The following is a 68,341-nucleotide window of genomic DNA, read 5'->3' on the forward strand; positions in this document are numbered from 1 at the left end:
CCATGGAGGCGTGGCAGCGTGGAGGGCGTGGCGGCGTGGAGGGGCGTGTCCTTCAGGCTCCTCCAGGGCGAAGGGGCGGGGCAGTCCGGAGGGGGCGTGTCCTCCACGCTCCTTCAGGGCGAAGGGGCGGGGCAGTCCGGAGGGGGCGTGTCCTTCACGCTCCTCCAGGGTGAAGGGCGGGGCAGTCTGGAGGGGGCGGGTCCTCCAGGGCGAAGGGGCGGGGCAGTCCGGAGGGGCGGGGCCGTGACGCGGCGGGTCCTCTAGCTGAGTTACGGCTGGGGGTCAGGGCCGCTGGGGCCCGAAGGTTCCTTGGGAGGGATCGGGGCACAGGGGTGATGCAGAGGGCGGACCTGGGGCGCTGGCGGTGTCGGGTGGGCGTGGAACTTGAGGCAGGACCTGAGGAACGGGCAGGGCGTGCCAGAGGCCCGGAAGCGGACGGAATACGGGGCGCAGCCGCCTGCGGGCCATGGACGAAGGGGACCGGCAGCTCCTCCGGCGCTGCCGGGTGCGCCTGGTGGGCGAGCTGCAGGTGGCCTCGCTCTGGGACGCCCTGCTGAGTCGCGAGCTCTTCACGCCCGACATGATCGAGGACATCCAGGTGCGTCCCGCTGCGCGCGGCCTCCTCTCCCGACCCTGCACGGCCCCCTTCCGCCCCCGGCTCCCGGGCCCTGCCCCCCGCGTACCTCCCTCCGTCTCCCCCCTCCGCCATCTACCCCCTTGGTCCTCTCCTCCTCCCCGGCCCCGGGTCTCCGGCTCGGCGCGCAGACGTCCTGGCCTGGGGTGAGGATTGCCGGAGCCTTCGCGCGCCCCTCCGGCGCTGCACAGTCCCTACCCGCCCCTCTCTGGGAACCGCAGTGTGGGAGCTCGCACGCCTGGGACTCTGGCTGATTTTGCCTGGTTTGGCCCCTAATGGAGATCTTTCTGGTTTGGGGAGTAGCTGGGATTACAGACGAGAAGCCACCACCCCGCGTGAAGACTTTTTTTTTTGCCAGTCCTGGGCTTGAACTCAGGGCCTGGGCCCTGCCCTTGGGCTTTCTCAAGGCTAGAGTTCTTCCCCTTGAGCCTCAGCACCACTTAGGGATCGAACACAGTTCTTCATGCACTAGGCCTTGTTTTAAAGCACTTTAAGATCTTTAAACTACCAGACTCTTACCTTACCCCAGGTCTGTGAAGACCCAGATTATCTCCTCCCCTGAGGATCAGGCTGAAGGCCTTTGCCCTTAGCCTGGGGGCTCCAGCTTCTCCATTCATCCATCTATCCATCCATGTGGGAGTGGCCTGGCCCAATGAGGAAGTGATTAATTATTATTAATAATAATAAAGGAGTCTGGGATGCTTTCTATATGGAGACATGGAAGTGGTTTACACTGTAATCCCTGAAAGTCCCCTGGAAGGGTTCACAGTCCTCCCGCCCTGGGAGGTCCCAGAGGCATGTGCTGTAATGGGCTCCACTGCCGGGTTCCCTTCTCCAACCCAGGGTGGTCAGATGCCATCCTAGGGTTACCAGGTATTTCACAATTAAAAAGAGGCTGGACATCTTGATTTCCTTGTCTCCTTCTCTGACTTGTTAGCAACAACCCCAGCTCCTGTGGTGAACACCTGTAATCTTAGCTACTCAGGAGGCTGATATCCTTGGATTGAGGTTCGAAGCCAGCCCAGCAGAAAAGTCTGCGAGACTCTTATCTCCAATAAACTACTCAGAAAAAGCTGGAAGTGGTGCTGAGGTTCAAATGGTAGGAGCACTAGCCTTGAGCACAAAAAGGCTCAGGGACAGAACCTAAGCCCTTAGGTTCAAGCCCCAGAACAAGCAAAAGAAAAAACGTTAGCAAGATTTTTTTTTTTCAGTACTGAGGTTTGATTTTAGGGCATCATGCATGCTAGACAAGCACACTATGCTTGAGCTATATCTCAGGCTCCTAACAAAATATGCTGGTCAGGATGATGGAAGCCCATAATCTAGGAAGATAAAGATTGTGATGATTGCAGCGTGAGGCCAGCTAAGGGGAAAAAATAGCAAGACCTCATCTGAACAAACTAGCCAGGAATGGTTATGAAATCTCAAGATCAGTTTGGGAAAAAAAAAAAAAAGAGACCCAATCTGGATGAAAAATAGAACAAAAATGGATGGAGAGAAGGCTTAAGTGATAGACTTCAGTCAACTCAGAGTAGATGCTGAGTTCAAGCCCCCAAACCAAAAATAAAATGAAGTACAATGAAAAACTCCATTTCCTTCGTGTTCCCACATGCTCAGTGGCCACATGTGATGGACAGCTACCCTCAGTTCAGAGTATCTCCATCTTCAGGGAAAGTTCTGGAGAGGTTGCACATGAAATCCGTAGAGCCTGAATTTGTTCAGAGTGGGCTCTCCAGGAACAGGCAGCAGATACCCGAGTACTTCCTCCTGCGCCATCTTCCTCAATGGCCCCTACTCTGATGGCTGACACCTCAGGCCATTTGTTTACCTCCTGGGCATACAGTCAGTGTTCATGTTCTCTGCATTCTTTGTCTTGTCATTCTCAGCTTTGCGTCCTTCCTTCTGACCCTGCCTCCTGACCTGGCCATAGCGTCCTCCTGTCCATTGTTTTCCTCATGTGGGGAATGGGAACGTGCTTCTGTTTCTGTTTCTTTTTTTTTTTTTTTTTTTTTTTTTGCCAGTCCTGGGCTTGAGCTCAGGGCCTGAGCTTTGTTCTTAGGTTTTCTCAAGGCTAGAGCTCTACCACTTGAGCCACAGCACCACTTCTGGCATTTTTTTTCTATGTATGTGGTACCGAGGAATCAAACCCAAGTCTTCGTGCATGCTAGGCAAGCACTCTACCGCTAGGCCAAACTCCCGGCGCAGTTTCTTTTCTTTTGGAGGCAGAGCTGACTCCGTCACTTCCTTCTTAAAACTCTTTCCTTTCCCTCTTTTCCTTCTTGTGCTAGTCATAGAACTCACAGCCCTGTTTGCTGCAAGATTTTTGTGAGTACAGTGCTGGGTATGCAGTAGATGCCCTGAGATACTCATGGATAAATAAGCATAGTGAAAGGGGCCCTGCAGACCCACGTGCAGTGTACCCGCAGGTCTATTTCTGGCCACCTGGAAGCATAGGCTAGGTGCAGAAGTAGCTGAGTCAGGAGAGTCTGATCTTTCCCTACAGCGGGCAGGCTCCGGGAGCCGGCGGGACCAGGCCAGGCAGCTGGTTACAGATTTGGAGACCCGAGGAAAGCAGGCCCTTCCTCTGTTCATCTCCTGCTTAGAGGACACAGGCCAGGACACACTGGCCTCGTTCCTGCGAAGGAGTCGGCAGGCGGTGTCACCGGACCCTGAGGCCATCAGACCCCTGGACCTGGTGCCTGTGATCCTGGGACCAACTGGTGGCAAAGCAGAGGAACCGAGAGTAACAAAACGGGATCTGGGGCAGCCAGCCCCAGGCAAGCCCAGCCCCGTGGTGCTGGGGCCTGAGGGGCTCATGCCAGCTCAGCTCAGGCCAGAGGTTCTCAGACCAGAACCGCCCAGGCCAGTGGACATAGGTTCTGGAGGATTCCGTGATTTCTGTGAGTGTTGGGACATTGGTTGGTGGGTAACCAGGGGTACAGCCAGAAGTTAACTGGAAGTTAACTATAGTAGGCCTTCAGGAGTGAACTGGAACTGAAAATCCTCCTGAGTGCTGGGATTGCACGTGTCTCCATGACCACCCTTCCTTCCCAGCAAAGGCCTATTTTGGGGGCATTTGAGCATAGTTCGAACACAAGTCCATTTTCTCCCTCCCTCCCTCCCTTTTTCACTTTTGTTGGTCATGTGGCTTGAACTTGGCCTGGGCATTGTCTGTGAACTTTTTTTGCTCAAGGCTAATGCTCTGCTACTTTGAGCCATAGTGCCACTTCCAGTTATCTGGTGGTTAACTGGAGATGAGGGTTTCATGGACTTTCCTGCCTGTGCTGGCTTTGAACTACAATCCTCAGATCTCAGCTTCCTTGAGAAGCTAGAATTATAGGCTCCCAACCCCTCTCCCTTTCTTTTTCTTTTTCCTCTTCTTTCCTTTATCTCTCTCTTTCTTCTCCCCCCCTCTTTCTCTCTCTCTCTCCCTCTCTCCCTTTCCCTCCTTTCTTCCCTCCTCTTCTCATTCCATCTCTCAGTTGTTCTGGGTTTGAACTCAATACATAGCTGGCAAGCATTCTACCACTTGAGCTACGGACCCCAGCCTCAATGAGCATCCGGACAGCTCTTTTTATGGCCATATCCCTAGGCATCCATTTCTTTTAGAAATGGTTCAGAGGATGAGTGTGTTTTTAACTGTTGGAAATTTCTGGACCATTCTCCATCGGCCTGTGCTACTGATTCGCACCAGCAGAGCCTAGGGTCCTCAAGATCCTGAGCCTCGGTCATGTTGGGGTTGTCATAATCCCTTGGTCTTTCCCAGGGACACCATGACATTCACATTTCCGTTTTTCTGTGTTGCCAGGTGCTCAGGAGCGGTTGCAAGGAAACACGGATTTGGTGAGTCTTTGTGTGATTGGAGGCCAGTGGCTCTGGGCTTGACCCTCTCTTCCCCGTTCCCTTCCCTGAAGCTGCAGGAAGTAGAGGGAACCCTGCCTGGCTGAGGAATGGGGTGTGGCCCCCTCTATGGTGTGACCCCATGCAGGCTTGCTGGTGTAGATAGCTTCCTCCTCACCCTTCTTCAACTGGGAGGTCAGGGGCATTGGCTTAGCTGTGCCATCCACTCCAAACCAACTCACCTAGGATCCTCCCACCCTGCGCCATCTCACCCGTGCTCCCCAACGGACCTGGGGACAAAACCACATCCTCAGCCAGGCACTGGTGGCTCACGCCTGTAGTCCTAGCTACTCAGGAGGTTGAGATCTGAGGATCGCAGTTCAAAGCCCTCCTGGGCAAGAAAGTCTGTGAGGCTCTTATCTCCAGTTAACCACCAGAAAACGGGAAGTGGTGCTGTGGCTCAATGTGGTAGAGTAGCCTTGAGTAGAAGAGCTCAGGGACAGTGCTCAGGCCCAGAGTTGAAGTCCCACCACCAATAAAAAACCAAAACGTCCTACGTGGTCTCCCTCTTGTCAAAGGGAATATATAGAGTGTCAAGAACCACAACAAGAACAGGCCTCTGCGAGGAAGCCTAGGGCCTGACCTGGGGACCAGGCCTGCCAGACCCACATGCTCTGGAGGCCGGCCATGCAAGATCACCATGCTCTTGCCAGCTGAGGCCACTCTGCTGGCTTATCAGGCTCTCTCGCTCTCTCTCTCTCTCTTTCTCTCTCTCTCTCTCTCTTCTCTCTCTCTCTCTCTCTCTCTCTCTCTCTCTCTCTCTCTCTCTCTTTCTCTCTCTCTCTCTCTTTCTCTCTCCCTCCCTCCCTCTCTCTCTCTCTTTCTGTCTCTCTCTGTCTCTCTCTCTGTCTCTCTCTCCCTCCCTCCCTCCCTCCCTCCCTCCTCTCTATTTCCTTTCTGTCTCTTTCTCTCTCCTCTCCTTCCCTCATTTTTTCAATGGGGCTTGAACACAAAGCCTGGATGTTGTCCCTGAGGTTTTTGTTTTTTTTTTTTGCCAGTCCTGAGGCTTGAACTAGGGCCTGAGCACTGTCCTTGGTCTTTCTCAAGGCTAGCTCTCTACCACTTGAGCCACAGCCCCACTTCTGGCTTTTTCTCTATATATGGTACCAAGCAATCGAACCTGGGTCTTCGTGTATGCTAGGCAAGCACTCTACCACTAGGCCAAACCCTTGGCCTCAGCTTCCCCCGCCCCTTGGTCATGGGACTTGAACTTGGGGTCTGGGTGCTGTCCCTGAGCTGTTTTGCTCAAGGCTAGCATTCTACCACTTTGATTTTCTGGTGGTTACTTAGGGATAAGAGTCTCACAGATTTTCCTGCTTGGCTGGCTTTGAACTAGGATCCTCAGATCTCAGTAGGAGTAGGTAGGATTACAGGCGTGAGCCACCAGCACTCAGCCTCCTGAGCTGCTTTTTACTCAAGGCTCGCACTCTACCCCTTGAGCACAATTCCACTCGTGGCTTCTTTTGGTGGTTAAGTGTAGGTAAGAATCCCATGCACATCCCTCACTTCAAACTGAGATCCTCAGATCTCAGACTTCTCCGTAGCTAGGATTACAGGCATGAGCCATTGGTGCCTGACTTTGGACGTTGGATTTTTAAGCCAGTGGCTCCACTGCTGAATGCTGTGACAGGATGCAGCACTCTCCAGAGAAGCTGGGCCGCTGGCATTCACCCAGCCACCACATGGGCTCTTGGACCTGTTGGGACCGGTAGTAGGAGGCAGACCTCTGTCTCCTGCCCCATCTTTCTAGACTCTGGCAGGAGAGAGCCAGAACCTGAGGAGTGCGGCGAAGCCCTCCTCTCCTCTTGTTTACAGTGTGTCTACTCGCACAGGCATACGTCCTGGACGCGGACCCCTGTGGCCACTGTCTCATTGTCAACAACGTCAACTTCAGTCCTGCCTCGGGGCACCGCCCTCGCACCGGCTCCCATGTGGACTGTGAGAGGCTGCAGCACCGCTTCCGCCAGCTGCACTTTGCTGTGGAGGTCAAGTGCGACCTGCCTGCCAAGGTACAGTCCCTGTCCACCTGGGACATGGCAGGCGGATGGGCCAAGGCCTCCAAGGACCCGAAAGCAGGCTGGCTCTCCCAAAAGCCTTCACATCTGGAGCACTGGGGGAGCCCACCTGGCCCAGCGGTTCCAGGTTCAGGCAGCAGACCAGTGAAGGAGGGTGTGAGGACTGGCTCTGTACTGCCTGCTGTGACCTCCTGTGCCTCAGTTTCCCTGATGGGGTTGTTGGGATTAGATGAACACTATGCCCAGACACATACCTTTCCCTGAGAGCAGTGCTTTTACGATGATTCTGATGATGGTGACTTAGAGGCTGGCCCCTAGGGGCTGTGTAAGGCCTCAGGGTGGCAGCCCCTCTGTCACCTTTCCTAGCAAATGGTCCAGGCATTGATGGAGCTGGCGCAGCGGGACCACCGCGCTCTGGACTGCTGTGTGGTGGTCATCCTATCTCATGGCTGTCAGGTAGGAGTCTGCCTCCCCCCGCCCCTACCCTTCCCCTGGCCCTGGTCTGCTGCCCTGGGAGGGTACCCAGGAGTCCATACCTCCTTAAGACCATGGTGTGGCTGTGGGGTCCTCTCCGCCTCCTGCTGTTTCCTCAGGCCCTGTCTGGCTTTCTGCCTCACTGCAGAGGACAGGTCTGGAGAGGCCAGATCTGCTCACTGAGCTCCCCCAGCGCTATGCACATAGGCATTGTCAGCTGTCCCTGCCCCATGTCCTGCCCTGTGTCACATGTACAGGGCCCTGCCCAGGGCCTTCTGACAGCTTGGCTCCCATGATGCCTCTGGACAGGAGGCTGGCTTCCTGTCCTGGGTCTCCTTGTATAACCTGGGCTGTTGGGCTTTCAGGCCAGCCACCGGCAGTTCCCTGGTGCTGTCTATGGCACAGATGGACAGACTGTGTCCGTGGAGAAGATTGTGAACATCTTCAATGGGACCCACTGCCCTGGCCTGCGCGGAAAGCCTAAACTCTTCTTCATCCAGGCCTGCGGTGGGGGTAAGTGGCTCTCAGCCCCCCCAACCTCCTCTGTACCCACTAACTCACCTCACTGTCATATGACAGCCCCTCTCCACCTAGCGAAAGCAGGCCTGGCCTTGTCAGCTGTGCAGTGGCATTATGGGCTTGTTGTCCCTGGCAACTTCAACTTAGAGAATATGTGTGTGTGTGTGTGTGTGTGTGTGTGTGTGTGTGTGTGTGTGTGTCCGTCCATCCGTCCCCGTCCACATGTACATATACACTTATGCCAAAACTGAGGCCTGACCTCAGGCCTCATAGTCTCACTTGTCTTTTTTGTTCAAGGCTGGTTCTCTGCTACTTGAGCCACACTTGTGGCTTTTTACTGGTTCATTGGAGAGTCTCTCAAAGCCACACAGGCTTTAATCCTAGCTACGAGGAGGCTGAGATCTGAGGATGGAGGTTCAAACCCAAAACCCAGCCCAGGCACAAAAAAACAACGAGATTCTTATCTCCAATTAATCACTAGAAAATGGAAGTGGGGGACCAGGAGTTTGGCCTAGTGGTAGAGTGCTTGCCTAGCATGCACAAAGATCTGGGTTCGATTCCTCAGTACCACATACATAGAAAAAAGCTGGAAATGGTGCTGAGGCTCAAGTGGTAGAGCTCTAGCCTTGAGAAAGTCCAAGAACAGTGCTTAGGCCCTGAGCCCAAGCCCAGGACTGGCAAAAATAAATAAATAAATAAAAATTTAAAAAAAAAAAGGGAAGTGGGGCTGTGACTTCAGGGGTAGGAGCGTGGTCTTGAGCTAAAGAGCTCAGGGACAGCACCCAGGCCAAATTCAAGCCCCATGACCCACAAAATAACATAAATAAATAAATAAAAATAATTTTTTTTTTCCATTCCTGGGGCTTGAGCTCAAGGCCTGAGCACTGTCCTTTGGGCTTTCTCAAGGCTAGAGCTCTACCCTTGAGCCACAGCACCATTTTTGGCATTTACTATGTCTGTGGTACTGAGGAGTGGAACCCAGGGCTTCATCATGCTAGGTGAACACTTTGCCACTAGGCTACACTCCTGGCCACTGTAGCTAAATTTTACTGTAGTATGAGTGTCTGTCGAGGACCAGTTAGGAAGTATTCCTTCCTCTTTAACTGGGAAAGTTTTAAGGATTGGTGTTAATTTTCCTTCGAGCATTTGGTAGCACTCATGGGAAGGCCTCTTCTTTATTAGAGAAAACCCCGTTTTGCAGTGTCACATGTTGGTTTCTGCCTCTCACAGAGCAGAAGGATCATGGCTTTGAGGTGGACCTCAGTTCTCCCAAGGACAGGGGGTGCAGCGGCAGCCCTGAGCCTGATGCTGCCCCATTCCGGGAGGACGTGAGGACGTTGGACCAGCTGGATGCTGTGTCAAGTTTGCCCACTCCCAGTGACATCCTCGTGTCCTACTCCACCTTCCCCGGTAAGCTCCTGCAGCCGCCCTCCAGGCAGCTCCTGTCACGTCCTGCTGTGCCCCTTGGCTTCCTTGCCTGAGCCCGCAGTCTCCCCTGGCAGCCTCTTTCAGGGAGTGGGCAGTGCAGTTTAGGGAGTCCCAACGCTTGGCACGTGTGCCTCCTCTGCCTCCCCTCCCTCTGCCCTGGCTCACCTGTCTCCCGGGTAGGAAAGAAGGAAGGAACGACTTCCCTTTTGCTTTGGGTGAGAGCTGTGGCTCCTTGGCTGGTAAAATGGGAGCCCCAGCTAAAGTCTGGAGTGTGAATCAGGTCCCGAGCTCTCCCGGGGCGGCTCTCCAGCGGTCAGTGTTCTCCTCTTGAAGGTTTTGTCTCCTGGAGGAACACCGAGAGAGGCTCGTGGTACATAGAGACACTGGATAGCGTCCTGGAGCAGTGGGCTCGCTCTGAAGACCTGCAGTCCCTCCTGCTCAGGGTGAGTCCCCATCCTCCCCAGGGGATGTAGTTAGGATTGCAGTTGTGAGCCACCGGTGCCCTGCTAAAGCTGGTTTTTTTTTTGGGGGGGGGGAATGGGGGCTTGAACTTTGGGCCTGGGCACTGTCCCTGAGCTCTTCAGCTCAAGGCTACCGCCCCACCCTTGAGCCACAGCCCCACTTCCTATTTTCTAGAGGTTAATTGGAGTCTCGTCCTTTTTGTGCCCGAGCTGGCTTTGAACTTTGATCCTCAAATCTCAGCCTTTTGAGTAGCTAGGATTACAAGTGTGAGCCACTATGCCCCACTATAACTTTTTTTTTTTTTGCCAGTCCTGGGCTTGAACTCAGGGCCTGAGCACTGTCCTTGGACTTTCTCAAGGCTAGAGCTCTACCACTTGAGCCCCAGCACCACTTCCGGCTTTTTTTCTATGTATGTGGTACTGAGGAATTGAACCCGGGTCTTGGTGTATGCTAGGCAAGCACTCTACCACTAGGCCAAACTCCTGGCTCCTAAAACTGTTTTTTAAAGGGCACATTTAGTGGTCCGCTCTCTCTCTCATTACTTGCTTCTGGGAGGAAGTTTGAACTCTAGCCCCTCTGTTGTTGTGCTTGCAGGTCGCAAATGCTGTTTCAGAGCGAGGGATTTACAAACAGATTCCAGGTTGTTTCAATTTCCTCCGGAAAAAACTTTTCTTCAAAACTTAACCAGCCTGGGACCACTCATCCTGCCTTGTTCATCTCAGAAACTTTCCTGTTCTGGGAAGCTGAGACTATTCAGCGTTAGTGATCTTGTAGCTTGTGGGGTCCATGCCCTCCCTCCTGGCTGCAGAAGTGTCTTGAGCTTCCCAGCTGGGGTTAGAGGTGTGGAACGCAGCCACCACCGTGGATGCCCTGTGCACACTCCCCTCCGGCGTGGGAGCTGTGTCCGCAGAGAACCACCTTCCTGCTGACAAACCAGCAACCGCACCGCAGTCCTGAACAGCTGGGATTCCCAATGCAGTTTCAAAGGTGTTTAACTTTCCCTTTCTCAAATTATTTGAAATAATAAATCTGAAGTGATTCTGGATTTTTTTTTTTGTTGCCTGTTTTACTCCATTTTGCTCCTGCTTTGTTCTTCCAAATACTAGAGGCGCGCGTGTGTGTATGTGAATTTTTTGTTGTTGTTGGCATTGTCCTTGAGCTCTTTGGCTCAAGGCCACAGCCCTACCCCTTGGGCCACAGTGCCCTTCTTGTTTTCTGGTGGTTAAATGGAGATGAGTCTCATGAACTGCAATCCTCAGATCTCAGCCTCCTGAGTAGCAAGGATTTCAGGCGTGAGCCACCACACTCAGCTCTTTTTTTTTTTTTTTTTTTTTTGCCAGACCTTTGGCTTAAACTCAGTGCCCAGGCACTGACTCTGAGCTTTTTGCTTAAGGGTGGCACTCTGCCACTTGAGCCACAGTGCCATTTCTGGCTTCTTCTGTATATGTGGTACTAAGGAATTGAACCCCGGGCTTCATGAATGCAAGGCAAGAACTCTACCACTAGGCCACACTGGCCCCAGTATGTGATGTTTTTCTTTTAAACTTAGGGCCTGGATGCTGGTCTTCTATCACTTGAGCCACAGCTCTGCTTCCAGTATTTTACTGTTTCATTGGAAATAAGAGCCTTGTGGACTTTCCTGCCTGGATTGGCTTCAAACTACAATTCTTAGATTGCAGGTCTCTTTCCTGAAGAGCTAGGGTAACAGGCATGAGCCACTGGCACCTGGCTTTCTTCTCCTCCTGCCCCCGCCCTCCACTTCTTTGTTCATGCAGCATAGGACATGAAGCTCAGAGATTTTGACCTCTTTTCCAGGTCCAGGGTAACACACTGATTCAGTGGAGGATGCCAGGCCCAAGCCTGGGTCTCCATGATCCCAGCCCCTACCCCTATGTGTCTTCCCTGTGGGCTTTGTTCCAGACTGCAGGGAAAGCTGCCCAAGGATGGAGACTGCCCAGGCTGGGGCTGATTTCCTGTTAAGAAGACTCATCAAGAGGAGATCCATGGAATTGCTGGTTACTTTATTGTTATTTCCCTCCTGCGCCTTTCCAAGTCTGCTGGTCTCAGAGTCTTCCTTGGTTAGTTATTTGCGATCACCTGCAGGACACATACATACAAGCAAGCAATGGGTTAATCCTCTTGGTAGAGCTGCATGGAACACACTCCTGCTTCAGTTCCTGCCTCGGTCCCTTTTGGCAGCACTCAGCTCAGTGTGTCACAGGAGTTCTAGAAAAATGTGATCCCACCTTTGCATTGACCTGGGGTCTTCCTTAGCCTGGAGCCCTGTTTGGGTGTTTGGTCAGTGGCAAATGGATGAGATGGATGAGATTTTAAGTTTCCTGCTGCTGTTTCTGAGGCCACAGTCAGAGGAACTGTAGTTTGCTTTCAGATGAGTGCGGGGGATCAAACCCACACTCTCTCACTTGCAAAACACATGCTGGGACCACTCAGTCCCACTCGCAGCCCTTTCCACTTTTTTTTTTTTTGCCAATCCTGGGGCTTGAACTCAGGGCCTGAGCACTGTCCTTGGACTTTCTCAAGGCTAGAGCTCTACCGCTTGAGCCTCAACACTACTTCCGGTTTTTTATGTATATGGTACCTAGGAATTGAACCCGGGTCTTCGTGCATGCTAGGCAAGCACTCTTTTTTTTTTTTTTTTTTTTTTTTTGCCAGTCTTGGGCTTGAGCCCAGGGCCTGAGCACTGTCCTTGGACTTTCTCAAGGCTAGAGCTCTACCACTTGAGCCTCAGCACTATTTCCGGCTTTTTTCTATGTATGTGGTGCTGAAGAATTGAACCTGGGTCTTCATGCATGCTAGGCAAGCACTTTAACCACTAGGCCAAACTCCCAGCCCCTAGGCAAGCACTCTTATCGCTAGACCAAACTCCTGGCCCCCACTCCCACATTTTAACAGGCCGATTTGGAGCAGCAAGTCTGCTGAATGTACATCTACAATGCAGGCCAGGATGTGAGCATGTGTCCATGGGTTACTGCGGTGACATAAGAGTACAAACTAGGGGCAGACAGAGGCAGCCCTCATGGTTTACCAAAGAAACCATAGAACCCTCCTACATGAAGAAACCACAGAACTGTTTGGGCCAGAGTGGCAAAGATACAGACTGCTATACAGAGTGGAATTCTGGGTTGCCTGAGAAAGTTGTGGATTGGAAGTAAACTCCTTGTTTGATTAGAAGACTACATAGGAGCTTTCTTTGGTCCTTTTTTTGAGGGTGGGGGGCAGTACTGGGTACTAAACTCAGGGCCTCACCCCTAGAAGAGAGGTGCTGTACCATTTGAGCCATGCCTCCAGACTTTTTGCTCTGGTTATTTTCAGGGTCGGGTCTCACTTTAAGCCTTGGCTTTCCCAGTGAGCTGGGATGACTGCCGAGAGCCACAGCACCAGCCTTGGGGCTTTCCTCACAGCGAGTTAATAGGCCTGCACCACTGAACCTGGCTGTTGGTTGAGGTGGTCTTGTGAACTTATTTGAACATAACCCCCTGATCTCTGCCTCCTGGGTAGCTGGATTAAAGGCTTGTGCCACTTCTTCACAGAGGTATTGTTTTATATGGCCATGAAGACCAGAAGACTACACTCAGAGCTATTCATGTTGCAGAATGGAATAACAGACCTTTTTTTTTGTCAGTTGTGGGGCTTGAATTCTGGGCTTGGGCACTATCCCTGAACACTTTTGGTCAAGGCTAGCACTCTACCACTTTGAGCCATAGCATCACTTCCAGTTTTCTGGTGGCTAATTGGAGATAAGAGTCTCATGGATTTTCCTGCGTAGTGTGGCTTTGAATGGAGATTCTGGGATCTCAGCCTCCTAAGCAGCGAGGCTTGTGAGCCATAAGTGCTCAGCTGAAACCTCTACTTTTGTAATTGATACACTTTTTTTGCCAGTCCTGGGCTTGAACTCAGGGCCTGAGCACTGTCCTTGGGCTTTCTCAAGGCTAGAGCTCTACCACTTGAGCCTCAGCACCACTTCCAGCTGTTTTCTATGTATGTGGTACCGAGGAATCGAACCCGGCTCTTTGTGCATGCTAGGCAAGCACTTTAACCACTAGGCCAAACCCCTGGTCTACTTTTCTACTCTTTTAGTCGTTTCACAAAGACATGTATTATCTTCTGAACAAACAAACAAAGCTAGTGAAAGCTGAAGGCTCATGTGGCACTCTGACCCATGGATGTGTATGGACAGGCTTGCCCCGGGCCTTCCAACTCCTCCCTGAGCAGATCTCATGGCAGCTTCCTGGCCTTGGCTCCTCACCTGCCTAGGCTGAGCAGGGCAGGAGTTGTGTCCCCCCAGAGCCATGTATATACACAGGGTACTCGTGCCCTGGCTGGGGCCACTGCAAGCTTCCTTTGGCCTCTGTGCAGCTGTAGTGCAGCCTCTACCTGTCGGGGTCCTTCGTCCCCAGTCCCTCTCTAGGGGGGATGGGGAAGAACACACCCCAACGAGTCCAAGCCGCGAGAGGAGAGGGCCCACTGTCCTCCCGCACTCAGCCTTCCTTCCCGGGAGCATGAACAGAGACGCCACGCGGCTTCATCAAGGCAGGAAAACTCTCTCCAAACCCCCCTCCCGAGGAAGTCCCTCCTGCTAATATCCCCCCACTCTAGGTCCCAGCAGAGAGTGATCAACAATAACACATTTGTAACCAATCGTAACCAAGTCTTGCGCCCTGCCTTGTCTCAGCAGAAAGTTATTAGACATGGGGTTACTCGGCCCCCAACATCTCCCCTGTATTTTAGAAAAAAGACAAAACCTAGGATATGTGGGGCTACCACCATATCAGATAGACTGTGCCTGTCTTAGGCGTCTCCAAGCTCGCTAGTCTTCTTACCCGTCATGGGATCACCCAGTTCTTTTTACTTGGCTGTCTTAGGTTGATAGGCTCACAGCTGGGACTTGCCCGTCCTTGACTACCAGCCATCCATTTAAGCAAATCAGACCTGAGGGGATGCACCTATTTCCATGGGAGCAGATGCCTGTCGCATTAGCATTCACTTTCTGCGTTGACTTTGTAGGCAAACAGTCTTAACCAATCACCCAAAGTTAGAATATGTGTCATTTGTGCACATAACAATTCCAGTCCTCACATGCTGATCAATGGCTTATTCAAAGCATTCTCTGTAGGAACCGCAGTGGCAAGGGCAATACTCGCGGCAGTAACAGCAGCTACAGGTGTGGCATGGCCACCACCCTGGCCAGGAAAATACCAAAGTCTCTTTTACTGACAAATGGGAAAGCTCTGACAACAGCCAGAGAAAACAGGGAAGCATTCCAATGTTAACTAAGAAAACAACATTACTAATAATTAGAGATTGAAACCAATAGAAAAAACAAAGACTATCACACAAGCAAACTATCATAGGGAATAGCAAAGCAATGGAAGAATTAGAAGAGTCTTCCAATCCCCTGCCCCGCCTTTTGTTTTAAACTACTGTCCTATCTCACCTTCCAAAAATGACTCTGGTCCCTTCATTTTAAGGGGGTTATGGGCAAAGATCCATTTTCTGTAACTTCTTCATGCTGATTCAGGGGCGTTGTCTCTATATTTTGCCAGGGACCCTAAAAAGCTTTAGCCTGTTTTCAATATGGGCAGCGGCTCCCTATTTTGCAATTCTGTACCCAGGCACAGGCTTTCTAAATCACTACCACTTAGTTCTTTCTCAAGTATTTTTCCAAGCGTCTCTGCGCTTTTCACCTGTTCTTAAACTGCTTACTCCCGTATAAGTTGCCACATAGTTTAGACTTAGATTTACCCAGTTGCCTTTGTTTTTCAAGTATAAATTTATCTATTGTTTAGCATGCTACTTGCACAAAATTAATATCGGTCGTTCCGGTCTGAACCCATTTTGGTTCTATTCTAAAACCCCTTATTGCCTCGCCCTTATACTGCTCCTGTCAGAGACTCCTCGAAGTTCCTCAGTTTCCCCACCATGCCGAAGTGACCTGCGCTTTGGAGGACTGGGAATGATCTGTTAAAATCTTTTACTGTTAAAACACCTAGCTGCTTCTGCTGTGTTTGCCTCTCCGCTTTGACACAGCTGCAGCTTCTTTGTCTTTTTTCTCCTTAGCTTTGGGAGTTTTTTGGTTTTTTCTTTTACCTTTATGGGTTTTTCTTTTTCTCTTTTGCCTTTATGGGTTTTTCTTTGTATTTTCCTTTCAGGTTTCTCTGGTTTTTCTTACTTCTTTGACTTTTGCAGATAGTTGCTTCCCTTTCTCTTGTTTACCACCTTTTTTCTTTTTCTCTTTGTCCCTCTCTTTCTCCTTGTCTTCCTCCCTGTCTTTCTTCCCCCCCTGTGAGCAACTTCAGCCTGCATTTTCCCTTCAGGTTTTCCTGGCCCTTCAGTCCCTCCTTTTTCTTTTTCTTTGTGCCTTTCACGTTTCTCTGGTTTTTCAGTCTTTCCTCCATGTATCTCTTGCTCGGCTCAACTCACAGTCGTGCCCCTTTCATGTCTCTTTTGTGCCCCACGTTGGGTGCCAGCATATTGGGGTCCTTCACTCTCTAGGGGGGAATGTGGAAAAACACACCTCGACGAGTCCAAGTCCAAGCCCACTGTCCTCCCGCACTCAGCCCTCCTTCCCTGGAGCACGAACAGAGACTCCACACAGCTTCAGCAAGGCAGGAAAATCTCTCTCTAAAAAACCCCTCCTGAGGAAGTCCCTCCAGCTAATGTCCCCTCACTCTAGATCCCAGCAGAGAGTGATAAACAATAACACATCTGTAACCAATGGTAATCAAGTCTTGCGCCCTGCCTCTTGCTCCTTGCCTTGTCTCCGCAGAAAGTTATTAGACATGGGGCTCCTCGGCCCCCAACATCTACCAATGGGGAGCTGGCTGCCTGCCTGGCACCTGTGTTGCCCCGCCCCCAACATCTACCAATGGGGAGCTGGCTGCCTGCCTGCTGTGTTGCCCCACTCCCCTCCCTTGAACACAGCGCCTCCTGCTGCATACGTTGCTTCCCTGCTGTCCCCACTGACTGGCCTGCTCTGATGTGCCAGCATGTGGCTGGGAACAGCTGACATGCCAGGCAGGACAGTTGTCCCAGCCCGAAACCAGGGGTCTGACCTCGATTGCAAGCCCAGCTGTTCCATGACTCACAGGAGCCAAGAATCTGTCTGCCATCCTTCTACCCAACCAGCCAGGCTCCTTTTCAATGCTGGAGCTTTCCAAGGCTGAGCTCCCACTTTCCTTCTGCCAGGATTCCATCATGGCTCTCCCAGTTGTTGTTTTGAACCACGAATGACTGGCATCTCTCTTTCTTGATTGTCCCTTTTTGTCCACCACACTTTCGGGATCTTGGGCTGTGACCACTTGGTTGGCACAAAGGCACGCAGATAGCCAGGGCAAATGAGGGGAGCAGGAAGCAGCCACCTGCTGACATTCCTGTCCTGGGGCCCCTCGTGGCCACATGCTCGTGGCTGCCATTTCCTGTCTGCTTTTGGAACAGGGTGATGATTTAATTTAATGAAACTTGATGCGATGAGAGCAGCCTCCCTCCCGCCCTGGACCCAGGTACAAACACTGCCTTCCCTGCTTGCCAAGGTGACCAAGCCCGGCCAGTGCAGCGCTGGGGTGGTTTAAGACCGTCCCATTTTACACTGTGTCCTCTTCCCTCCTGGCACCTGGGCTAGGTCCCAGGTCCCCTCTGTACCCACAATGCCTGCATACTGGTACCAATAACCTTCAACATTTGTATTATGTATGTTTTTGGAGACAGAGGCCCACTCTGTAGCCCAGATGGCCTCCTAAGGCCTCCTTGGAATGCCTTTGATAGCCTGGGCTGGCCTTGAACCCCTGGGCCTCCTTGCCTCAGCCTTCTGAGTGCTGAGATTGAAATATTTTGTCAGTACTGGGGTTTGAACTCAGGATTTCGTGCTTGCCAGGCTGGCATTCTCAAAATCTGAATCATAACCGCAGTTCTTTCTAAATGTTAATTATTTTTAGGAAGTCTCTAGTTTTGCTCAGGGCCAGCACCCAGGCCCTGAGTTCAAGCCCCATAACCACCACCAACAACAAAAAAGTAGTTAATTGGGGTGCGTGTGACAGGAATTAGGCTGATGTGGAGACTCACAGGGGTTGGCTTTCTGGGGACGCAATCACAGGGAGACCACTACAGCCCCATTTATATGGAACTGCTCAGATAAAATTGAAAAGAACAAAGTTCAGGAGGGGTTGATGCTGCTGCAGGATAGCTTGGGAGACTCACCAGGAGAACTAATTTCTAATAATGATGGCTGAGGAGGGGATGAGTCACCGGGCCTAAACTTCGGAGACAAAAATGACCTTTGTAGCACTGGTCTATAGGCTCCCGGCTTCCACAGGGATAAGCAAAAATGACATACCCACAAATCATACAAACCTACTATCTCTGTCTCATCTCTGTCTCTGTCTCTCTCTCTCTCTTTTGGTCATAAGGCTTGAACTCAGGGCCTTGGCCCTGTCCCTGAGCTTTAGTGCTCGAGGCTAGCTCTCTACCACTGGCGCCACCGGGCCACTTCCTTTTTTTGTGTGTGTGGTTAATTGGAGATAAGTCTCATGTATTTTCCTGCCTGGGCTGGCTTCAAAACACAATCCTCAGATCTCAGCCTCCTGAGTAGCTGGGATTACAGGTGTGAGCCATGGACACTGGGAAAGACCTGGGGCTTGAACTCAGGATCTGGACCCTGTCCTTCAGCTTTCTCAAGGCTAGCACTTTACCATTTGAGCCACAGCACTACTTCCAGCTATTTCTGTGTATGTAGAATCAAACCCAGGGCTTCGTGCATGCATGCTAGGCAAGCACTTTACCACTAGGCCACACTCGCGGCCCCCAGGGCCCACTCTTAATGCCCTTTGTGTTGGACCTCCTTGGACAAGCTACCTTCTGTATCCCTTTCCATTTAGTTTCACCCACAGAAAAACACGGGGTCCCAGGGAGGGTGCCTAGCAGAGGGTGTCTAGGTGTATAACTCCTCTGCCCAGGTAGAGGAAGGTTGCTCTACACTGCAGCAGGCACAGTGTTCGTGTGGGTCCTGGGCCTGCTCTGGTTCTTACCGAATTGATCCAGCTGATGTAGTTGGACACCCGGGTGAAGACAGAAGGCTTGCGGGGGTAGTTGCAACCCAGTGAGGACCCGAAGCTCACCACGCCATGCACTTGCCACTGGCCATTGGCTGCCTGGCAGTTCAGTGGCCCACCAGAGTCACCCTGAGGAAGCAAGAGCTGGGGGTGAGGGATGGGATGCCGGGGGGGAGGAAAGGGGGGGATCACTGGAGCCCTGCTTCTCAGGGTATGCCTAGCATTCTACGTGGGTCACCATGTCCTCTGGACTGGCCCTGTGGTGGGCACTACCACTAGAGCTACCATTTCTCCTGGGTACCCTGTCCTGATTGAGCTTAGCACTTCTTTTTCTTTTTCTTTTTACTAGACCTGGGGCTTGAACTCAGGGCCTGAGCACTGTCCTTGGGCTTTCTCAAGGCTAGAGCTCTACTACTTGAGCCACAGCCACACTTCTGGCCTTTTCTATGTGTGTGGTAGCAAAGAGTAGAACCCGGGTCTTCGTGCATGCTAGGGAAGCATCCCACCATTTGGCCAATCTCCCAGTCCTGAGCCTAGCACCTTCTTATCCTTATCTTGCTTCATGCACCCAAAAGCCATGAGCAGTGTCCTGAGGAAACCTGGTCCACAGGAGAGGCAGAAATGGGATATACTGAAACCTCAATTTGTGCAGAGCATATGGCTTTGCCCAAGGTGGGACAGGCAAAGGAAGGGGTGGAGACTGCAATGCCAGGAAGGCTGCCACCCAGCTGCATCCTCCCACCACCAAGGGCCTTCCTGGAATGCTGCATGGGCAGAGGGATGGGGTACAGTTGCTCAGAAGGGTGGGGGGTGCAGTTGATTGCTATTTGGTGACCTCTCCACTCCATCGCAGAGCCTCTCTCCAACCCTCTGGTCCTCATAGCAAGTTCTTTTGGTTAAGAAACCGTCTCCAGAGAGACTTTTGTGGCAGCTTGTGTGAGGGGACTCGGGCTGTTGATGGGATTAATTCCACAACTAGTCTGGAAGTCATCTCAGAAAGGCTTTAGCCCAGAGAACATCTCCTCTCTCCTTAATGTAGAAGGGATGGCAGTGAGGAAAGATCATGGTGAGAGCTTAGGAAGGACTTCCCAGCAATGAAATCAGGTGGACACTACAGGGACATCTCAAGACATCTCCCACAATCCCCCGGCCCCCTTGTTGCCTTCCACCACCCCAGACTACAAGGATAAAGGTCCAGTTCTGAAATCTCCAGAGCTATTCTCAAAATTGCTGCCCAGAGGTGAGAGGCTGGGTGTCAGGACCCTGATGTAGTTGCATTTTGGCCTAGAGGGAGCCCCTGACTTTGTGTACTCACATTGCAGCTGGAGGTCACGCCGTCGCCCCCGGCGCAGACCATGTTGGTCTTCACAGAGCTGCCCCACCAGCTAGCTTTTGAGCACGTGGCGAAGTCTACAACGAGTAACAGGCCCTGCTGCAGGGTGTCAGGACTGGCGCCTCCGGCTGGGTGAGACCAAAGAGAAGGCATTGGAGGGAAAAATAAAGTACTACACCTACTGAACTTTCTCTGTCCAGCACCCTCTTTTGTGTGTGTGGGGGGGGGGGGCAATTGTTTTGCTCAAGGCTAGTGCTCTACCACAGCTCCACTTCCAGTTTTCTCATGATTGATTGGAGGTAAGGGTCCCATGGACTTTCCTGCCCCAGCTGGCTTTGAACCACAATCCCTAGATCTCTGCCTCCTGAGTAGCTAGGATTAGAGGCGTGAGTCACCAGTGCTCGGCTTCTCACCTTTCTTGATGCATGACTCGGGCTTGAACTCAGAGGCTGATGGCTCTCCCTTAGCACGGGACCTACTCTTCTACTTCTGGCTTTTTGTTGGTAACTGGAGATAAGAGTCTCTGGGATTTGACTACCTGGGCTGGCTTTGAACTTCAGTCCTCAGATCTCAGTCTTGTGAGTGGCTAGGATTACTGATGGGAGCCACGGGCATCTGGCTCCATGTGCCTTAGTTTAATGTTTCCCGTGGACACCTCTTCCAGTCTCTCAGCAACCTGTGATGCACGTACGGTTACCATCTCTATTGTACAGACGAGGAAACCGGCCCAGCAGCGGTCACACAGCTAACCGTGGAAGAGCTGAGACTGGAGGCCAGGCGGACTCAGCAGTGAGAGGGTGAGAGCGCCCGCACTTACTCTGCAACCTGCCCCAGCCTGTGACGTAGCAGGGGTAGTTGTTGGCGAGGATGGTGCCGGCTGGTGGGAGCTGGGCCAGCTGGATCTTGTTAGACAGGGTGACACGGCTGGCCAGTTTGAGCAGGGCAATGTCGTTGCTGGATTGGGAAAGAGGTAGAGTGTGAGGAGCGCGGACTCCCCTGTCCCACCCCGTCATCTCTCATTGTGGGCGACTTATCCGAGGCCATCCCACCGGATAACATGGGTGGGCTGGGCAGAGCTTGTTGAGAGGGGACAGGGAGAGACTGTCCTACGCCATGTCTTAAGGTCTGCATCTGTACCCCTGTGTCCCCTCATCGTAGACTGGACACGGGTCCAGGGAAAGCCTGGAGTCTACAGGGACCTGCAGGTATAACTGGAAGGAGGCCCAGGTGTTCCACGGTCTCTCCTCCTCTTCCTTCCCCAGGGCACCCCACCCAGGTGACTCTAGGGCTGGTTCCGACTGTGGAGATGAAAGCTTCCTACTTTCCCTTCAGAAGGAAGGCAGGAACAAAGAGGGGGGGATTGAGCCCCTTCAGTGCCCCTACCCTCTTCACCCCATAGTGCATAGGACAGAACATACCCTTGGGAGAGCTTTTCAGGGTCCCACTTCTCGTGCACTATGCTCTTGGAGACCTGTATGGTCAGCGAGCCGGATTCCTGGGTGGACAGGCTATGCCGGCCCAGCACCACACGATAGGTCTTGGAGTTGCTGGGAGGGGCCACATGGAGAGGTCAGTACCCTCTTTTCACCACCCCCCACCCCTGCAGGCAAGGATACCCCAACACATAACATGGGAGAAGGGACGAGCAAGCCACTGCTATGTGGGTGTCTAGTAGGTCTTGGGGGCGTTTTCTTCCCTAGGGCATCCAGTTAGTTATGACATGAATAATAAAACTGAAACTATAACCATCCTAGCTATCCAGCACTGATTCCAAGCTGTAATATGTAATAAAAGTTGTATTAATATAGCCGGGTGCTGGTGGCTCACATCTATAATTCTAACGACTCAGGAGGCTGAGGTCTGAGCACTGTGGTTCAAAACTAGCCTGAGAAGATAAATCAAGAGTCTCTTATCACCAATTAACCACCAAAAAGCCAGAAGTGCCAATGTAGCAAGAAGCTAAGGGAAAAACGTGAGGCCTTTGAGTTCAGACCCCAGAACTGGCAGATACAAACAAAAACTTGTCCTAATGCAAACTCTGTTATTTATGGAGGAAATGGGAGAAACTGGATTTATTTGCCCTGTAGGGCTTTTTGTTTTGGTGCTAGGAACGAGGCTTGTATTCAGGGTCTCGAGCTCTTGCATAGCTTTTATGCTCAAGACTAGTGCTTTACCACTTGAACCATGTCTCCATTCCCAGCTCTTGCTGGTTAATGGGATATAAGAGTCTCTTAGATTTGTCTACCCCAGGGCTGGGAGTTTAGCCTAGTGGTAGAGTGCTTGCCTAGCATGCATGAAGACCCGGGTTCAATTCCTTGGTACCACATACATAGAAAAAAAATAAAAAGCCAGAAGTGGTGCTGAGGCTCAAGTGGTAGAGCTCTAGCCTTGAGAAAGTCCAAGGACAGTGCTCAGGCCCTGAGCTCAAGCCCAGGACTGGCAAAAAAAAAAAAGAAAAAAAAAACATTTGTCTGCCCCAGCTGACTTTGAGTCCCAGCCTTCTGAGTAGCTTGGATTAAGGTGTAAGCCGCTGTCGGCAGGCACAGCATTTTCTAATTTCTCCCCTCATCTCTCACTTCTATATGGGGAAACCAAGGCCCATCGAGAGTTCAGAGAGCATTCAGAACTGGGACACCTGGCTCCAGGCCTCCATTCTTACCCTCCCCAAAGCACACTCATACATCTTAAATAGCAGGTGGGAGACAGGCCCACTGTCAGCAGGGAGTGTGTGCAGCAGACCCAACAGAACCAAGGGAGGCATTCCAGATGGAGACAACCTGGAGTCCCAGAGAGGGAGGAGGACGAGGGACTAGTGCATGCCTTGTTCTTGCCTTTTTTTCTTTTTGGTTGGTCATGGGGCTTGAACTCTGGGCCTGGGTGCTGTCCCTGAGCTCTTCAGGCCAAGATTAGTGCTCTACCATTTGAGCTACAGCACCACTTCTGGTTCTCTAGTGGTTAATTGGAGATAAGAGTCTCACTGACTTTCATGCCCAAGCTGGCTTTGAACCACAATCCTTAGATCTTAGCCTCCTGAGTAGATAGGATTACAGGCAGAAGCCACTGGCACCCAGCCCTTATGGGCTTTTTGGATGAATATATATGCTTAAATTACCCTTATTATATGCCTAGCCCTGGAGTGCCAGATCTCATTTAGTCCATACTGAACTCTGTTATATTGTTATGTCTATTATTCTGTTTTTGCTGGAGATAGTATTGGAAAAGTCACCTAGGTTGTCAAATGAACACAAGTCCAAGCTCTGGCAGATCATCTGGTATTCCCTTCAAGGGCAGGAGCTGAGCTTTCCCCTCCCAGCTCAGGGTTCAGGGTACTCAATCCATACCATGAATGAGCTAACCTACATGAAGTCATAGATTGACTGACATTTGTGTCTCCGCCAGGTGAGTGGCTGTTTGCAAGATTCCTTTATGGTTCAGACACTGTGGGAGATGAGGTCTGGGCAGGAGGTGGCCAGGGAAAAGCAGTTACCTGATGCAGTGGGCAGCTGTTGCCACCCAGTTTGTGGCTACCAGAAAGCCTCCACAGGTGTGGTACCACTTGCCGCTGGAGGTATACTGCAGGGAGATCTGGGGAAGAATCACAGGTATGCTGGGAGCTGGAAGCCAACTCTTGAAATACACCCACACCTCCCAATCTCACTCTTTTCTCAATGGCCAGTCCACTTTCCTAGCTGCTAGGCCCCCACCTTATGTCCGTCCCACCCAGTATTTTAATCTTGATATCACGATGATTACAGCAAACCTGCTTTATTTAGTCACTGATTTTTAAACTAGTAGTTTTGACCAAGGGTGGTTAAGAAAAAATTCCCAGCATGCATGGTACAGCTCCATAGGTGGGGTGAAGCGCTCAGTCAATCTTGAGTTATCATCAGTTGTATTTAAATTACTATGTGATTGGTTAGTGTTTCCTTGTTATTAATTTTGTGAAAATATGCCTTCCCTAAAACGCAAATGGTGTTCAGCCTGGTGGTGGCTCATGCCTGTAATCTTTGCTTCTCAAGAGGCTGGGATCTAGAGAATCAAGATTTGAGGCCAGCCAGGGCATACAGAAATCTACATGATTCCATCTCCAAAATAATCACAACCACCCCCCCAAAAACAAAAACAAAAACTGGCTGGGTACCAGTGGCTCATGCCTATAATCTTAGCTACTCAGGAGGCTGAGATTTGAGGATCAAGGTTCAAAGCCAGCCTGGGCATGAAAGTTTGCAAGACTTATTTCCAGTTAACCACCAGACAACCAGAAGTGGCACTGTTGCTCAACAGGTAGAGTGCTAGCCTTGAGCTGAAGAACTCAGGGACACCACCCATGCCCAGAGTTTAAGCCCTGTGACCACCACCAACAACAACAAAACAACCTGGACTGGGGGTACAGCTCAAGTGGTAGAGCATCAACAGAGCATGCAGGCTGAACAAGTGCAAAGCTCTGAGTACAAGCCTAGTACCAGGAAAGCAAGCAAGCAAGGAAGCAGGGAGGAGGAGGGAGCGGGAAGAGAAAAGAAAAATGGTACCCCAAAAGTGAGAGAAAAGTTAATATACTTAATGACAGAATGAGAGCTTTATATTTATATTTGTTGGAAGGCAGAATGGCTTCAGTGGAATCAAAGCCTCCATGACACAGTGCTGAACTCTCCACTTGTTGCCTCCTCCTTGGGGCCAAATACCAGAGAATACCAAAGGATTACTGTATATCAAGGTAAGGAGACACGTTTTGACTGCTAGCATTGACTTACCTACAGATAGGGGTTAATTTGCATGAACAACACCGATAGGCTCATTGAAGCAAGGAATATTTGCATAGACATGATGAATGGTTCATTGGAATAACTCTATCTGTAAGCAAGCATCTGATTGGCTATAACATTAAGAACAGACATGAGGGCCGGGAGTTTGGCCTAGTGGTAGAGTGCTTGCTTAGCGTGCACGAAGACCTGGGTTCCATTCCTCAGTACCACATACTCAGAAAAAAAGCCAGAAGTGGTGCTGCAGCTCTAGTAGTAGAGCTCTAGCTTTGAGAAAGTCCAAGGACAGGGCTCAGGCCCTGAGCTCAAGCCCAGGACTGGAAAAAAAAAAAAAAAAAAAAAAAAGAATGGACATGAATCTGAGTGTCAGGGAGGGCAGAAGCTTATTGAAGCAGAGAAGGGATTTAATTCCTGAGGTTGCCACTGCTTCCAACTTTCCCATCTTTCCCAACCTAGCAGATCCCACAGAGGAGTGATGAGAAATGGGTGGGAGTAGGGAGGGAGGATGGACAGGTGGCTGACTCACCTGCCAGGGCCAGCTGTTGGGTGCTGCTTCCTGGCCGCCAACCACCCTACCCAGGTTGGCTAGGGAAGCGGCAAGCCCATAGCTGATGGCTGTGGGGAGAGAAAGAAAGGAAGGATCATGGGTGTGGAGGTCGTGACGCAAGAAATGAAAACTACAGTTGCCACCTCCCCAACCAGCATGGAATTCCTTATTCTAGAAGGACCCCAAGAGATCAAAGCCCTCTTGCCCCTCGCTGTACTTCTTTGGACCAGAGGATGGGAAACAGATTCTCTGGACGACAGGACTCACCTCCAGCCACCAATGCAGAAAGCAATAGGTACCTGATCATGGTTGTTGGCATGGGGTTGTAGAAGGATGGCTCAGCCCAGGTTTTATGAGCAGGCTTATCAGCCTTAGATACACGAAGAACACACAAGATGGAGATTTTCTCAAACTCTGATGGAATAAAGGTGTGTTGTCCAAATATTGTTTTTCCATTTCCTTCCACCTGTTTGTTAATCTGGAAATACTTTGAGAGAGATGCCAAAGATAGATATTGAAATATAGGTTCTGCTTGCTTTCAGGAGATTACAGTGTGGGTGGAAAGAAAAATATCCGTTGTTGGTCCTTAAATTATCAATTTAATAAGCATTAGAAAGATAAAACAAAAGGTTAAGGCTTGAACTCAGGGCCTGGCTGTTGTCCCTGAGCCTCTTTGAGCTCAAGGCTGGCACTCTACCACTTGAGCCACAGCTCTATTTTTAGCATTTTCTGAGTAGTTTGTTGGACATAAGAGTCTCACGGACTTTTCTCCCAAGCTTGCTTCAAGCTACCATCCTCATATCTCAGCCTCTTGGGTAGTTAGGGTTACAGAGGTGAGCCATCTTTGCACAGATGACCTGCCTTTTTTTTTTTTTTTGGTGGGTCATGGGGCTTGAACTCAGCCCAGGTGCTGTCTCTGAGCTCTTCAGCTCAAGGCTACTGCCCTACTTTTGAGCCAAGCTCCACTTCCCATTTTCGAGAGGTTAGTTGGAGATTAGAGTCTCAGGTCCTTTGGTGCCCAGGCTGGCTTTGAACCTTGATTCTCAGATCTCAATCTCCTGAGTAGCTAGGATTCCAGTGTGAGCCACCACACCCAGCTTTCACCCAGCTTTGAGGAGTGAGTGTTCTCATGGGGCTGGCTTAGCCATTGGGGGTTAAGGGTGTGATGACATCTGGAGATGTTTTGGTTGTTGGTGGTACTATTGGCATCTAAAGGGTAGAGAATAGAGAGGCTGGTGAAGATTTTGTCACAGGTTTTGTGAGAAAATTTCTCTAGCTGTTCAGGAGGCTGACATATGAGGATCCCAGTTCAAAGCCGGCCTAGGAAGGCAAATCTGAGACCCTTCTCTCCAATTAACCAGCAAAAGGCTGAAAGTGGAGATGTAGCTATAGGTGTAGGGTGCTAGCCATGAATGAAAAACAAAAACAGGTAAGAGGATAACGTCTTCAGTTCAAAAACCTCTGTTTGAACTGTCATTAAAAAAGGAAAGATTTGGGGGCCGGGAGTTTGGCCTAGTGGTTAAAGTGCTTGCCTAGCATGCACGAAGACCCGGGTTTGATTCCTCATGTACCACATACATAGAAAAAAATAAAAAAGCCGGAAGTGGTGCTGAGGCTCAAGTGGTGGAGCTCTAGCCTTGAGAAAGTCCAAGGACAGTGCTCAGGCCCTGAGCTCAAGCCCAAGACTGGCCAAAAAAAAAAAAAAAAGGAAAGATTTCTTTAGTGCATTTCTGATATGTCTTAATTAAGTGACCCTCCCCCCAAATGCCTCTTGGAATTCCTTAAAGAGCCAAGCTATGATGTCAAAAGAATATTTTAAAACAATAGTATCTGATTTCTAACCCTTTTCCCCCAGTCTTCTCTTCTTATTAAAATTTTAGTTCTATATTTCATCTTGAAAAAAAAAAAGGAAAGATTTCAGCCCTGACTGTCTTCTTGATTCCTGGATAAGAAATGAAGGTAAAAGAACGGATTCATCTCCTAGGGGCCAAGGTGATGGGGACTGGGCTGCAGGGTCCACTGAGCTGAGACAGTACAGGACCCAGGGAGGGGGTCCAACTCCACCTCCAGTACCCGAAATCCTCAGACACTTGTGTCTTTTGATCATAGTAGTCATAAGAGCAACCATTTCTGAAGTCCCATATTTTATCTTCAAGGCTCATGTGAACGTGACATGCTGGGCTGTGTGTTTGTTTTACTATAAAAATAGTTTTGCCAGTGTGAGGCCATGGAACAGTTGCTAGTTTGGCATGTGCCACGGACTTGCTCTGTGACCTTGGGCAAATCACTTGTGCTTTCTCAGCCAGGGGCTACCTCACTGCAGAACAGTGGCAGACAGCTTGTCACATGGCTATGAGGACTGCAAAGGGAACCAGACATCACAGACACCAAAAATGTCATGCATTCAGACACGAAATGACCAAGTTTTGGAATAGGGCTAGTTCCAGGTTCCACTGGATTTAGGGCTCTGATAATGTGTCCAGGTTGGGCTTCTCTGTGACTTTTTTGTGTGTGTGTGGTCGTGGGGCTTGAACTCTGGGCCTGAGCGCTATCCCTGAACTCTTCAGCTCAAGGTTAGCGCTCTATCAGTTGAGCCACAGTGCCATTTCTGGTTTCCAGGTAGTTAATTGGAGATAATAGTCTCACAGACTTTTGTGCTTGGGCTGGCTTTGAACTGTGATCTTCAGATCTCAGCCTCCTGCGTAGCTAGGATTATAGGCGTGAGCAACCGGCATCTGGCTTCTCTGTGACTTTATTTTGTCAGTCCTGGGGCTTGAACTCAGGGCCTAGGCCCTGTCCTTGGGCTTTTCTCAAGACTAGCACTCTACCACTTGACCCACAACACCACTTGTAGCTTTTTCTGTGTATGTGGTACCAAGAAATCGAACCTAAGGCTTTATGCATGCTAGGTAAGCACTCTGACACTAGGCCACAATTCCTGGCCTCTCTGTGACTTTTGGCTCTGCCTTCCCCGTGGTGTTCATGTTCAGGCTCCACCAAGTTGCTTGAAGCTCCAGATTTACCTTCCTCTGGTTCAAGAACATGACAGACCCTTGGGCCCAGGGTTCTCTACTTTGTGAACTACTGGCACTTGGGAGTTGGCTGATGGTTTGTCGGAGGTTTTGTGCGATACTTTCCAGCATTCTTGGCTCTCATGCCTTTCCCTGTTGTGGCAACTAAAAATGTCTCTGTCATTGTCAAAGGTACTTTAGGGAGCAAGTTACCCCCTCTTCCCTTTTTGTCCCATTTTGCTGTAGTAGCCTGTTACACGAGTGAGGGAGCTTTCAGTCCCTCTACCCAACCCGCCCATCCTCCAAGCTCTTGACTGGACTTGCATCCTTGAACCAATGCTTGTCCTGGTGGAGAGGGTGCAGTGCAGTGATTGGCCAGACCTGGAGCACATGCTTCCCCCTTGCTCCTGGATGGTGAGGCTTTCCTAAGCAAACTGGATGCTGGGAGGTTGGGCTTCTGTTATTATCTAGGCTTCAGTGCCAGGAGGAGAGGAGGTGGCAGAAGGGGAGGGGAATAAGGAGCCACAATAGCTCATTCCATCTCTCAGCAACCCCGGTTTTACTTTGTGTGTGTGTTAGGGGTGGGTAGGCATTTGAATTCAGGGCTTCATGGTTGTTTTTTGTTTGTTTGTTTTCCAGTTGTGGGGTTTGAACTCAGGGCCTAAGCACTGTCCTTGGGCTTTTTTCAAGACTAGCACTCTACCATTTGAGCCACAGCACCACTTTCAGATTTTTCTATGTATGTAGTACCGAGGAATCGAACCCTGGTCTTCGTGCATGCTAGGCAAGCACTCTACCACAAGGCCAAACTCCTGGCCCTAGAATTGCTGTTTTATCTGACAAGATGGAAGTGGGATATATCCTTGGAACCGGAGGCAGCTGTGATGTTCTCATGGGTTCACAAGTCCTATGGGAAATAGCTCCCCTGGCTCCCTGGCTCAGAAGAAAGACACAGGGGCAGCAGCATAGGCTGGAAATGCAGATCCTCCCATCTCTGCCCAGAGACTCAGTGCCTGCAGCTTCATAAGGTTTCCATGCGGCTCTGATGGCTGCACAGTAACACTGGAGAAGTGCATGGCATCTTGCTGCTCATCCTCAGACACCTGTGCCACCCATCCCTGGTATTTGTAGTTAGAATGGACCGTTTATGCTCTTACAGCCCTGCAGTAGTAAATGCGAAGTCAGCATTCATTCTTCATCCCAGACCTTTGGTCCTGTATGCCTCAGATATCAGGAGAACAGACTTCAAGCTCTTCTACCAACGAGCCCCCAGTAGGCCAGAAATAGGAATGGCTAGACAGCCAATGTTTTGTGCTTGTGGCAGGCCATCTGCTCTTTCACCACCGTCAGATCTGCTGTCATACTGCCAGGCAGACAGATGGCCGTAGTTGTGATCCAATAAAACTTTATTTACAAAACAGATTTAGTTCGCAGTCTCATTTGCCATGAAGCAATGACACGGAGTCCAGCACACAGAATCACCACAGCAGAATGTCTTGACATCCCCTGTTTCAGCTGGAGAGCTGGGCTTGAATGAAATGACTTTATAATATAGCTAGGTTTAGGGTCCTGGAGTGTAGCCTAGTGGCAGAGTGCTCGCCTAGCATGCAGGAAGCCCTAGGTTTGATTCCTTGGTACCACATACTCAGAAAAAGCCAGAAGTTGAGCTGTGGATCAAGTGGCAGAGCTCTAGCCATGAGCAAAAGTGTCCAAAGAGGGGCCGGGAGTTTGGCCTAGTGGTAGAGTGCTTGTCTAGCATGCACGAATACCGGGGTTCCATTCCTTGGTACCACATACATAAACAAAAGCTAGAAGTGGTGCTGAGGCTCAAGTGGTAGAGCTCTAGCCTTGAGAAAGTCCAAGGACAGTGCTCAGGCCCTGAGCTCAAGCCCAAGGCTATATATATATATATATATATATATATATATATATATATAGTTTGTTTAGTTATTTATTTAGGTCAGTCTTAGGGCTTGAACTCAGGGCCTGGGTGCTGTCCCTGAGCTCTTTTTGCTCAAGGCTAGTGCTCTACCACTTGAGCAACAGCACCACTTCTGGTTTTTGAGTGGTTAGTTGGAGATAAAAGTCTCATGGGGACTTTTTTGACCAGATTGGTTTTTGTCGGGGTTTTTAGCACTCCTTGCCTCCTGACCAGCAGGAAGGGCAAAGAGAACACGCCCCGACTAAGATAGGACCGAGAAAGGATAGGGCTGGCTGGCCATCTTCACCCAGCCCTCCCTCTCTAGAGAGAAGACACAGACGCTCCAGGGAGAATGTCACAGCAGACTCGTTTCATGGGAAGATACCAGGGGCTAAAGTAAGATGCAGGATTGTCTATTAACATAAAAGTAGGTAGGACAGGGGGAGGTAGGTGCGGTCATAGAGGGCGGTGGGGCCAATCCACGGGTTCAAGGTAGCCTTATTTTACATCACAAACCGTAGCCAAACCTCCCAACCAGGAGACAGGCAGGTTGGATCTCCAAAACCAGGACGTGAGCACTGGGCCATGAGGTAGGCCTTTTACCCTTGATGTGACGTGCCCTACAGGTTTTGAACCATGATCTTCAGATCTCAGCCTTCTGAGTAGCTAGGATTACAGGTATGAGTCACTGGTGCCAGCTGCTAGGTTTATTGGATTTGATTTTTATGCCAGTACTGGGACTCAGCTATTTAGGAGGTTGAGATTTGAGGAGTGTGGTTCAAAACTAGCCTGGTCAGGAAAGTCTTCTCTCCAGTTAATCACCAAATGCTGGTGGCTCAAGCTCTTGTTCAAGTGGTAGAGCATTAACTTAGAGCAACAAAATAAATAAGTAACCCTAAGGAACAGTGCCTAGACCCACTGAGTTTTCTTCTTTCAACCCCATCTTTGCAGAGACAGGATGCTTCGAGAGGACACTTGGGTTTATTGTCTGTCTTCACACAGCTCCCGGGCTCATTGCATCTCGAGCTGAACGTGAACTTTCGGGGACTGGACTGCAAGGCCTGCTGGGAATGAGACTTGGCACGAGGCCTGCCAGGCATGAGGCTGTGTGAGTCCTGATTGCAGGAGCCAGGAGCCAGTGTCCATTTGGCAGAGGAGGAAGACTGAGGCTCCCACACGGTGAATCCGTGGTAGCGTTCCATCCTACCCAGCTCAGACGATGGGATTTTAGCACGGGGATGTCGGTGTGGCAGGGACGTCCCACTTCACCGCGTCCCTGGGGATACTACCAGTTTTTGAGTAGTTAATTGGAGTAAAAATCTTACAGTGAGTTTTCTGCCTGGGCTGGCTTTGAACTGCGGTCCTCAGAATTCAGCCTCCTGGTAGCTAGGATTACAGGTGTGAGCTACCAGTACCTTCCTTCCATCCATCCTTCCTTCCTTCCTTCCTTCCTTCCTTCCTTCCTTCCTTCCATCCATCCTTCCTTCCTTCCTCTCTCTCTCCTGTGTGTGTGCGTGCACGTGCACGTGCGTGTGCGTGCGCGTGCTCAAGGCTGGTACTCTCCCACTTGAGCCACAGCACGATTTCCAGCTTTTCTGGTGATTAATTGGAAATAAAAGTCTCACAGATTTCCTGCCTCAACTGGCTTTAACCTGTGGTCCTCACATGTCAGCCTGCTGAGTAGCGAGGGTGCCAGCATGAGCCACCAGCACTGGGCTCCAGTCCTGTCTTCTCACTGTATTATTATTATTATTATTTTCTGGATAAGGGATTCCAGCCCGGCGAGCACCGGGTCACCTTCTGCCACCCTCCGCCCCTCTCTACCAGTTTTGTGGGCTTTCTGTTGTCACTGAAATCACAGGCCATCATGTCGAGCTTCTTCCTCCTGGGCATTTCTGTGCAGCCTGGAACCTGGAACCTCCCTCATCTCAGCCTCACGTAGCCTGGGATGACGGGTGTATGACCGTGCTGAGCTCTGGGCTGAGAAGGAATTCTTGTGATTGTGTCTGGGGGGGCCGGCCTCCAGTTGTGATCCTCCTCTTCTCAGCCTTCAGAGTAATTAGAATGACATGTGTGGGCCTGGGGTGAGGTTTTCAGCCACTGGGAGCCTCGGGCTTTTCCTCTAGGAAGAGATAATGAGCAAGTGTGCTGGCTGCTCAGTGAAACGGTGTAGGAGAAGCCCAGGAGATGGTGGTCGCACACTGCCGTGAGGGATGCCCTTTGTCTAAGACAATGCAAACCGGTAGCTGAAAGTGAGAGAACCACGAAGTCCAGCACCGAGCCCCTGCCTCTGCCTTCTTCTCTGGAGGTGGGCTGGGGCTGGGGGGGTCCTCTCCCCCCAATGATGCCCTGGCTAACCCACAGCAGTCACAGAATTTCACACGAGTTGAACACCGGGGGACCTTGTCCCCAAACTTGACAATAGCCCCCCCACAAAAGGCTATGTTGCATTTCCAGAGGTTTTAATTCTGGACTGGGAGGCCGTTCCTCTGCATCCTAACGTAATTTCTTCTTCTCTTTCTCCATCCCCTTCTTCTGCCAATCCTAGGGCTTGAACTCAGGGCCTTTTTTGGGGGGGGAGGGGGATCACTGGGTCACAGATCCATCCTGGCTTCTTGCTGGTCCTTGGAGATCAGATGCTTCAGGACTTTCTTACCCAGGTTGGCTCCAAATAGTGCTCCTCAGCTCTCAGCCCTCCCGACTGCTGGGATGGCAGCCACTGGCGCCTGGCTATGCCTCGGAGTAACCTCTTTCCTCCTTTCCACCTCTGTCTCAGTCGAGACCACAACTGTTGCATCCTAGCTGGTGGTCGTGGCTGTCTAGTGTGGCTTCCTCTCCTCCCATCTAGCTGGCTGCCAGCCACTCTTTATGCAGCCATTGGCTGACTAGAGCGCTTCTCTCTCTAAGACCCCTCATGGCTCCCTGTTGTCCCAAGGGCTTTGGCTCACTACTTCTCAGCGGTGGCTTGCCATCATGTGGCTTGCATGAGTCTCTGCGGGTCCAGCGTCCTCGTCACCCACCTACCTTGCACCTGCCCAGGCAACAGCAGCTGCTTCCCTTCCCAGCAGTGCTCATGCACCATCAGCCAGGACACTGGGCCCTTTTGGAATCCCTCCATTACCTACCAGGGCCGTGCCGTGTGGCAAGTAACCGGAAATCTACCACAGCGGCTAAAACAAATGCAGATGGATTTGCTTATTTATTTGTTTGTTTATTCATTTTCTTGTTCAGTCAAGACATTCAGAGGAAGATGCTGGCTAGCGTTTTCCTCTTGCTCCTCCTCCTCCTTCTCCTCCTGCTCCTCCTCCTCCTTCTTCTTTCAGTGTCAGGGCATGAACTCAGGGCCTGGGCGCTATCCTCTGAGCTCTTCAGTTCGAGGCTAGCACCCTACCACTTTGAGCCATAGCCCCCCTTCCAGTTTTCTGGTGGTTCATTGGAGATAAGAGTCTCATAGACTTTCCTGCCCTGGCTGGCTTTGAACCATGATCCTCAGATCTCAGCCTCTTGAGTAGCTAGGATGACAGGTGTGGATCACCAGTGCCCCACTGGTAGCTAGCTGACTTTTGATCTGTTGCTTTATGAGGCTCAAGCTAATGTCTTTGTAATTCTCTTGGCTACAAGATGGCTGCCACTGCTCCAGCGTGCATATCCTCATTCAAGGGCAGGGAGAAGGGGATGACTCCTCTTATCAGGAAAGAGTTGGTCTTTGTATAGATCATTTGGGGAAACATGTTTGTTACATGTATGACTCTGGAGCCATCTTACCAAAGTCTGAGTCTCAGTTCTAGTTGAACAACCTTGGGAAGTGACTAGCCCTAGCAAGCCTTAGTTTTCTCATCTGTAAAATGAGGTTGCAAACAACAGCCAGCCCCAGTGAGGCTGCTTTGGGAACTGGGATCCATACTAGGCCCCACAGCAGAGCCTGGCACACCCAAGGGTTCATCTGTGTTAGTGATTATTTAATTGTGCAGTTGTGGCAGAACTGGGTCCCCAAGCATCCTAACTATCAGGGACCCGGGGTCAGCAATACTTTCATTGTTGCAGTCTAGGGACTTGAACCAGCATCTCAGACACCAGTACTCTACCACGGGAACCACACATCCAGCTCTTCTGTTTTTGTTTTGTGTCTGAGTTTGTGTCTTGCTAACTCTGCCTGAGCGACTCTGGAACTCATGATCCTTTTGCCATTTTCTTTCTGATAGCTGAGATTAGAGGCATGCACCACCATGCCCTGCTGTGTTGAGAATTTATAAATGACCAACACAAACATAGAGAAAGAAGTTGGCTTGGCGTGGCATATGTGTACTGTGGATTGTTCGACCATCAGTAATGGCTCAGCCAGGGCTTCACCACCTCCAGGAAGCCAGCCTAGACTCCCGCTGCCATCAGACACTGATTTCAGCATCTCTTTTCTGTTCTTTTGGTCTGATTTCTATTTTCACCCATACACCAAGGAAGTCCCTGGTCTATTCAAAGATGTCTCCTGCAGGTCAGGGGTCTTGTCTGAACTTTGCTTGGGGTTTTATAGCTTTTGGTGTTTGGACACAGGGTTTCATTAGTTAGCCCTGGCTGGCCTCAAGCTCTCAATCCTCCTGCCTCAGCCTCTGAATACTGGGATTCCAGGTGTGGCTGCCACACTGGGCTTTGAACTATCCTTCGGTCCCCATAAACAATTGAGAGGGTTGTGTGGGCCCGGGGCTTGTTGTGCAAGTAAAATCATTCCTGAGCCTATGTTGGTCTGTGGACTGTTGCCTCTTGCTGAGATGTGGCTCAGCTCTTCCTCTCCCTGGGCCTCAGTTTCCCTATCTGAGATTCTGCTATCAAACCTGCAGTCAGAGTTGGGGTCTCCAGATAGTAGCCACCCTAGGGCCTGTGTTAGGGCGAGGTGGGACTGACAAGCCGGAAGCAACTCCAGCAGGCCCCTGCCTGTCCCCAAGCTCACCCTCCAGGACTCTGTCCCCCCACTGGGCTGAGCGAGACTTCCCTGGGGGGCCGGGTGAGCATGAGAGACTCACTGCAGAAGCAGATGGGGGCGGGTAGAGCAGTGTGTAAGAAGGGTTAATGACCCAGTGGAGGCCCTAGAGAGCCCAGGAACCCTGGGGAGGTGACATCAAGGTCCAGGCTTGGGAGGTGGTGGGAGGTTTGTTTATTGATTCTCAGGATTGGCTGTGGAGGGACCCGGGACACATCAGAGCTCCATTTTCTGTGGGAACAGAGGATGCCATGAGCTCTGGGACATGTCACTTCAGGGGCCAGGGGCAGCACAAGGCCCTGCAGGACAGGCCACCCCCCACCCCCTCAGGCCTGGTGGGAAAGCCCCAGCCCAGGATCCCCCTGCCTCTACCCACTGAGGCCTGCTCTGGGCCTGCTCATAAAGTGGCGTGGAATGAATGATTGAATGAATGAGGGGAATGTGTGCATAGCCCAGGAAGGCCTGCAGGAGCAGACGGAGGGGAGTGGGGTGGGTGGGCGGGGCGCAGGGCGGGCTGTGGGGCGCTCACCTTGTTGATCCAGTCGATGTAGGCCGACACACGGGTGAAGACTGTGGGCTTCTTGAGTGTGTTGCAGCCCAGCGGGGAGCCGAAGCTGACGATGCCATGAACCTCCCACGCCCCGTTCTCCGCTGGGCAGTTTAGAGGGCCGCCTGAGTCCCCCTGGGCCAGAGAAAATAGGTCTTAGCCCCGGGCCACCCCCCAGGGTCCGAGGAGGGCCAGCGTGGCCGCGGGGCTCAGGCCGCCTTGCTCTCGTCCGGGAGGCTTTAGCTTGGCCGTGTGATCTGGGGATCTGTGCTCAGGGTTTTCTCCATGAGCTCCCAGAGAAGCCAGAAGGCTAGGAATAGAGAGACGGTGAGGAAGGACTTGTGTGTATGTGTACAATGCTAGTCCTGGCGCAGAGCCCGAGCACTGTCCCTGAGCCCTTTGCTCAAGGCTAGCACTCCAGCACTTGAGTCCATTTCCAGCTTTCTGGGGGTTCATTGGAGATAAGAGTCTCGGGGACTTTGCTGCCTGGGCTGGCTTGGAACTGTGATCCTCAGACCTCAGCCTCCTGAGCAGCCAGGAGATGGGAGTTTGTGTTAAACGTTCTTCCTGGATCCCGAATCCCCAGCCCCCAGGAGCAGCTGGCGGGGTGCCCAGCACAGCTTCTTCAGATGTCATGAGCCTCATTCAGTCCTGAAAATGTGGCTACGATGGCTCCATTGCATTGCTGGGAAAACCGAGGCCTGAGGAGCCTCAGTTGGGCCTGCTGCCCGCCCATGGTTACAGAATATAACGAGCTGTCCCTGAGCCTTGAGCTCAGCAAGTCGTGTTCTCACCACACACTGTGGGGAGGGAAGTGGGAATGTGGGCTGGGACCAGGGCTCAGTCTCCTGGCAAGGCCCCATGCACCCCAACACTCACGTTGCAGGCAGAGATGACGCCATCGCCGCCGGCACACACCATAGTCTTTCTCACCCTGAAGCTCCAATAGTCCCACCGGGAGCACGTGGCATGGTCCACGATGGGCTGCAGGCCCTGCTGCAGTTGGTCAGCGATGGGGCCATCGGCTGCAGGGAGAGGGGCAGTGAAGAAGGAGCCAGGCTGGGTCCCACCTGGCTCAGGCCTGGAGGCGAAGACACCGGGGATGGGACAGGACACACAGGTGGGTTCTACCTGCAACTGTGGGAACCACGCATCTTCCTGGCAAGGAGGTTTATTTATTTGTGCTGGTCCTGGGACTTGAACTTAGGGCATGGGTGCTGCTGCTGGGCTTTTTTGTTCAAGTCTAGTGTTCTATCCCTTTGAACCACAGCTCTACTTCTGGCTCTTTGGTGGTTCATTGGAGACAAGAGTCTTATGAACTGTCTTTCCTGGGCTGGCTTTGAAGCTTGATCCTCAGGTCTCAGCCTCCTGAGTCTCTAGGATTATAGATGTGAGCTGTTAGCACCCAGCTATTCCACGGATAAAACATATGGAAAGGTGTAGGCAGAATGGGGATGTGGGGCAAACAATGCTGCTGCGGTGTTGACTGTATGACAGGATTCCTCCAAGAAGTCTCTGGGGATTTCCTCTGCATGCGCACGTGTGTGCAGGCACATGTGTGTCCACACGTGTGTTACTCACTCCAGAGGCGGCCCCAGCCCGTGACATAGCAGGGATAATCTTGAGGCAGCAGGGCTTCCTTCTCGGGCAGGCAGGCCACCTGGATGGTTTCGCTCAGCTCCACGGGCTCTGCCAGCTTGATGAGAGCAATGTCGTTGCTAGAATTCGGAGCAGAGGCTGAGTGAGCGGGAGGCGGAGGGAGCAGGCGTTTGGGGGTTCTGGTCCCTCCAGTCACTGCTAAGAGGCCCAGGCTGGGAGCTGGGGTCGGTGGGTGATGAGGGATCGTCTGTAAACGTCCTGACTTCTATGAACCACCTAGGGGTGGGAGCGGGAATGAGCCAGCTCATCCACCCTGCTAGACCTGGCTTCTCTGCGTTTTTGCCATTTTGGGATGCCAAGCATGGGGTTTGCCCCACCCACACCTGCACACGGCCCCGCCCCTGGCTGTCACTCACAGAACCAGGAGAGAGATCCAAAGCTCATGGACGTAGATGGTGTCCACTCCCGCGATCACAGAGCCCTCCTCGTCCTCCACTGACAGGTTGCTCTTCCCCAGGACCACGCGGTAGGTCAGGGACTTGCTGAGCAGAGAAGAGAGCGAGGTCCAGTGGGCCAAACACACACACACACACACACACACACACATATACATACACATACACACACACATACACACACATACACACACACATACACATACACACACATACACACACATACACACACATACACACACATACACACACATACACACATACACACACATACATACACACACATACACACATACACACATACACACATACACACACATACACACATACATACACACATACACACATACACACATACATACACACATACACACATACATACACACATACATACACACACATACACACATACACACATACACACATACACACATACACACACATACACACACATACACACACACACTCACACACACACATACACACATACATACACACATACATACACACACATACACACATACACACACATACACACACATACACACACACACATACACACACACACACACACACACACACACACATCTCCAGTCCTGGGGCTTGAGCTCAGGCCTGGGCACTGTCCCTGAGCTTCTTTTGCTCAAGGCTAGCCTCTACCACTTGAGCCACAGCACCACTTCTGGCTTTTTGGGGCTTAATTGGAAAGCAGACTTTTCTGCTGGGTTTGCTTTGAACTTGGGTCTTCGGATTTCAACCTCCCAAGGAGCCAGGGTACAGCGTGAGCCGTCAGCGCCCCGCTCTGACAGTGGTCTAATTCACTCCTTTACTCGTCTGTCAGTGCCCCTGCCCCTGGGTGCCGGGGGTCTTGGGGAGCCCGGCCCACTCACTCGATGCAGTGGGCTGCAGTGAGCACGAAGTTGCTGGCAATCAACGTGCCGCCGCATGTGTGCCTCCATGTGTCGTCCCTCAGGTACTGGAGAGAGATCTGCCAGAGGGAGCCAGAGGTCTCCTGTCAGTTCCCCCAGGGGTCCCCTAGCCCTCCCCACATCCCTCCCTACATCCCACTCCGCTCCCTGAACAGTGCTCACCTGCCATGGCCAGCTGTGAGGGTTGGCATCGTCTCCCCCCACCACCCGTGCAGACAGGTTGGGTGGGAAGCTGGGTACTCCGCAGCTGGCAGCTGGGGACACAGAGGGAAGTGAGCAAGGGAGGGCTGGGGCAGGGCAGAGGGCTGGGTAGCTAGGTAGACGGAAGGGGCTCAGATCTCGCCGTGTGACTTTGGGCTCAGTACAGATGGGAGGAAACAGGAAGGAGGCGACACACACACACACACACACACACACACACACACACACACACACGTGTCCTGGTACGCTGTCCCTCGGCCTGTTTCAGGTCATAGCCCGGGGAGTGCGGGGATTGCGTGTGACCTTCGGAGTCCCCCATGTGCAGAGTGTGTACTCCGCAGTGGGACAGACCAGGGCTCATATTATGCCTCTCCCACCAGCGCTGGGCTGAACACCAAGGCTCCCTGAGCCTCCTCTGGGGCCATGGAGATGGGAAGAGGCTCTATGTCAAGGCGTCACTGTTTGAGGCTGTGGTTAGCTCCCGCGTCCACAACTTAGCACACAGTAACCTCCCACGAAGTAAGAACTACTATTATTTGTGTGGCTGCTGGTTGGAGAAACTATTTCCAGTACTGGGATTTGAACTCAGTGCCTTGTACTTGCTAAGCAGGCATTCTACCACTTGAATGTCATCCCTATCCTTTTTTGGCTTTAGTTGATTTCTGGTAAGTCAATTTCCTTTTTGCCTAGGATTGGCCTCATATCACAGTCTTCGAATCTTTCTTTTTGCCTGGGCTGGTCTCAAACCCATGATCTTTTCAATGAAGAAACTAAGTGCTCTCATTTGTCAAAGAAGCCAGGGAGAGCAAATAACTGGGCGGGATCCAATAATAGGCCGGAGACCTTTGAGCTGAGACCCTTTGGGCTCATCGAGAGCATACCACCAACATGGAAGTGATGAAAAACCCCCAAGAAGAAAGAGCTGGCAAAATGGGGCTGGAACTGCAGAGAGAAACTTCTGTGCTCTGCCTCCCCACTAGACCAGGCCTTATGTGTCCCAGAACTCTACCATGCAGGACCAGCAGCAGGAAGGGACTCAACTGACACACAGCTGCCAGTGGCTGGACCCACACAGGGCCCTAAAGTGCCCTTCCTGGAGAGCCTAAGGCACCCAGAGGTGTCACGGCCGGTCCCCACCCCCGGCTTACCACAGGCCAGGAGCACAGCAAGGACTGTGATGGCTAGCATGGCGCAGGAGCTTGGAGGCTGCGTGTGGAAGCCGGCAGGGTACTTTATAGGCCCGAAGGGGGCGAGATCCCAAGTCAAGGCTGAGCCACCTAAGAAGAACCTGTTCCAACAGAGCGCTTTCCCTGACCTTGGCTGCTGTTTGGTTTGGATGGGAGGCAAGGCTGGCTGTGAACGTGTGCAAGCTCTGGAGGTACAAGGAATACAAGGAATCTTTTTTTTTTTTTTTTGCCAGTCCTGGGCTTGAGCTCAGGGCCTGAGCACTGTCCTTGGACTTTCTCAAGGCTAGAGCTCTACCACTTGAGCCTCAGCACCAGTTCTGGCTTTTTTCTATGTATGTGGTACCGAGGAATCGAACCCGGGTCTTCGTGCATGCTAGGCAAGCACTCTACCACTAGGCCAAACTCCCGGCCCAAGGAATCATTTTTTTGCAGGGGGGGCACTCTCTTATTGGGCTTGGGGTGTGTTTCCATCTCTTCCCCCGTTGCATGCTTTCGTTGGTGTGTATTATACCAGTACAGGACATAGTCCTGGAGCTCTTGTGCTCAAGGTCAGTGCACCACTTCCGGTTTTCAGTGGTTCATGGGAGGTAAGAGTCTCATGGGGACTTTTCTGCCCGGGCTGACTTCAAACCCCCAAGGTGGGTCCTGATGGGACAAGGCGGTGGACACTGCCAGGCTACTGGATTCGTTGGTGAGCAAGCTCCACAAAGACCCCTCCTTCCCTCCACACTGGCCCAGAAGCCAGGTGTGGGAGTGAAGAAGGGTCTGGACTCTGCCTGCCAGTGACTGGACACGGCCATCCCCGACCCTGCGCTGCCTCCTCAGGCCAGGCAACCTGGGAAAATGACCAGCTGGGTGTCCACGTGAGAGAGCTGTCACCTCAGCCATGGCAAAGCCCTCAGCTGGGCATATGTACGTGTACAGACACATGAGCAGATAGTGATAGCCACAGTCACACATGGGTGCAAGGGCAGCCCCTCTGTGCACATCCTGATGGCAGACACACATCCACACACTGCTACACACAGAACAGGGGCCACACGTCACATCTGTGTCAGGGTTTGTGGTGCCTCTGCCGGTCTGGAAATTTATTAGGGCTAAGATGGTAATTTACCAAGAAAGAGGTTTATAAATGCCAAACAAGCAGGCAGGCAGCTCAAGAGTTCTTGAAGGCTGGTGGCTCACGCCTGTCATCCCAGCTACTCTGGAGGCTAAGATCTGAGGATCCAGGTTCAAAGCCAGTTCAGGTGGGAATGTCTGAGAGACTTATTTTATTTATCCAATCCTGGGGCTTGAACTCAGGGCCTTAGCACTGTCCTTGGACTTTCTCAAGGCTAGCACTCTACCACTTGAGCCACAGTGCCACTTTTGGCTTTTCTATACATGTGGTACTCAGGAATCGAACCTGGGTCTTTGTGTGTGCTAGGCAAGCACTCTACCACTAAGCCAAACTCCTGGTTCCCCAAGAGACTTTTTAATTAATACCCAAAAAAGCTGGAAGTGGGGATTGACTCAAGTGGTAAAATACCAGTCTTGAGTGAAAAAGCTCAGGGACAGCGCCTAGGCCTGAGTTCAAACTACAAGGCCAGTACAAATAATAAAATTAAAAAAAAAGACCCCGCTGTCTGTTACATACTTCTGGGTCTGTACACACATAGACCCGGACACACTGGGTGCAGAGCCAGGTGAAAAGGACTTTTTAGATGGTACTAGGGTTTGAGCTCATGCCTCGAACTTGCTAGGCAGGTGTTCTATCACTTTATTTTTGATTTTGTATATATATATAATATATTTGTAAGTTTATATAATATATACATATAACATGTATATATATATATTGCCAGTCCTGGGGCTTGAACTCAGGGCCTGTGCACTGTCCTGGGGCTTGAACTCAGGGCCTGTGCACTGTCCTTGGATACTTTTGCTCAAGATTAGCATGCTGCCACTTGAACCACAATGCCACTTCTGGTTTTTCCTGTGCATGTGGTTCTGGGAAATGGAATCCCGGGCTTAGTGCATGCTAGGTGAGCATGCTACCACTAGGCCATGCTCCTGACCTGCTTTTAGATTATCTTTTGGGTATGGTCTTGATTTCTACTCAAGGTAGACTTAGACCTGGGGACCAAGGTACTACCTGTGGTCTCCAGTGATGCTGAGAGGATAGAAGTGTGCCACCAGGCCTGGATGCTTTGTTCAGATGAGGTCTTAATAACTTCTTAGCTGTGCTGGCCTCACACCACCTACTTCCTTATTTTTAAATTTTTGGTAGGTTGTGGGGCTTGAAATCAGGGCCTGGGCAATGAGTTTTGTGCTCAAGGTTAGGATTTTACTGCTTTGAACCATAGTGCCGCGTCCAGTTTTCTGATAGCTAACTGGAGATAAGAGTCTCACAGACTTTTGTGCCCAGGCTGGCTTTGTATCACAATCCTCAGGTCTCAGCCTCTCGAGTAGCTAGGATTATAAGTGTGAGCCACTAATGCCTGGCCTTATACTTCTTTATTGTGTGTGTGTGTGTGTGTGTGTGTGTGTGTGTGTGTGTGTGCACAAGGACTGGGGCTTGAACTCTGGGCCTGGGCACTATCCCTGAGCTTTCTGGTCCAAGACTGGTGCTTTACCACTTGGGCCACAGCTCCACTTCCAATCCTGCCTCCTGAGTGGCCGGGACGATAGGCCTGAGCCACCATGCCTGGAGGAAGACTCATTGTCTGCATGGGCACCGTGGAGCTTGGCGGAGGAGGTTCCTGGTTCCTGCTGCTCTCAGAGGTGCAGAGAGCAAAACTTCAGTTGTGTGGAAGACAAGGAGCAGTTGTCCCAGAGATCCCAGTCTGGCTTTCCATTGCTTCAGATGCTGAAGACAGGATGCTGGGGGCTCTGATGAGATGAGCTGAACCTGTGGCAGAGGGAACCCCAGTACCGCTGCTTCCTGACTGTGTGATCTTGTGTACATAATTCAACCTCTCTGGGCTTACACTTCTCATCTCGAAGGTGGGGATTAAAAGAAGTCATCATTGTTATTTGATTTGTGTTGTTGTTGTTAACTCTCCCTAGGTATCCCTGGCTGGTCTCGAACTTGAGATCCTGCCTTCTTCCCCTCCTGAGTGCTGGGATTACACCACGCCCAGCCTACCATCGGATTCTTTGAAGGCCTGAGCTTGGCCCCTTTGCCTTTGTTGACACTGTCCACCAAAATATAATTAAAATTATACTTTTTATAAGTATAGGAATATAAAGACGAACTAGAACTCATTTTGGATTCCCCCCTGCTGATTTTAAAGGAAGAAAACCACTTCCATGGATCCCTTAAGATGGCTGCAGTTCTCTCCAGTACACAAGGGAGTTGGATGTGCCTTCTGAGTGAGATGCTGTGTGGGACTGGCTGGGAGATTCTGGGTGTTCTGGGCTGGGCAGGGGTGGCTGGTGTCACTCTCTCCCCTTCGCCCTACACCCCCGTGCCCAGAGCCCCTTGTCAGGGGTCGTCATTCCCACACTGTGACCCCCAGTGGGCTGGCTGACTTCTCTTCTGGATGGGGAAAGGGAGGGGGGAAAGAAGCCAAGAGAGTAGCTTTCCTGTGCTTGGAGGTGGGGTATGGAGCTGATTAATTTGCATATTTAAGGATGCAGTCATTTTATTTGCCTGATTGGCAGATACTGCCATGCAATATATGCAAAAAACCCGAATTCCCTCATTTTCCCCATGCTCCCTCAGCACCTACCACGGTGCAGATCCAGTGCTAGGATGGCTGGGCCCCAGGGAGCTCCCTGCTGGCCAGGGCGATATGTGGAGATGGTCCAGGGCTGGAACTCTGACTGAGGTGAGACCTGGTGTTGGTTGCAAGGCTCCTTCTGAGGGAGGGGCCCACAGGCTGCCTACTCCACTGGCAGAACTCCAGGTTCTAAAGGCCTGGTGAGCTGCTCAGGAGGCAGTGGTGCTGGAAAAGTACCAGGAGGGACGTGTGGGAGACCAGGCGGGGAGAGGGGGGCCCAGATGAGGCTCTGGGAGTGGGGAAGCCTGGGAAAGGGGCAGGTGCCACTGACTGAGGCCAGGATTTCCTTGGCTGCAGGGCCAGGACTCGGGTGGCAGCTGTTACTCTTGGATGAAGGTTATGGCTGAAATGGGCACATGGGCTTCCCCTCAGGGTTGGGGTGAGGGGCTGCCAGCATACAGGGGCCTCCCCCCCCCCACTTCCCACTGCAGGGACAAACAGCCATGGCTAACCTAAAATCTGGTGTTGGTGGCGGTGGTTTCTCAGGCATCTGGAACACATGGGGCTGGTGGACCCCAGGAATACACTTCCAGAAGCATGGCTAAGGCAGGGCTGAGAGCAAGGCCAAAGGGCAAGGCACGAATGGGCTTTCTGCAGTACCAACTGTGTCCACCAGGGGGCGAGAGTGCCAAGTCTAATTAGAAAGCCCTGTATTTACCTGGCGTGTCCCCATTGCCCTTTTCAGGCTGTGCCACAGGGCTGGGAAGGTGGGGAGATGAAGGCTCTGGTTCTCGCTGATGGTGAGCAGGTGGGAGATGAGGATGCAGGTGTTGACTCTGTCCAGAGATAGAGGAGGGGCTGCTGGGTTCAGCCCTGCTCTCTCCACGGGGGGACGTGCGTGGCAGGATTCAAGCCTTTGTGTGTGTGTCTGGGGGCTTGAACTCAGGCCCTGTGCACTGTTCTTGGGCGTTCTCAAAGCTAGAGCTCTACTGTTTGGGCCACAGCACCACTTCCGGCTTTTTCTATGGATGTGGTACAGAGGAATGGAGCCTAGGTCTTCAAGCATGCTAGGCGAGCACTCTACCACTAGGCCAAACTCCTGGCCCTTCAAGCCAGTCTTGGCCACCAGGTTTTAGCTCTCTTTGCAGCCCAGTCTAGCTTTGAATATGAGATCCTCCGGCGAGGACTACCGTGGTACACTACAGCCCTGTGCCACAGGGAGGGCAGCTGCATTCAGTTACCCTGCTGTCCTGTGAGACTTCAGACTTTTAGGCCTCCTAGGTTTTCTGATTTTTAATTAATTTAATTAATTCATTATTTTTGTGGTGCTGGGGATAGAGGTCTGGACCCTATGTCTGCTAGAACGGATGCCCTGCCATTTAAGCCATGACCTGGCCCTTCTTTGTCAGTTGTGGGGCTTGAACTCTGGTCTGGGCCCTGTCCCTGAGCTCTCCAGCTCAAGGTTACCCTACCCCTGAGCCACAGCGCCTCCTCCAGTTTTCTAGTGGGTAATTGGAGATAAGAGTCTCAAGGACTTCAGTGGCTGGGCTGGCTTTGAACCACGATCCTCAGATCTCAGCTTCCTGATTAGCTAGGATTACAGGTGTGTGCCACCGCGCCTGGTGACCTGGCGCTAGTTGACTTAATGAAGAGGGTCTCACTTTTTGGGGACTGCGATCCTTGTCAGGCATCTGGCATGGCTGGGAAGACAATTGTGCCCCTTACTGAGTCTGAGCTTATTGGCCGAGTTAGATCTTTTGCCAGGGCTGGCCTTGAACTTGGATCCTCCCAATCTTAGCCTCCCCAGAAATTAAGATTACAGGCAGGAGCCACCACATCTAGCTCAGACCTCCCAGTCAGTTCTTTTTTTTTTTGCTTGTCCTGGGCTTGAGCTCAGGGCCTGAGCACTGTCCTTGGACTTTCTCAAGGCTAGAGCTCTACCACTTGAGCCTCAGCACCACTTCCGGCTTTTTCTAAGTATGTGGTACCGAGGAATCGAACCTGGGTCTTCGTGCATGAGAGGCAAGCACTCTACCACTAGGCCAAACTCCCGGCCCCCTCCCAGTCAGTTCTTATTTGCAACACAAAAATAAAAAATAGCACACCCCCTTCGAGGACTGATTGGAGGACCAAGTGAGTAAGTGCTCAGATGAATATCTCGTGGTACCATGTGGGCATCAAAGGCCAATTTCCCCCTTAGGAAGTGTGCCCCTCCTGCCAGGCTTCAGGCATGGATGCCCCGTTCCTGTCCCCATGAAGTGTCAAGAACCACACGCACATAAGAATATACAATTTTATCTTATTTTAGTTAAAAAAAATAATCGTACCACCAAATGAAGAAGTAGCTTTTTCTTAGGGGGATGGGGAAGGGGTGATGAGAAGGGAGGAAAGAAAGAAAATGCAAAAAAGCCCAAAGAAAATCTTATATTCATCTGTATAAACACATCCACTAAGGCCAATGCAATGGAGCCGAACGAAAGGCTGTGGCGCAGGGCTCAGCCCCTCCCACTCTGTCAGCTTCTACGCCAAAAAAATAAAACCTCTGCTGATCACGGCAGTGGCGTGTGGGGGGGGGGGGCTTTCGAGGGGCAGCGTAGTAAAATAAAGAGTTATCCAATTCCCAAAGCAGGGACACAGCACACACACACACACACACACACACACACACACACACACAGAAAGTTGCATAACTCTGGCCCATGACCGTTCACTTGTGGGGAGGGAGGTGTCACAGCTTCACAACACAGCAAGGGCAAAACATACACACGAGAGCGAGCACAGCGGGCCACCCCCATTAGGTGACACAGGGCACAAGGTCCCCGTGCTTCCTAGAAGAGTGGGCAGGACACAGCACAGAAGGGGGCCGGGTGTGAACAGACTCCATGTCAAAGCACTTCCCAGACACACGGGGTGGGGGAGGCCGGGCAGAGAGCTGGGTTCTTCTCTCGCACCCTGCCCTCCCCAGCCGCTGCCCAGCCAGGACCCCAGGGCCGCCCAGCAGAGTGGGCCCGTGAGGTAGATTGGCACAGCAGCCCCCCCCCGCACCTGGCAGAGGTGCTCCCATTCCATCTGAGAGGGGGTCCCGGGGACCCCATCTCCCATCAGTCCCTTAGGTCCTGCTCTCTGGTGGCACCCCGAATCCCCATCTCCAGGGCAGGGTGGCTGGCTGGTTAAGGGCAGGTGAGGGGCTGGAGGGAGGGGTCTGAACACACAGGACAGGAGGAGTGGAGAGCCAAGAGGTGGACTGGGGCGGGTGGCAGGGGTGGCAGCAGGGCCTGCGCTGGTGGCTGAGGTGGCTGCGGAGGGGCAGCGAGGGCCCCGGCCACTCACGAGGCCCCTCGAAAAGCTCCCGATCACGCACGATTGAGGATTTTAGTAGCGGTCCCGTCAGACAGGAGGCCAGAACTCCAGCTCAGCCTCAGGCCTGCCCATGGCGGCGGGGCAGGGTGGGGCATGGCCTCCCTACTTGAAGGTGGACTGCAGCTCCCGGAAGGCTGCCTTCCTCTGCTTCAGCTCCTCCGCCTGCTTCTTCCGCTCCTCCTGCTCTGCCTTGATCTCCTCCTCGAAGCGGCTGGACACATTGATGGCCTGCACCTGGCCCGTGGGGACCAAGGGTCAGGCCTGCAGGGGTCTCCACTCTGCCCACCATGGATGTTTACCTGGGGTCCCCTCTGGCCCCGTCTTTAGCTTTGTCTGACTACACACACAGCTCTGGCTCCCACCAGGTCAGGCTGGTGGTGGAATGCACATTTACCTTTCTGAGCCTCAGTTTCTCCCCTGAGAACCTGTGCCTGATAATCCTGACCTCACAGGTTCACAGATGGGATTAAAAGACAAAATTTGAAGCGGGGCACTGGTAGCTCATGCCTGTTCCTAGCTATTCAGGAGGCTGAGACTGGAGGACTGTGGTCTGAGGCTAGCCAGAGCAGAAAGCCTGCGAGACACTATTTTCAATTAACTAGCAAAAAGCCAAGCAGGAGGCATGGCTCAAATAGAAGAGTGCCAGCCCAGCAGGCAAGCTGAATGAGAGAACAAAGCCCTGAGTTTGAACTCCAGGACTGCCAATGACACCAAGAGCAGCAAATCCCACAAAGCATAGCAAAACAATTCGTATTTGGTGCAGAGTGGGGCCTAGGTTCTACGGTGCTTTCTGCATCTCATCCACCAGTGAAGCCTAGAAAGTTCCAGAGAGAGGTGGGGGAGGCCTGAGGAAGCCACAAGCCCAGACTTGCACCTCCCTCTGCACATGGGGGAAGGGGAGGGGCCAGGTTGTGCTGCTCTGCTCTCTCCTCCAGGGCTTCCACCCTTCAGAAAGGCAAGGTGCTAACCCTCCAGCTAAGCCAGGCCAGGGCCCAGGCAAGCTCCTCACCTTGGCTTCAAAGAAGTTCTTGGCTCCCTTGACTCCCTCGGTGGAGACGTCGATTTCGGAGAGGCGGGCCAGCACGTGCAGCCCGCTGTCCTCCTGCAGCTCCCCGGCCGCCGCCTTGCGGAAGATCAGGAGGAACTGCAACGGGACGGGCAGGGGGTCAGTCACAGGTCACACCGGCCTGGCCTCAGGCCTGCCCTGGAGAGAGGGAGGCCTGCTTACCCCAGGGCCAGGAGCCAGAGGCTGGGCAGGTGCCCCAGGGTGCCCCTCCCCCTCTGGGCCTGGCCTTGCCCCTCTGCATGATGGGAAGTTGAGCCCCTCATCGTCTGTCTGTCAGGGTCTTGCATGGACGCCATCCTGCCTCTCTAGCACACCTGGCATCATCTGGCTCCAAACAATGTTTTTGTGCCGGTACTGAGCCTTGAATTCGGGGCTTGGTGTTTTTGCTCAAGACTGGTGCTCTACCACCTGAGCCACATCTCTACTTACATATTTTTTTTTGGCTTGTTTCATTAGAGATGAGTCATAGGGACTTTCCTGCCTAGGCTGGCTTGGAACCACTTTCCAGAGAGCTCAGCCTTCTGAGCACCAGTGTTCTGCAATAGCTTCAACCTTTTTTTTTTGGTGGGTCATGGGGCTTGAACTCTGGGCTTGGGCACTGTCTCCAGGCTCTTCAGCTCAAGGCTACTGCTCTACCCTTGAGCCACAGCACCACTTCCAGTTTTCCAGTGGTTAATTGCAGATAAAAGTCTCACTGTCTTTAGTGCCCAGGCTGGCTTTGAACTTTGATCTTAAATCTCACCCTCCCGAGTTGCTAGGGTTACAGGCGTGAGCCACCCACTGGGAGGGGTCTGCACACCCATCCTGAGGAGTGAGGAAGACTCAGAGACAGTGGAAGACTTGCCTGAAGTCTCAGTGCCGGAAGGATCTGAACCTACGTTTGGACTCTGGTTCATCCTCCTGGCTTATGCCTCCCTCCCCACCTGTCTCTCGGCATTCTGCTGGTTCTCCCAAGCTCAGGGGGTGTTTAAGAACCCACCCCCTGTGCCACGGGTCCAGCGCCACCACTGCCAGCCAGGCTCTATGAAGAACAGGCTGACCCAAACCCCAGTGTTGTGCTGGCACCCTCTCTGTGGTCCCCCTGAAGCACAGGGTCTTCCTCTGTATCTGCAGGGGTTGTGCAGGTCAGGTGTACAGATGTCACTCAATGTATGCTCATTACTTGGCACAGGAGGAGGCCCTCAAGGCCTGGGGCAGGGCTCACCTCCCGGAAGCTGAGCTTGCTGTCAAAGTCCTCGTCCACCTCTTTGATCATGTTCTTCAGGCCCAGGTGGGTCTGCGGGGCCCCAAGTTTCTCCATCATCAGCTTCAGTTCCATGAGGTCAATGAAGCCATCCCGCCCGGCGTCATACCTGCAATCACAGATTCTTAAGGACACCCCGGCACACCTCCGATCTGGAGGAGTGAGGCCGGCCTGCCCCAGCCTCTGCGGATGGACCTGCACCTTCCCTGGCCTTTGAGCCTTCGGCCATGCTGAGAAACATCTAACACAGAATGGAGACCCCAAGCCCCCCACATGACCTTTCTTTTGGTGAGGGGGAGGACTGAGCAGCCTGGTTCTTCCTCCAAGGACACGGATAAGGAGCCTACTCTGTACCCAGCTGCTCTTCTCCACCACAAGGTCCCTTATTCTCCTCCTGGAGGGGTAACAGAGCCCAAAGGCGGTTCCAAGCCGTCCCCAGCCTGGGTGATGGGTGAGGTTGGAGTGGACTCAGCATTACGAGGCTAAGCAAACACCTGCCAGCCCTCTTCCCAGGACAGCTGGAGGCGGGGCGGGGAGCTTTTCAGTGCCTAACAAAGCCCTGTGTGGCAGCCGCCTCCAGCTGGCAGGGAAGGGCCGAGTTCCAGAGTGTGAGGGGATGGGGGGATCGGGGATGGTCCTCTATGAACACACTCCATTCCTACTTCACCTGTGGACTCTTGGGGTTCCTTTGCCCTTCCCGGTTTATATGAGCTCTGCACCACTGTGGATAGCTAGCAGCAGTCATTCCTCAAGCCTGTCTAGAGACCAGGATCTTGTCTTACATCAGAGCCACAGAGAGGTTGCGTTACTGGCCAAAGGTCACACAGCAGACAGGAAGTTGCTGGGCTTCTACCCTGGTTTCCGTGATAAGCGGTCCTGGTGCTCTGGGTTGGCCTGGGGCGCCTTCCTATCACAGATAGTGTGGAGCAGACTGGGTGCAAGGGGTTATAAATAGTTCACACACAAGTGAGTCAGTGGTTGGGGTGATGAACAGAGGAAGGATGGGGCTCAGGGCCTGTGGGGAACGCAGGGGCTCAGAGACTTTCTCCCTCTTGGGGCAACAGGGCTGTGTGCTGCAGATAGAAGAGCCGGCCTGGGGCAGGGGTGTGGCCAGGCACAGGAGGCGGGGCCTGCAGGGGCGGGGGAGGAGAGGGGTGGAGCCTGCTGAGGGCCCATTTTGCCCCTCAGAAATCCAGCCTTTCACTTTCTGACCTTGGGCTTCCATGAAGGTCAGTGAATGACGGTGTTAGGGTTTTGGGATCCCCATCAAAGCAGTGGCTGTGTGTGTGTGTGTTGGCTCTGGAGTTTGAATTCAGGGCTTGGGCGCTGTCGGGTAAGCTTTTTTCAATGGAGCTTTAGCACTTAAGCCACAGCTCCACTCCAGCTGTTTGGTGGTTAACTGGAGGTAAGAGGCTCTAGGAGTTGTCTAAGGGCTGATTTCCAATCGGGATCCTCAGATCCCAGCCTCTGGGGAAGACAGGATTACAGGCTCGAGTCACCAGTGCCCTGCAGCACAGTGGTTTGTGTGGAGGTGTGTGTCCTCCTGGGCTGTCTCTGTCTCTCTTCCGGTGTTGGTATCAGGTCAGGACAGCTGCTACAGCCCACAGCTGTCCCCACCACCAAGACCACCCAGCCCTGAGGCGGCAGGTGCCACTATGGGTGGAGCCGCCACAGGACTGGGCTCACACATTCCCAGCACCCAGCAGAGAGGCATCAGAGTTTCCACACAGCAGCCACCACCACTTTAGTGAGATTTAGTCAGGTTGGAGGAAGTGGAGACTGTACAGCAAAGAGCACTGGCCAAGAACACGGAGGGCCAGCACTGCCCCCAGCCCTGCGAGCCCCCCACACAAGCGTGTGAATTTCTCCCAAAGCCATGAAAGCGTAGTGTCCGAACTTGGACGGAAATCTGGGCTCCTGATTCTCAGGCGCTGCCAGCTCCTAGGCACTGGCTGGGCTGCGGCTTAAACGACTGTCTTTTTCAATCAAAGACGAATCAATTACCAAGGCCGCATTCAGGCAGGCTCCCGCCCCAGAGGGCTAATGCAGGGGCTGGCCACAGTGCCAAGCCACGAGAGGCCAAGGTGAGGCCATGCAGGCTGGGGAGAAGCCAGGTGGGGGGAGGGGAGGTGGCTGTTCTGAGTCACTGACACCTCCCCCCCTCGATTTACCATCTCAAATGGTCCTTTGACTTTGTTAGGACAAGGGTTAAAAGTGGGTCTTAGAGCAGAGCCTTGTCTCCCTCCACTAAGCCCCCAGCACCATGCTACTCATAGTCACAATGGGCCAGTCACCTCAGGGCACCAAGGCTCACACCTGTCATCCCAGCTACTCACTCAGGGGGCTGAGATCTGAGGATCCTGATTCCAAGCCAGTCCAGGCAGATAAATGGGAGAGGCTCAGATCTCCAATTAACAGGGGGAGGGGGGAGAGAAAGAAAAGCGGAAAGGGAGGTGTTGCTCAAGTGGTAGAGCACTAGCCTTGAGCAAAAGAGCTAAGCAAGAGCTAGAGACTCTGAGTTGGTTGGGTGTGGTGGCTCACAACTGTAATCCCAGCTGCTCAGGAGGCTGAGATCTGAGGATCACAGTTCAAAGTCAGCCCGGGCACTAAAAAAGTCCGTCAGACTCTTCTCCAATTAATGACCAGAAAACCCGGAAGCAGCATTGGGCTCAAGGAGCAGGGCAGTAGCCTTAAGCTGAAGAGCTCAGGGACAGGGCCCAAGCCCAGAGTTCAAGTCCCATGACTGACAGAGAAACTCGAGTTCAGGCATCAGTACCAGCACATGGTACGCCCGTGCACACAATTACCAGTCATTGTTGCCAGCGCTGCCTGTCTTTAGGACTATTAAAGAAAATGTGAGCCGGGCGTGGTGGCTCACACCTGTCATCCTAGCTACTCAGGAGGCTGAGGTCTGCGGGTCGGGTTCAAAGCCAGCCCGGGCACAAAGTCTGTGAGATTCTAATCTCCAATGAACCGCCAGAAAACTGGAAATGGTGCTGTGGCTCCAGGGGTAGGGCGATAGCCTTGAGCTGAAGAGCTCAGGGACTGCACCCAGGCCCAGAGTTCAAGTCCCATGACTGACAAAAAAAGAAAGAAAATGTGATTCTGAATACAAAATAGCTAGCGTGTAGTAGGTGCCCAACCGGCTGATTTCAGCACAACAATGGCAGGTACTGGGTGAACTCTTTGTGATATTAGGGATGGTAAAGACCAGCTGGCCTCCTCCCAGGGCTCCAGTCTGTCTGGTGGACAGGGTGGACAAAGTGACCTGGGGGCCCCCCGTCCTCCTCCCCAATAGGGCCTCATTCAAGCACCCAGCAATGTGGAGGATGGAATGACAGAGTGTGTCCCCCTCTGGCTGGCAGAGGGAAGTGACAGGGGAGGCAACAAGGGGCTGCCAGGAGAGAAGGAAGATCTTGGGTGGCTGGAGACAAATGTGTTCCTGGAACAGAGGCGGTGAGCTGCTCAGAGGTCAGATCACATGACCCCCCTCCCAGCCTGACTATGTGTTTCCTATTACAGAGGGAGAGACTGGGGCCCAGAGAGGGCAGTGAGCTGCCCAGGGCCGCACAGCAGGTGGGTTTTGTGATTCTCCCTAATCCCAGAGGGTGCCCCGTTCTCAATCTTACACAGCCCCTGGGGCTGGGCTGAGAGCACTACCTGGAAAGGCCAATGGCACCCAGGAGCCTGGCATGAATCCTGGGAGCTCAGCAGTTCTCTCGGCACCGGGCCTGGCAGGGAGCCCACATTCCTGTGTGCTCTCCCTGAATGGTTCTCACCAGGGACAGCTAAGCAGCTGCTGCCCCTATATAGGCGACAAACACCCTTCATCCCCCATCACAAGTGGCACACCGGCTGCCACCCAGGCAGACCCCATCCTCTAGGCTGACCCAGCTGCCTGTTCCCCCAGATTTGACAAGTGGAAGTCATGGGGGCAGGCAGCGGCTGGTTCCAGTGGCGTGCAGTACTGGCACCTGGTTGAGCATCTCAGCTCGCCCCCTTTCACACGATTACCAGACAAGTTACTCTTTGCTGAGCAGTTACTGTGTCCCAGGCACTATGCCAAGTGTCTGAAGAACTCCATGAAGCAGACAGGCAGACCAGGAGGCTGAGGCTTGGAGAGGAAGAGCATTGTCCAAGGTCAAGGGTGACAAGAGTGCAGCTGGGGCCCCCTCCCAGGCCTCATCAAAAGCAAACTCCTACAAACTGGGTGTAATCCTCGCTACTCAGGAGGCTGAGATCTGAGGGTTGAGGTTCAAAGCCAGCCTGGACAGGAAAGCTCATGCGACTCTTATCTCCAATAAACTATTCAGAAAGACCAAAAGTGGTGCTGTGGCTCAAGGGAAGAGTGCTAGCCTTGAGCACAGAGGCTGAGAGTGTACCCAGGCCCTGAGCTTAAGCCCCAGAACTGGCTATAAAAAAAGCAATACTTGAGATGTCCTGTGCGCCTCCTAGACAGGAGGTCTGTGCTTCCCTCAGGTGGTTTCCCACCCTCGCTGTGCTGTGCTGTGAGAGGACGGAATGATCTCAGTGCTCCTCCTAACCCAGGACTCTTGGGGGTATGGGGCCCCAGGAAGACAGACGTGGGGAAGGACACTGTTTATGGGCTCAGGAGACACCAGGCCCACCTGGCTTTCGACTCAGTACTGAGTTGTTATCATTAATATCTACCTTTAGGATTATCAGAACAAGTGCTGGACTGGTGGAGTGGCTCAAGTGGTAAAGTACCAGCCATAAGCAAGAAAGCCATAAGAGAGCTTGAGGCCCCAAGTTCAAACCATGGCGTGTGCGCACCACACACACACACACACACACACACACACAGTACCTTTGTTTGCTGGGCACTGATGGCTCAGTACCTACTTAAGAGGCTGAGATCTGAGGATTAAGGTTTGAAACCAGTCCAGGCAGGTAAATCTGAGACATTTATCTCCAATTAACGAGCATCCTCCCACCGCCCTCCAAAAAAGATGGACTGGAAGCTTGGCTCAAGTGGCAGAGAGCCAGCTATGAGTAAAAAGTGGAATAGAGTACAAGGGCCTAAGTTAAAGCCTTGGTATTGGCACAAACAAACAAACAAACAAACAAAAGTCTCTTAACCCAGTGATAATGACAGCACATCTCCCACTGGTCCTCTCCCACGCTGTCCTGAGAAATGGGAAGGCAGGTCGCGTGTGGCAGCAAAGTTCTGGATGACAGTACCTGGCTAGCTGCCCTGCCAGGAAGGATGCAGAGCCCAGTGATGACTCCTCTGCTTGGCACTTCTGTCCCCTCCCCACCATGCCCCACGCATGGGGAAGGCCCTAGCTGGACCTTGATCTCAACTTGACCTCGATCTGTTGCCATGTGTCTGGGGGTGGGGAGGGAAAAGCAGTGGGGAATGCTCTTGTCTCCCCTACAACTCCCCAGAAGCCTCTGGCTGGCAGCAATTTCCCTGGAGGCTCACCCTACTGTGGCGTCTGGAGCCGGCCTCCTGCTGGCTCCCCATGGCTGCCTCTGTGACTCCCTCCCAGCCTGCTCAGAATAATCACTCCAGTTAGGAGACTGATTATAAAGTGTTTCTTGAGTGCCTAATAAAAACCCAGTGTTTATTAATTATGCAGTCCAGACTCCATTCATCTAGTGACTCCTGAGCTGCGTCAGCTGAGGTCACCTGCCCAAAGTCATGCTGTGGCAAGTAACAAGGGGAGATGTGGGCATGCACACCTGGGCAGCCTGTTGAAATGCAGATTCTGATGTGCCAGCTCCAGGGTGGGGCCTGAGCCACTGACTGGCTTCTCTAGCGCTTAGTCCATTCATTGGAGAGACCATGGACCTGGAGTCTGACACACCCTGGCTAGGACCTGGGTTCAAGTCCTGCTTTCTGCCCTTCCCACGCTGTGAAAGAGAAGGCTGCTGGGCAGGGAGGGGGGACCAGCCCACACAGGCTACAAAATGTCTCTACCTCACTACCCTTTCCAGGACGGACCCTGACTGGCACCAAGGTCCAGAGGCCTGGATTCTTCCAGCTGAAGGCAGGCCCATGTCTTGGCCCCAGGAATAAGGAAGAAGAGAAGGAGAGAAGGTATGTAGGACCAGGATAACCAAGAGGAACCGAAAGTCCTGGGAAGAGAGGTGACTCAGAGGCAGAGGGGAAGTGGGAGGAATAGATAGGAAGGCCCAGGGTCCAGGGCCAGGCCCCAGACAGCTGCAGGCCTAACCCCGGCCTCTACAGATTGCTTTCCTGTGGGGCTCTGAGCAGCCTTTCACACCCCACACCGAAGCAAGAGTCCCCTGGGCCTTCTGGCTCTAACCATGCCCCAGCACCCGCTATAACTGGACAAGTGACCCAGTCTTTTCCAGCCTCAGTTTCACTATCTGTACTGCTGTGCCCATTAAGCTTGAACCTGAGTAATGTGGCCATGTTCCTCTGGGAGTAGCTGGACCTCAGGGTTCTATTTAAGAAGAACAGAGTGGAGGTGGGGGTGGCTGTGGGGGACAGGTGGGCTCGTTAGAGACCTGACCACACCACAGTTCTGAGATTTAGCCTCTCAGCGGCAGGAATGTGTGTGTGTGAGGGTGGGGGGAGTACTGGGGCTTGAACTCAGGGTCTCAAGCTGTCCCTTAGCCTTATCACTCAAGACTGACACTCCACCACTTGAGCTACAGCTCCTCTTCCTGTGTTTTGCTACTTAATGGGAGATAAGTGTCTCAGGATTTTTATGTCTGGGCTGGTTTTGAACCAGAACTGCGCCTTGTGAGTAGTTAGGATTACAGGCATGAGCAGTGTCTGGTGTCTGGCCCAGGAGTGCTGTTTACAAATCTCTGAACTTGCTCAGATCTGCATTGTAGACATGATCACATGAACAGACATGTTTTTCAAGACCTTCACCCGCAGGCCAGCACTGATGGGCTTCAATCCTCAGTACTTCACACAACTAATACATAACTTCAAGGAAACTGAGGCTCCGAAGTATCTGGACAGAATCCTGGTCCAAAAAGACCCAGCAAGGTGGGTACAGAAAGGTGATGAAGTTCCAGTTTTGTGTCACTCCAAGCTGTTGTTTGCTTGTCCTTTTTTTTTTTTTTTCTGCCACCTGCCTTCAGTGTAATTAAGTGATAATGAATGTTCCTCTGTTTTTGTTATTTATCAACGCCATATGTAGCTGTCAATCAGAGCGGCTGCTAGAGCCAGGCTGGGTCCATCAGTCCAGCCCCAAAGCAAAGGATTGTGGCCAGCCTGGAAGTCCTTCCTGGGTAAGTACAGGCTGGTGTGTGCTACCTCAGGTCAGCCCCAAGGACCTTCGCTAGGACACTACATTTGGAAATGTGAAATGATGGCCACAGTAACTTAGTAAGTACTGATCACCTTGCTCCAGGATGAGGAAGGTGGCTCAGGAAGGCTGAAGTAACCCAGTGCTGGTAACTCACCCCTGTGATCCTAGCTTCTCAGGAGGCTGAGATCTGAAGATGGCGGTTCCTGGGCAGGAGAGTCTGAGAAATGTTAATCTCCACTAACTATCAGGAAGCCTCAGGGGAAGCTATGGGGGTAAGTGGCAGGGTGCGAGTCTTCAGGGAAGTCAAAGTGACTTTCCCAGGCACATGCCTGGGATTTGAACCCAGTACTGCCCATTTCAAAGTCTTAACCACTGAGGAGGAGAGGAGAGGAGTGGAGAGGAGAGGAGAGGAGAGGAGAGGAGGGGGCAGGGAAGGGGAGAGAGGAGAGGGCAGGGAAGGGAAGGGCAGCCTCAGGAGCTTGAGAAGAAAAGCACTGGCCAAAAGACAAGAAACGCCTGACTGCTTGACGCAAGGGGTCAGGAGTTGAGGTGGGGAGGAGGATGGAGCAAGGGCCCTAAGGCCCAGCAGGACAAGAACTAGGGCACCTTCCTCGGATTCCACAGCAGGCTCATGGTGACATGGCTTCTGTCTTTCCAGCAAGTCTTGGCTTTCAGAGCCTGCCTTGTGTCCCACCTGGGCTGGGAAAGTCCAGGGAATCCCTTGGAATCCAGGCGTCCCTGGGAAATCTGGGGCTGCTCTATGATTCCTAGCCCTGGAAAAGCTGGAAGGAGAAGACAGGGGGATTAGAGGTAACAGATGCCCTGAGGCCACACTGGGGCGGAGGTGTTGGAGAGAGGCAATGCTTCTTTGTGTTGGACCAGAATACCATATCACCAGGCATCCCTACTCTACTACTGAGGCTCTGGTTTGGCTGCTGAAACCTCCCTGAGGTCCTGAGCGAGTCCTCAGTTTCCTTCTCTGTAAAATGGGCAGACAGACAAGTGTCTTTCCATGGAGGAAATGCAGAGATTTTCCCCCGGCAAATCCACACTTCATGGATGGACCAGAGCCTCTGGAAGGCAATTCTGATACCCACTGGGGCTTAAGATTCCTCAGAAATAAGAGATCCACAGCATAAGGGGGTGGGGTTTTTGCATCTCACCACACATAGCTGTCTCTGTGGAGACAGAGGCTGGGAGATGGCAAGCAAGGTAAGGAGGAAAGCCCAGCTTCCTACGCTCAGTATCCCAGGAGGAGCCAACTCCAGGCCTTCTGCCTGTCTGCCTGCCCGTGTCTCCTGCTCTGGACTCTGCTGTGGATCCCCAGGGAGGAGGCAAGCTCTCCTCTACCCCTGGCTTTGAGCAAGGCCCTGGCTGCAATCCCCAGGCCCTGCTGGGGTCCAGGAGGCTACAGCCCACTGGCACAGTGGCAGTGAAACAGGGCTTTGTGCTCCAAGAGAGCTGGTTGTTGGCCATCCACAGTCGGGACTCAGCTGGGCAGGGCCTGATAGGCACAGTGAAGCCTTGTTTCCTTGAATACAAAATCAGCCTGCTTTCCATCCTGGCCAGGGCCCCTAGCGGGTGGCACTTCCTTCCATACAAGTCCTGTTTCCTGGCTCCTTCCTGTTCCCTCAGCTCTCCTAACACCCAAGGAAGCAGCATTGGTGCCAAGAGGTGGCATGTGGGGTTCAGCAAACCCTGTCTCCAGCAAAGTACCCTTCATCAAACCGAACCTTAAAACAGCCTGTACAGAAAGCAAGTATGCTTTGTAAACACAGCTTAAGACGGCTTCTTCCCATGACTACCCTCACACACCAAACTGCAGCTTCCCAAACATGCTCATTTGGGGTATGTGGACCGCCCCCCCAAACAGCTCCATCTTTTCGGGGGGGGGGGGTTAGGGATACCATGGAAGCCCAGGAGAAGGGAAGAGCATGGGTTTTGGAGACTAAGGCCTGAGTTTGAATTTGGTTGTCTGAATCTGCATTCATGCTTGGTAAGTTGTTTACATCTGTGCCCTGACTCTACCTGCATAAAGTACTGAAGTAGGTGCTGGTTAGAGGGTGGGTGAGTTCCTCTGGCCAGGGTCTAAGGACTAAGGAATCTCAGTCTTGTTTGAATGGCCACTGGCCTCCCCCTGGGCAACTCGACAGGAAGTCACAGCCAGAAGCCATCCCAGACCTCAAGGGCATTTAGTGTTGGTTCTGGAATGTGGGGATATATTGCTCTCTAGCCTGGTTGGAAACTACAAGAACACCCTCCAGGACCCTGAGTCAGATGTGGGCTCTTTAGCCCTGGAACTTCCCCACACCCAGGTTTAGGAGGAGGGGAATCAAAGAGAAAAGTCTGGGGCATCCAGCCACATAAAACTAGGAACCTCTTCCCCTGTGTCAGGGCCAAATGCAGAAGTATTTGCCTATGCAGGGAGAGCAAGATGTGGGAAGAACTTTCTCAAGGCGGGGACTTGTGAAACACCCCTTGCTGGGCTTCCTGCGTGGTGTCTGGGCTGTCAGTTGTGTGTGGCTGGTAGTGATACTCTTCACTCTACTCCCCACCACCTTTGGGCTGCCTGTTTAGGGTGGACTGGACCTCCATCTGCTTCTCCATGCAAAACACAAGCTCTACATGGTTCTACCTTGGTCTGGATGCATCCAGCCTGTACTGAGGGGCTGTCCCCTCTTTAAGAGCCACTAACAACAGGCAACAAGGGGAGAGGGTCTCCAAGAGACTGTCACCCCCACCAACCTGGGCGCCCATGTGGCTGAGGGGAGAAGGGGCTGCTCATGTCAAGGATAGACCTAAGGCGAACTGGAATCTTTTTTTCTCCTGTTCCTTCCTAGAGATAAGAAGTTTTGCTTTGTGGGTGTGTGTGTGTGTGGCAGGGTGGAGCCCATCTAAACAGGCGAGGACACTGCCCAGGGAACCATAAAGACCTGCAGCAGGGGCCCCTTATCTGTCTGGAGTATGTGGGGCCACAAGTGATCCTTTACAGGGGGGGAAGGCTCATAGCCTGGAACACAGACTGCTAGAAAGCAGGAGCCAGGGACTGCATTGCTGTTCAGTGCAGTGGGCCAGGAGGGCAAGAAAAGGAGGGGGGCAGTTAGGGAGAGGACTACAGTCCAGAGAGGGTGAAATATGGGGAGATTCTGTGTCTAGAGAGTGGGGGGATAGCACCTTCAGGGCTCCTTCCTAGAAAGACCACTTGAGGGCCAAAGATTAGGGAGCTGGCTGATGGTGTGTGTGGGGGGGGGGGGGAGACTGGGTTTTTGTTTGTTTGTTTCGCCCACAGTTTGCTAGTAAGTGCTAAATAAAATAAACTGTGTATATTGGGGGGGGGGTCTCCTGATGGGAACCCAGGTTGTGAGGGGTCTAAGATCAGCAGAGGAAGTAGGAGGACCCAATGGAAAGGCATGGGTGCAGGCTCTGGGGGTGACTGGCCGGCGAGTGCTGGGTGGGGGTGGGGAACGGGAGGCCGGGGTGGCCTTGCCTCGGGGTGTGGGGCGCGGGGAGGTGGCAGAGCGGCGCTCACAGGGCGAGGGGGGTCTGAGCAGGGACCCGGCGCGGACACCCGTGGGCGGCGGCGGCGGCGGCGGGGCGCGCGGGCCCACGTGGGGGTCGTGGCGTCCCGGGGGTGGGCAGCCTGGCCGTGGGGAGGGGCCGGGCCGGGGGTCCCGGGCCGGGGTGGGGGCACTCACTGCTTGAACATCTTCTCCATGTCCTTGATCTGCTTCCTGGAGAACTCCTTGAACTCGGTGTAGGGGTTGAAGACGCGGCGGCTGGGCGACTGCGGCTCGCCGATGCCCTGGTTGAGGTCGGCGCGGCGCAGCAGCTTGGCGCTCAGCTCCCCGTCCGCGCCGCCCCGCGCCTCGGCCCCGTCGGCCGCGTCGGCCGCCTCAGCCGCCTCGGCCGCGTCGGCCGCGTCAGCCGCCTCGGTCGCGTCGCCCTCGGCCCCGTCCTCCATCTGCAGCCGCCGGTTCAGCTTGCTGGCCAACTCGTCCGTGGCCATGGTGGCCGCGCGGCGCTCGCTCGGCTCGGCCCGGCCTCCCGCGCGCCCGCCCGCCCGCCGGCCCCGCTCTTCCTCTTCCTGACACGCCCCGGCGGAGGCCCCGCCCCGGGGCGGGGCTCGGGGAGATCACGCCCCCGGCCACGCCCGCTCTCCTCGCCCCCCGCGCGGGGCCGGGCGCGCCCCGTCCCGCCCGCTCTCCCTCCGCATCCCTGCTGAGCGCCGAGGAGGGGCCTGCATTTTGGGGTGTGGGGAAGGGGCCTTGGGGAGGGGAGACCCTTTTCTCCGGGACCTCCCCAGCGCGGGGAGTCACCATCCCGCGTCCTGACACCCCGGCGGTTGCCATGGAGACGGCCGGTGGAGGAAGCCCCGGCCAGGTGGAGGCCGGGGTCTGAGGAAGGGGGACCCCGCTGGGGTGGCTTGGCCTGTTCGGGGGTGCGGTGAAGGGGGCGGGCTCCACGTGAGGAGCGGCGGAAGGGGTGCCCTGCCCCCCACCTCGGGCAGGCCTGGAGGCCACTCAGCGGGAGAGCTGCGGGCCTGGGGCTCTGGACCCTGTCACTTCGACGGGGCCCCACGAAAGAGATGCCCCCCAGGGGCTGGTGGATTTCTCCCTGGGGTCTGCAGAGCTGTGGAACTCCAGCCACACAACCGGGTCACCGGTGAAGCCATGCTAGGAATTGACAGACAGACAGACAGACAGACAGACAGACAGACAGACAGACCTGGTCTCTAGGTTGGGAGGCGTGAGTCCACCTTTTAACCAGCACCTTGGGGAAATCCTTCCTACCAGAATTTGAAAATCTCCAAATTAGGTGGATGTATGTTTTCTCAGAGGGCAGGAGGGTCCTGGGACCTCACGCAGAGACCCCTTCCTGCAGCCCGGCCCGGAGAACAAGGGATACAGAGTCCCTGGGAAGGCAAAGCCAAGCTTGAGTGGTTTCCCCACCGTTCAGATTCATATTTCTTGGTTTGTTTAAGAGCATTACTGAATTACAACACATGCTAATATAGGAAATTGAGATGGGGGAAAAAGCCCTTTGGAGTTCAGAAAATGCGAAATTGTTCTTGGCTTGTTTGTGGAATAGTTTCTGATTTCAATTACAGATGTTTAGCTTAAATGATTTTGTTTTCTTAAAAATGAACAGGATTCCTATTAGGCTTGAGTGATTTGGTCCAACTATTTGCAAAAGGCAGATTTCTGAATTTCTTATGTACAGCCTTAGAGAATCCAACAGGAAGTGGTGCTGTGGTTCAAGGGGTAGGGCAGTAGCAGAGCTCAGGGACAGTGCCCAGGCCCAGAGTTGAATCTCCATGACTGACAAAAAAAAAAAAAAATCCAACAAAAGAAAAATATTTTGTCATTTAGTGAATGTAGAGTTGTGGGTTTTTTTTGTTTTTTTTACTAAGCTTGAATTTAGGACTTTACTCCCTTGCTTAGCTTTTCTGCTCAAGGATAGTGCTCAACCATTGAGCTACACCTCCATTTCTGGCTTTTTGCTGCTTAATTGGAGATAAAACTCTCTTGGATTTGTCTCTCAAGGCTGTCTTCAAACCATGATCTTCAGATCTTAGCCTCCTGAGTAGCTAGGATTATGGGCATGAGCCACTGGCCCAAGCCCCTGTGCTTCTACGTAGATCAAGGCTGGTCCTTGGCTTTTAATATGGCAAATAGAGTCATGGAGAATTGCAGAGAAAGGAGATTTATTCCACGGGGACCAGTATGCCACAGGAAGACAGCATTTGAGCCCATCTTCAGCCACCTTTGGGGTACAAACAGGACAAAGAATTGGGCAGAGAGGGTTATGCATAAAGATGTGACAGTTCTGATGAAAACATGGCCTGGGCTATCATTTTTTCAGTTCTTGTTTCCAGGGCTGCCCAAGGGGAGTTGTGATCGTTTCTATCACTGAAGGGGAGACATCAAATCTGGGGAGTCCTCTGTCCTGAAAAAGACTCTATTGTACCTGAAGGGTAGTTTTGGCCCCTTGTCTTAGAGCTGCAGAGATAATGGCTTAGAGCACACACACACACACACACACACACACACACACACACACACACACACACACACACATTCTGAAGGCAGGGATGCCAAACTTCTTTCTTCCTGCTTATGGGTAATTCAGGGGCCCATGTAGAGTGTCAGAAAAGGCAGCTTTTAAGTACCTGTTACAGAATTGGGCCAGACTAGAGACTGAAACGATGACATTGCATCTGCAGATACTTTGTGTTGCCAGACTCTTCTTTTTTTTCTTTTTTCTCCTCACAAAGCAGCTACTTTCAAAACTCTACTGAGTCTTGGTTTAATCCTAACTTGTAATTCCTAGCACCTCTGCATGAAACAAGACTTTTATAGTATTTTTATTTTACCTTTTGAAGGGTTTGAACTCTATCCCTTGAGCCAAGCCTCCAACTCTAGGACTGCCTTTATGAGGGAATGTTTTGTATGTGTGATAGCTTTTTGCTTTTGTGTTTTGTGTGTGTGTGTGTGTGTGTGTGTGTGTGTGTGTGTGTGTGTGTGTGTGATGGGGTTTGAGTTCAGAGCCTGGGTGCTATCCTTGAGCCTCTTTGTGCTCAAGGCTAGTACTCTACCACTTGAGCCACAGCGCCACATCTGGGTTTTGAGAGGTTAATTGGAGATAAGAGTGTCATGGGGGACTGGGAGCATGGCCTAGTAGTAGCATGCTCGCCTCACATGCACGAAGCCCTGGATTCGATTCCCTGGAACCACATACACAGAAAAAGCTGGAAGTGGTGCTGTGGCTCAAGTGGCAGAGTGCTAACCTTGAGCAAAAAGTGTCCAAGGACAGTGCTCAGGCCCTGAGTTCAAGCCCCAAGACTGGCAAAAAAAAAAAGAAAAAAGGAGCCTCATGAGGACTTTTCTGCCCAGGCTGGCTTTGAACCATGATCCTTATAGCTCAGCTTCAAGAGTAGCTAGGATTACAGGCATGATCCATCAGCATTGGCTTCTGGTTTGGTTTTTATACTAAAGCTTGAACTCAGGGCCCGGGAGTTGTCCTTTAGCTTTATCCTCTCAAGGCTGGTATTCTACTACTTGAGCCACACTTTTGCTTCCAGCTTTTTTGGGTGGTTAATTGGAGATAAGAGTCTCACGGTTTCCTGCCTGGCTGACTTTGAACCGCAGTTGTCAGATCTCAGCTTTCTGAGTAGCTAGGATTATAGTGCCCAGATTTTTCTTTTAATGAACAATGTATACATGTGATAAACCTGGGGATTTTGCTTGGTTTGCTTGGCCAGCTATGTGCCTTGAGCTTTCTGGTTCATTTCCCCCTTGACTTTAAACACACAAACCTCAAGAGGCAGAGTAGATACCAAGACACACAGGCAGAGGACTTTAGTGACATCTTGTAAAAGTGGAGTTGTCCATGGAGCCAGCCCCCAGGGGAGAGCTGATCTCCCTCACCGATTTCCTGGTTCACTGGACTTTGAGGCTTCATAACTACCTGACAAGAGCTCAGGCTGCCCACTGCAAGGTCCATTGTGGAGACTTTGTGCTCTTACCCTGCCAGTAGCCCTGACCATAGTTGATCTGGCCCAACGCCAGAGGTGCTGCATTTCATTTGAACTTTTTCCCCTTCTGCGGTCATTGCACTTCAGGAAAAATACTCAGCGAGCAGAGCCCTGATGACAGCTGAGCTCTGAGGGGAGCTGAAATATCTGGGAAATCCCAGCTGCATCCATTTGAGGGGAAACCTGCCACAGAACCACCCTGGGTCCTGGGCCCTAAGTGCAGATTCTGGTAGGGAGGGGACGGTTCGGCACTGATGAGACAGAATTGCACTTGGTCATGTGCAAAGAATCATCTTCAGGAAAATTCACACCCTCTACAGAAGATTGCTACAGAGGCTGGAGTGAACCAGAGCCAATTCTGAAGGTTCTGCAGCAGGAAGGGAGCTAGGCAGACTTAGTCACCGCTGACTTCTGTTTCTTTTTTTCCTCCCACATCTACTTGTATAACTGTCTTGTGGGGAGGGGTGAAGCAATATTAAAGAAAAACAAGAACACTTTAATAGAAAGAGGGACAACAAGGAGGAGAGGAGAGGGCTGGGAAGAGCCCTGGGGTCAACAGTATGGGGGTGGGGGGAGTGGTGGTGTCCCAGAATCTGACTGAACTGGGTGGCTCCTACAGCCTAGATGCTGCTGAAGCAAGACGGATGAGGGCAGCTCCAAGAGATAACACGGGCTCATAAAATGTAGCATTCAAGCTGAACATTTTACAAAGACCATTGTGCTAATTCATCTTCGCAAATACTCCCCAGTCCAGGTCCGGAAGTCCTTGAGGCGTGATGGTGCTCAGAGGTCAAGGGTCAAGGACAGCACGTTCATGTAAGCAATGGCGTGAGGCATTGTTGTTTTGGGGTCATTTTGGATGTGAAGAATTGACAAGAACCTGGATGAACTTTCAGATACTTGTATCTGGTCTGGGAGTGCAGCTCCTTGGTAGAGGGCCTGCTTAACATGCATGAGGCCTGGGTTTGATCCCCAACAACAGAAAATAAACATTAGTTACATTTGCTCAGTTGGGAATGTTTTGCGTTTCTAGGTCATACTTCAGTGCTCAGGTTTAATGCCCTAAGGAGGCTGGAGTTTGAGGGAGGGGGGGTTCGGAGACCCAGGACTGTTGCTGTTCCAGTGTCTGGGCCCCTTAATGAAGAACGTATAAAGAGCCAGAGGGATGGTGTCTCATGCCTGTCTGAAGCCCACAGTTTGAAGATCATCAAGGCAGAACTATCTCAGTGAGTCTATCTCCAATTAAACAGCAAAAAGCTGGGAGTGGAGCTGTTGTTCATGTGGTAGAGTGCCAGCCTTGAGCCAAAAAGCAGAAGAAGAGTGGGAGGCACTGAATGCAAGCCTCACAACTGGCACAAGGAAAAGATGCTGCCAAGAGAGGCAGCAGGGGTATTTATTGTGTTGGACACTGGTTCTGAGCCATGCCTGGCTCTAGGCTAGCAGGAGGCTGGGCAGGGGGAAGGGTGGAAGTAGCCATTTTGGAGTGGGCTCTACTGGACTTCAGCTTGGATGACAGAGAGGCTGCAAGTCTTCCCCCTGCTCTAGCACCACCCCCACCCAACTTCCTGATTCACCTTTGGGATCCCCAGTTCCCTAGAGAGTACCTGGCCAGAGGTGAGTGCAGGAGAAATGCTTATTGAATGACTTCACGATAGCCTTTGCCACTGGAAGCCTTGGGGACACATTGGATGTTTTTTCTCTGTCCTCTCTGGAGACCTGGTGACCCACTTTTAGGTCTCAAGGTCACTGCCAAGAAAGAGAAGCTGCTAACACGACACCTCTGTGCATGCACAGGACTCAACCCTGAAGTTCACGGCAGCTCTCAAGTGTCTGCCCCGCTCCACTGGGGCAAGGACAGTGACATCAGAGAGCGGTTGGGGCTTCATAATCCACTGGGCTTCCGGCGTTGTGGACGGAAGGAAAGAATCAAAGATGAAAGGAGCCGATCGATCACCTCTGCATGCAGGCACCTGCGGACCTGGGACAGGGGAACTTCAATCAACCCACAGTGGACTGCCAGTGCAGAGAGAGGCAAAGTCAAGGGGCAGAATGCAGGGTGCCTAAGGTATGAACAGAAGAAAGCAGCTTCCTGGAGGGGTCCAGGAAGACTGGGGACCTAGGGAAAGAGACCATGTCCTGGGCCAGGACTGGGAAACCTTCCAGGCTGGCAGAGATTGGGTGGCCTTAGAGGCAGTAAGGGTCTAGGTTTGGAATCCCAAAGGGATTCTTTAGTGGGGCTCCCAGCACATAGTAGGGCTTCTGGCACATAGTAGGGTTTCAAATACTCTCAGTGCTGAGCAATAGTCACCTGCTTCCCAGCAGGCATTAGCCATGCAGATATTAATAGTCAAATCTGAGTGACAGTTGAACACAAGGGGCTGACAAATCTGGCCTATGGCCTGTCTCTATAAAGTTTTATTGAAATACAGCAGTGCTCATACATTTACCTACCACATTGCAAGAGTGTGGTGACAGAGACCCCAAGGTTGATAACACAGAATGGTCTTTTATAGAGGAGGGCTTTTTGCTACCAGGCTCTAGCAAAAGTAGTTGCTTGTTTTTAAATGTCAATTGCTTAAAGGCACAAAGAAATCCCTAGAGGCGGGGCACATTTGCAATCTTAGCTACTCAGGAGGCTGAGATCTGAAGATGGAAGTCTGAAGCCAGCCTGGGCAAGAAAGCCCATGAGACTCTCATCTCCACTTCACTACCAAAAAGCCAGAAGTAGAGCTGTGGCTGAAGTGGCTGAGTGCTAATCCTGAGTCAAAAACAAATGGCCTGATCCTGAGTTCAAGCCCCAATATTAGCAGATCAAACAACAACACCACCCGTAGGAAGGTCATGGCTGCATGAGACCCTCTATAAACCTCAGCACCGCTCAAGTGGTGGAAAACTTCCTTCAGCGGAGAGTGCTCTAGGTTCAATGCCTAGTGCTGCAAACAAAATAACAATCTGGATGTAAGTTAATGGTTACTTTCAGGATGTAACTGTTTGTGTCCTCTGAGAGGCCTCTTGGAAAGGGAGAACCCCATCCGGAAAAGCAGGCTGCCCCACACATGGCATGCACAGAAGGGATGCTGGAGTCCTGGGGTCCTTGGCATGCCTGGCCCTTCAGCATCCTTTTTTGGGGGGGGGGGGAGAGGAGAGGGAAGAGAGAGAGGGAGAGGGAGGGAAAGGGAGGCCTCTTTCTCTAGGTAGAGGCAGCTGCCTAAGTTGAGAGTTCTTTCTCTTTCCTCCTCTCTGTCTCTCTCTCTGTCTCTCTCTGTCTCTCTCTGTCTCCTCTCCATCTCTGGTTTTGAACTCAGGGCCTAGGCACTGTTCCTGATCTTCTTTTGCTCAATGCTAGAACTCTACCACTTGAGCCATAGCTCCGCTTCCAGCTTTTCCTGTGTATGTAGTACTAAGGACTGAAACTCAGGGCTTCATGCATGCTAGACAAGCACTCTACCACTAAGCCACGTTCCCAGTTCCATGTCCCATTGCTTTTTAAGCTTTAGCCCAGGAAGAGCCAACAAAGGCCATGTACTTTGGAACACTGATATAAGACAGTTCTATAAAATGTACATGAGAACTACATTAAAAAATGTTTACCTTAAAAAGAAATAAGGCCAGTCGAGGTGGCTCACGCCTGTAATCCTAGCTACTCAGGAGGCTGAGATCTGAAGATCGCAGTTCAAAGCCAGCCTGGGCACTAAGGCCTTGAGACTCTGGAAAACCAGAAGTGGCATTGTAGCTCAAGGGGTAGGGCGGTAGTCTTGAGCTGAAGAGCTCAGGGACAGCACCCAGGCCCAGAGTTCAAGCCCAAGGACCAACTAACTAACTAACTAAATAAATAAATAAATAAAAAGGAAAAACAGTAAAGAAGTGAGCTCTTCCATACCAACAATTCTAACCCCTTTTCAGGTAAAGCAGGAGACCTGAACTTGAAAAGGAAGCAAAGTTCAAGGCTTTGAGGTCTGGCACAAGTCGCATCTGTTCCTGGCACCCACAGGTATCCAGATTTATTACCCCAATGAATGCAGGCTGATTGTTTACCTGTAAGGGTGGTTTGCCAGCCAAAGGGCATTTTTTTCTTTTTCTTCAACTAAATGAGGAGCATGGCACTGTGCCTAAAGGCAGGACACGGGATGGGGACCTTGCCGTGGATTTCTGGGAGCAAATGGGCCAAGGGGGGAGGGAACCCAAACAAGCCAAAAAAAACCCCAAAACTGTAACCACA

At 52.3% G+C, this 68,341-nt stretch overlaps 4 protein-coding genes across 4 annotated transcripts; 1 reads left to right on the top strand and 3 right to left on the bottom strand.

Moving 5' to 3' along the window:
* The first annotated feature begins 293 nt into the window (after window positions 1–293).
* Window positions 294–10,199, top strand: Casp9 (caspase 9). The gene is made up of 9 exons (XM_090335764.1): window positions 294–598; window positions 3,138–3,534; window positions 4,443–4,477; window positions 6,367–6,543; window positions 6,916–7,005; window positions 7,389–7,536; window positions 8,773–8,952; window positions 9,304–9,413; window positions 10,027–10,199. Exons 1-9 carry the CDS (start codon window positions 467–469, stop codon window positions 10,114–10,116), a joined length of 1,359 nt encoding a protein of 452 aa, XP_090191890.1. The 5' UTR covers window positions 294–466; the 3' UTR covers window positions 10,117–10,199.
* Window positions 10,200–11,511: 1,312 nt separating this feature from the next.
* LOC150062451 (chymotrypsin-like elastase family member 2A) lies at window positions 11,512–25,444 on the bottom strand. Its single transcript, XM_090333904.1, has 8 exons — window positions 25,405–25,444; window positions 25,117–25,205; window positions 23,318–23,415; window positions 21,249–21,377; window positions 20,648–20,784; window positions 19,813–19,958; window positions 18,474–18,626; window positions 11,512–11,529 (listed from the first exon to the last, which is right to left on the bottom strand). The coding sequence occupies exons 1-8, from the start codon at window positions 25,442–25,444 to the stop codon at window positions 11,512–11,514; spliced, it is 810 nt and encodes a 269-aa protein (XP_090190030.1).
* Window positions 25,445–29,086: 3,642 nt separating this feature from the next.
* On the bottom strand, window positions 29,087–39,091 carry Ctrc (chymotrypsin C). The gene is made up of 8 exons (XM_090334012.1): window positions 39,019–39,091; window positions 38,734–38,921; window positions 38,533–38,630; window positions 37,604–37,729; window positions 37,170–37,306; window positions 36,468–36,613; window positions 35,571–35,723; window positions 29,087–29,266 (listed from the first exon to the last, which is right to left on the bottom strand). Exons 1-8 carry the CDS (start codon window positions 39,089–39,091, stop codon window positions 29,087–29,089), a joined length of 1,101 nt encoding a protein of 366 aa, XP_090190138.1.
* Window positions 39,092–45,950: 6,859 nt separating this feature from the next.
* On the bottom strand, window positions 45,951–60,667 carry Efhd2 (EF-hand domain family member D2). The gene is made up of 4 exons (XM_090335765.1): window positions 60,284–60,667; window positions 49,294–49,441; window positions 48,033–48,167; window positions 45,951–47,257 (listed from the first exon to the last, which is right to left on the bottom strand). Exons 1-4 carry the CDS (start codon window positions 60,592–60,594, stop codon window positions 47,126–47,128), a joined length of 726 nt encoding a protein of 241 aa, XP_090191891.1. The 5' UTR covers window positions 60,595–60,667; the 3' UTR covers window positions 45,951–47,125.
* Window positions 60,668–68,341: the final 7,674 nt, after the last annotated feature.

This window comes from Megascapheus bottae, chromosome 6, assembly GCF_031878675.1.
Source record: "Megascapheus bottae isolate mThoBot1 chromosome 6, mThoBot2.hap1, whole genome shotgun sequence".
Taxonomy (NCBI): Eukaryota; Metazoa; Chordata; class Mammalia; order Rodentia; family Geomyidae; genus Megascapheus; species Megascapheus bottae.

Excerpts from the sequence above, each read along its gene's own strand:
- Ctrc (XM_090334012.1), bottom strand. The coding sequence starts at position 39,091 with ATGGGGGACTCCGAAGGTCACACGCAATCCCCGCACTCCCCGGGCTAT. Across the intron at positions 37,730-38,532 it reads ACTGCAGCCCACTGCATCGA|CAAGTCCCTGACCTACCGCG; the intron begins GTGAGTGGGCCG and ends TTCTCTGCTCAG. Across the intron at positions 35,724-36,467 it reads GCGTCATCTCTGCCTGCAAC|GGGGACTCAGGCGGCCCTCT; the intron begins GTGAGTGTTGGG and ends TCTCTGGCCCAG.
- Casp9 (XM_090335764.1), top strand. The coding sequence starts at position 467 with ATGGACGAAGGGGACCGGCAGCTCCTCCGGCGCTGCCGGGTGCGCCTG. Across the intron at positions 599-3,137 it reads ACATGATCGAGGACATCCAG|CGGGCAGGCTCCGGGAGCCG; the intron begins GTGCGTCCCGCT and ends CTTTCCCTACAG. Across the intron at positions 7,537-8,772 it reads CATCCAGGCCTGCGGTGGGG|AGCAGAAGGATCATGGCTTT; the intron begins GTAAGTGGCTCT and ends TGCCTCTCACAG.
- LOC150062451 (XM_090333904.1), bottom strand. The coding sequence starts at position 25,444 with ATGATCAGGTACCTATTGCTTTCTGCATTGGTGGCTGGAG. Across the intron at positions 19,959-20,647 it reads AGGCTGGGGCAGGTTGCAGA|CCGGAGGCGCCAGTCCTGAC; the intron begins GTAAGTGCGGGC and ends GGTCTCACCCAG. Across the intron at positions 18,627-19,812 it reads GCGTGACCTCCAGCTGCAAT|GGTGACTCTGGTGGGCCACT; the intron begins GTGAGTACACAA and ends TTGCTTCCTCAG.
- Efhd2 (XM_090335765.1), bottom strand. The coding sequence starts at position 60,594 with ATGGCCACGGACGAGTTGGCCAGCAAGCTGAACCGGCGGCTGCAGATG. Across the intron at positions 49,442-60,283 it reads ATGGAGAAGATGTTCAAGCA|GTATGACGCCGGGCGGGATG; the intron begins GTGAGTGCCCCC and ends CTGTGATTGCAG. Across the intron at positions 48,168-49,293 it reads GCAAGCTCAGCTTCCGGGAG|TTCCTCCTGATCTTCCGCAA; the intron begins GTGAGCCCTGCC and ends GTCCCGTTGCAG.